Source organism: Papaver somniferum, chromosome 4 (genome assembly GCF_003573695.1).
Source record: "Papaver somniferum cultivar HN1 chromosome 4, ASM357369v1, whole genome shotgun sequence".
Classification (NCBI taxonomy): domain Eukaryota; kingdom Viridiplantae; phylum Streptophyta; class Magnoliopsida; order Ranunculales; family Papaveraceae; genus Papaver; species Papaver somniferum.
In genome coordinates this window covers 12,368,877-12,440,965 of record NC_039361.1, presented here as the reverse complement: position 1 = coordinate 12,440,965, position 72,089 = coordinate 12,368,877, and the positions used below count along the sequence as shown (strand labels likewise).

The 72,089-nt window shown below is 35.6% G+C and overlaps 4 protein-coding genes across 5 annotated transcripts; 2 read left to right on the top strand and 2 right to left on the bottom strand.

Moving 5' to 3' along the window:
* The first annotated feature begins 28,830 nt into the window (after nt 1-28,830).
* On the top strand, nt 28,831-31,814 carry LOC113273537 (protein PATRONUS 2-like). 2 transcript variants are annotated; one of them, XM_026523224.1, is made up of 6 exons: nt 28,831-28,974; nt 29,460-29,555; nt 29,663-29,824; nt 29,926-30,186; nt 30,287-30,342; nt 31,325-31,814. In XM_026523224.1, exons 2-6 carry the CDS (start codon nt 29,498-29,500, stop codon nt 31,490-31,492), a joined length of 705 nt encoding a protein of 234 aa, XP_026379009.1. In that variant the 5' UTR covers nt 28,831-28,974; nt 29,460-29,497; the 3' UTR covers nt 31,493-31,814. The 2 variants fall into 2 exon arrangements, with proteins under 2 accessions (XP_026379009.1, XP_026379010.1); XM_026523225.1 differs by having other exon boundaries at nt 28,831-28,979.
* A 699-nt stretch (nt 31,815-32,513) lies between these two features.
* Nucleotides 32,514-33,977, bottom strand: LOC113272015 (BTB/POZ and MATH domain-containing protein 3-like). The gene is made up of 4 exons (XM_026521932.1): nt 33,613-33,977; nt 33,106-33,442; nt 32,713-32,989; nt 32,514-32,611 (listed from the first exon to the last, which is right to left on the bottom strand). The coding sequence occupies exons 1-4, from the start codon at nt 33,975-33,977 to the stop codon at nt 32,514-32,516; spliced, it is 1,077 nt and encodes a 358-aa protein (XP_026377717.1).
* Nucleotides 33,978-36,478: 2,501 nt separating this feature from the next.
* On the bottom strand, nt 36,479-41,329 carry LOC113272014 (BTB/POZ and MATH domain-containing protein 3-like). Its single transcript, XM_026521931.1, has 8 exons — nt 41,239-41,329; nt 40,979-41,165; nt 40,668-40,855; nt 40,487-40,563; nt 40,091-40,367; nt 39,903-39,985; nt 37,451-37,455; nt 36,479-36,551 (listed from the first exon to the last, which is right to left on the bottom strand). Exons 1-8 carry the CDS (start codon nt 41,327-41,329, stop codon nt 36,479-36,481), a joined length of 981 nt encoding a protein of 326 aa, XP_026377716.1.
* A 29,800-nt stretch (nt 41,330-71,129) lies between these two features.
* Nucleotides 71,130-71,744, top strand: LOC113272013. The gene has a single exon (XM_026521930.1). It carries the CDS (start codon nt 71,130-71,132, stop codon nt 71,742-71,744), a length of 615 nt encoding a protein of 204 aa, XP_026377715.1.
* Nucleotides 71,745-72,089: the final 345 nt, after the last annotated feature.

Sequence of the window (72,089 nt, the reverse complement as noted above, 5' to 3'; positions counted from 1 at the left end):
GATCAAATTAGGGTTTCTGAATCCAAGGATCATCATTCCAGATTCCAACCTTAATAATTTTACGACGCCTCATGGTCATTTTTATTAATTATGCTCGGTTCAACGACCAGTATTCTAATTAATATTTTTGGTACGCTGCCAATAATCCATCAGATGAGCAACACATGCTCAGACGATCAAATATTCAACAATTCATCACATGAGCAACACTTGCTCAGATGAAATATTTGCTCAATATTGGTTCAACAATCAATATTCAACGATCCATCGAATGAGCAATACTTGCTCACTTCATCGTAAGAACTATACCTCTGTCTCATGACATGTTCAATTCATGAGTTTCAGAACATCATGTTCAACTCAACGACTACATGGACTCATCGTCCCATCAAACCACGAAGTCATCAATTGACTAACAAACCACGAGACGTCAATCGTGTCACTTGGGGGATATCACTTAGGGTTTTGGTCTGGCGGTCTACGGCACGTGTGTTCAAACACACGATGGAATGTGAGCAAGTCGTGCAATCAGTTGAAGGAATTCACGAGGTAGTGGGTGGAAAATCGACCAAGTCTCCACACGTTGAGCAACTGGTTTCAAACACGATCTCCACTTCCCCACTCCTTGATTCCATCAACTGTCACACTTCATGGAATCATGGTGTCTAAATTCCAGCAATATAAATAAGTCTCTGAATCATGATTGAAATCAGCATCACAGTATCATCAATCTCACGTCTCATCGACAACACGAGATCATCAACTCATCAATTGAGCAACTACTCTCAATTGAGCAATTTCAATCACTCAGAGCTTATCGTATTGAATTCACACACCCACAATCTTTGATTACCATTGATTCCACACATTTCTCAGCTTCCCTCCTACAGATCAACCCATCCTCTCTTGTGACCGAATTTACTCTGGAACGGTCATTGTCTTGATTTAGGCCGGAGTACTACAGATTGATCTCTCGAATCTAAAGCACCCCCTTTGCAGCGGTGCATCTGTGTGAGGTTTAACATTTCGCTCGGTTCGAGGAGTCTCCTCCGTACGGTCGTCTCCTCAATTCCTTAAAAACCAGCAAATCGTTTTTCCCCATCTACAGATTGGCGACCACAGTGGGAGATCATTCTCTCGGTTGCAATCTCACAATTTCACAAGATGGTTGATCTCAGGTCAGGTTCAGTTACGAATCCTAACACAAACCGTGCTAGCACTAGCAACAACAACAATCAGAATATCCCGGAGACAATTCCGACCTCCAACACTGATGGTGGTGACACTACTCCTCCTCACGCCGAAGGTCATCCACTGTCCGGACGACACCCTGAAGAAGTCAGAGGAGATCCACCGCCTACCATTGCTGATCTTATCAAAGCGCAGGAGACTCTTGCAAAGAACCAGACTGACATGGCTGCTACACAGAAGGAGTGTGTAATTATCTCAAAACTCTTACTGACAAGATGTCAGAGAAGACTCAAGAGAAGGGAAAGGAGAAGGAGAAATCCTCAGACGACGGTCCTGAAGTAATTCCAATCCATACAGTAGAAGACGACGAAGTCCACAAAACTGCTGCAGACAACTCATCAGCGAAGGGATCATCGAATTTCATCACTCGCGAGGATCTGGAGCACCTTTAGAGAACCATGGAAAAGACAAACATCGCATGACCATCGTCATCAACCTCCTTATCCTGCCGCTACGCAGAGGATTCCACTCCCCAAAGGTTACGTTTCTCCAACTTTCACCTTGTATGATGGAACTGGCAATGCTCGGGAACATGTCTCTCGTTTTCTCGAAGCCTGGGAGAACATGAACATAATCATGTCGTCCGTCTCAAGGAATTCTCAAAATCTCTGAAAGGCAGGCATACACCTGGTATAACACATCACACCAGGGACATCAACAATTGGGGAGAAATGGTTAACGCATTTACAGGAAATACTTCTTCGTGTCAGAACAAGTCACCCTCTCCGACCTTGGAAAATGTTTCAGAGGGTCAGTGAAAATCCCAATGATTATGTGAAAAGGTTCAGAGTCCAAGCCCTGGATTGTCATGACCCAAACGTCACGGAGCAACAACTGGTGGACTTGTGCATCAATGGCATGCTCCCGGTCTACAGGGCCTTGCTAGAAAACCTTCGATTCCAGACTTTCTCAGAGCTTCACGAAGCTGCGAAGAGGTCGGCAACCACTGCACCCGCTCTTTTGGAAAGAGCAAAGTCTACAAAGACTGAAGATTCAAAAGACACTCGAGGAAGCAGGCGTTGATCAACAAGCAGTATAACCTGCAACCTTCAACAAATGCTGTCGCGGAAGGGAGTAAGCGAAAAGCAGAACCACAACACAAGCAGACTTCCTCCACCCCTTCAAAGACACACAAGAAGGAGAATTCGAAAATCCCTCCTCAGCATACGGAAGATCCAGAAGCACCTGATTTTCCCTGTTCAATGGAAGAAGTTAATGAACTACTCGATGCCTGGATTCAAGACGGCGCAATCAAATTGCCTTATGTCAAGAAGGAACCAACTGAAGAGGCCATGGAAAATCCTCGGTATTGTCGCTTCCATAGATACGTCAGCCATCCCACGAGTGATTGCAAAATTTTGAAGCGCATATTCAAAGAAAAGGTCGAATCAGGAGAGCTCAACCTGGGGACTGAGGGGGTGCACAAAAACCCCTCCCAGTCAGAACTTTTACCATCCGAACCTCCTGTCAAGGAAACGGTCCAATCTCTGATCGAACATGTCTGCGAGCTGTTGTATCTTTCGAAAGCTCAAAGGAAAGACATGTTTGCTGCACTGAACCACATCGTGTCCGGAAGACGTCCGCTGATCCAAGAGACTACACCGGACCTTCAGCCACCGACACAGAAATGTATGACTGGGGACTGCTCACCACAGTGCACATTAAAGGAAATGAGTTCAAGAGGGCGTTCATCGATGTTGGTGCCGTCAACATCATCCCTTTGAAAACTCTCAGAGCTGCTGGTATTACTCGACGGGAAGCCACCCACGCTCCCATAGCAATCAGGGACCACGAAGGAATCTCCAAAACGCATACGGCTTCATCACTCTCAAAGTTACGGAAAGATCGATCTGCACTGAGGCCAAGTTTTTCATAATCCGGGAAGACCCTGGATACGACATGGTCCTTGGGAGAACTTGGATTCATGCTGAAAGGACAACGATGCCTTCAACACATCCTGTCATCGACAAGGATTCCGAGTCGGAAGACGAAGCAGAGGACGCACCACCGTTTGAGCATCTGGAAGAAGTAAAAACTCTGATGGGACTTACACAGGAACTTGGAGATAATCCGCACACCTTTGTCAGAAGGTTTCGAGCTCAGGCAAGTCTTATTCCTCCTCTTGCTCCAATATTACCAATGTTCAAATACGCTACTATGGTCCAGGGACTTCTCCCCATGAATAATTTAGCAGTCATCAAAAGCTACGAGTGGGTAACTTCACCTCAGCAATATTACACTCAATGGTTGGGTTCAGAACTTCTTCAAATCGGTCACTCCATCGAGAGGTTTATTGCTGAAGACTTGGCTAAGCATGATCAACACTATGCTGGATACTCTCTTCCGCGCGAGTGTCCATACGGGCCACAATCGGAATTCCATCAAACAGGGAATTCCGAATCAGCGGAAGATATTCAAGGCACGATCGACCAAGCCTAACAAGTTTCATGAAGGGGACCTGGTTCTCAAAGCAGTTCAGCGCGGTCTTCATTCTACAAGGAACTCCAATTGGGAAGGACCATTCATGGTCGCTGAGTCCGTGGCCGGAGGATACTACAAATTGACCAACACAGATGGCAGAACCCTACCAGTAATTCACGAAAATTGGCTCAAGGCGTTTATCTGAAATTATTGGACATTTAAGGTATTGGGCGTTTGAAGCACTCATGGTGTTGGGATTTAACATTTAGGATTTTCTTTCATTTGTATTTCAATTCCTCCAAAACATTTGCAATACTTGCAATCAGTATTTGAATTCAGCAATTTATCAAAATTCAGTTCATATTTCGTAAAAGAAAATCTCTATCAAATCTACAAGAAAATCCTAACCATCAGTCAATCCAAAACCATCTAAATATCAAAACCCAAGTATAAACCTCACATCTCTCAGAAAGAAGTTCAAGAGATCAGCAAGAAAAGGCTTTCGCTCATCAGCATCCTTCAAGATTTGCAAAGCCGCCCTCTCCTTGTTCAACTCCTCGGTCAGCTTGGCAATCTTGTCCTCCTTCTCCTTCACAGCATCGTTGGAAAGGGTATGTTCTTCTCACATGAATCCTTGATAACGTTTATTTGCTTACGAAGCCATTTCACGTTGAGGCCAAGTCTTTCTGAATTCTCCAAGTTAAACTCCCAATCAAAGAGTATATCTGGAGTCACGGTATTCCTGGGTCTCGTATGCATATCACTCACGACACGCAAGATAACGCCTACTTGCATGGTTAAAGCATAAGCACGCCCAGGGTTCCTGTCAACGATCATGTGGCCAAACTTCTTCCATATCGTCTCGTACAAGCGTGCATATCCAATGGGAACGCTGAATCCACCGACCAGTTCATGATACGGGAGTGAAGTGTTAAAGGGAGGATCGAAAAACCCCTGCAGTTGGATATTCATACACTATTATACGGTTCTCAGTCACTGGAGCGGCTCCACGACCAAAGCAACAGTTCCTTCGGTATTCTCCGCTGCTATCTCGGTTTCTTCTATCACTGAGGCAACAACCATCTGGTTTCCATAACAGCAGCGACCTTCTCATGGCCTGAAGTGCAGGGATGGTTGTCTCTTCATCAATAACTTCGGAAGGTTAGAGTTATCATCGTTGGCTCCAGTATCCTCAACTTCGGTATTTAGCACCTAATACGAAGATTACATGAGGTTAGAGTCACGAAGCCAAAGGAGATTATGAAACACAGTATACCAGCAAGGCAACATCATCAAGTTCATCATACTACATTCAAGGCACGAGCAAATAACATGAAAGTCATGAAAACACATTTTACGATGAGTCCGTCTGAAGAAACTGAACTTCCCTGTACTAGAGACGAACTGGGAGCAATCTACAAGGAATCGAGGATGGGTCATTCCATTCTCTTCGTATGGATGTCCTCTATGACATGTCAAAATTTCATGACAATCCGATGAACGAGCAGGTAGATGTGGCCAAAATATCAAGTGATGCGCAATCTGAAAAAGTTCTGGAAGTCTCCTGGAAGTTTACTATTTCGCCTTTTTCAGGCTCTGAACGTGCTCAAAACTTAAAAAGCTTCTAAAGCTTGGAAATTTTCCGGGCTTGAATTTGCACATGCAGATCATCAAAATCCGACTCCGGACGAAGATTCTACAGCGTTTCTATTAAAAAGCTGGGTTCTGAATTTTCTGACGACGAAATTCGACTAAGTTTTCATATATTCACATGGGTTCATTCATTCATTCACAAGTCAGCACTTTTATACTTCTATGAAGAATATACAGGATATATACTTACTTGAGGAGTCTCCAAAGTGTCCAAGGGGTTGGAATTGTCCACATCAACGACAAGAGGAACATCACTTCCATCCGGCTCCGAATCTTGGGAATTACCTCCATTCCCATTCCCAGAGGATGATTGAGTTCCAGAATTCTCCATCTCCATGATGACATCCTCCTGTACACGTCCTTTACAATAAATATTTTCATCTATGAAGCACCCCATTTGAACATGTGAAGAAATACTTACAGTTTCTTCGTCACTCAAATCAGCGATTGCTTGTTCAGTAGTAGAAAATTGAAGACCTTCAAGACTTGATGGAGTAAAATTCTGCAACAAAATTAACACGTTGGCTTCATGATTCTAATGCTAATAACAATGAAAGTCACAATGAGAAATATTGGGAACTCACCAAAGCACCAACTGGGGACTTTACGGTATTAGGTAACAGCTTATAACCTTTATGCCTGCCTTCTCCGCCATGAATAACCGCCTCAGTCTCTGAGAAATCTACACCGATTCGAGGTCGTATATTACGAACGTCCTGTGGTGAAATCCAGTAATATAATCAGAATACAGTTCTTATAATTTCGTGAAGATTATATGAAGAAACATACCTGAGAGCATCCTGGAGACGACTTTCGTTTATCACCAGAAAGATACTTCAATCTTGGTCGACTGGAAATCATCTCAGCCGAAGGAAGATCCTTGAATGGAGGTCTGGGAAATCTTACAAAGCCACGCAAACGCCCAAGTTGCTGATCCCAGAATTCTACATAACTTGGGGTTACATAGGCGAATCTATCAGAACCAGGAAACTAGTAGCTACTCCCTTCCACGTGAGTATGATCCAAATGAGTCCTGAGTTGCTCAACTGATGGCTTCCTTCTTCGTATGGTTGGAACACACTGATCCATACCCATTTGTCGAGCTGCTCTATCAATATTATACTCCTCCACTGAAAGCTCTCCAAACGTGACTGATAGCAAATGACCAGGAGTGCTCAACGTGAAAGATCTTTCGCCATCACTCAGATGCGCACCAGACGTCAAACTCGTGCCTTCTCCAGTATTGAAAGTCATCGGCTGAGAAACATAATCAGGGACTGACACCCACGGGCGAAAATTGAACTCAGATTCTTCATCTAACACATCAATAAAACGTATTTTAGAACGAGGCTGCTTGGTGGACCAACGCATGATCCTAGCATTATCTTTATCAGGAAAAGTATGGCGCGCAAGTATTCGGTCCTTGCAGAACATTACGTGGAGTAGGTGCATAATTCTTAAAATTCTCCCACATCAAAGCTTGAAGAAACATCGTGTTGGCATAACACTCAATCTTCATAGAGCCGTTCGACACACTGGAGTCTATAATCAAGGAGTCCAGGTTGTAATACAAGGATCCCAAGAACAAACTACCTATCGGAAGTTGCTCACCTTGAGCCATCTTAATATCAAAGGGAATCACCAAAGGCTTCAACAAGTTTCCACTGTCTTCAAAAACGTCTCTGGACAACCATAAACATAAGAAAGCAGCAATGGGAAACATACCGTCGATGGGTTTATCAGAAACCTCGTCTTTGGGCCACCAGTGTGTCAACCAGGAAGCATAGAATCCTTTACTACCAACCTTATTCGCTTTCTCCATTGCAGCTGTCAAGACATGAGAAACGGCGGTCTCCTCATCTGAAATATCCCCAGGAAAATTTCCCGTGATCGGGAGATGCATCAGAGCCGCCACGTCTTCCAAGGTAATGGTAAACTCTCCCCATCTACATATGAAAGTGTGAGTGGGAATGCACCAGCGAGAAAACAGAGCCACAATAACACTTGCGTCATGATAAATGAACAACTCTCCAGAAGCTTGAATAGCTCTCGTCACCTGCGCCTGGTCGAGCATAGTCCTCACATGAGGAAAACCCAACATGTGCCTCGCCCAGCTCGAAAATTTCTCCAAAGGTCGTCGAGAAAGCTTAAACTGTATGATTGATGAGGCGAAGACCCCTCGTTCAAGACAAAATCGAATCACTGTCTTAGGAGTCACCAATTTCTTCTGAGTAACAGTTCTGGGATTTATCAAAAGACGATACATAGGGGATTTCAAATGTTGCTCAGCTCCTGGAATATCTTTTTCAAAGAATGCATCATCTATGTTTGGGACATTCTTAATCCCAGGGATTTCGTCTTCGTCTCCCCCAACAGAAGTTTCATCCATGCATGTCTCATCTCTGGAGATACCATCATTAACACACATCTCTTCCCTCGAGGCGTCGTCAGCTTGGGAATTGGACATCTTTGCTAAGTAGCTGAAAAGGTTCACACTACATTCTACTTCAATATGCTGTCCAGATATAAATCAAGGAAATACAAGCAAAAATGGTAACTCTTAACTCTTACCTTTTATACTTCCACTAACAATAGTGATAGTAATGCTAGAGTTAACACCTCAAAATCGTTCGTCTCTTCGAAAACTGCAAAAAAACGAACGAAACTTTATTTAATTTCCGAAACTGATTTTTCATGAAATCACAAACACAATTTTCATAATGTGAACATTCACACAACTGACCTATGAAGTTTACAACAATAAAATATTTCGTCATAAATATATTGTCTATCTTCGAAGGTTCCTCAAAACTCACGTTTCTGATTTTCGAAAAAACAACAATTAATGCAACATTGCTTACATGAATTCTCAAGAATTTTATCTAATGAAAACAAATTCATGCAAATAAAATATACCATCATATTTTACACAATATATGTCACGGCTGCATATATATATAAAAAAAAAATCGTATCGTCGTTATTTGTCTTTAAAACGAAGGTTTATTTCAAAAAATATTGTGAAAGCTCACATCTCATACATATGATAAAGTTTTGTATTTACATGAAAGCTCATAAGTCGAATCCACGACTAGTCCCATGGAATGACAATAACAATTTTTTTGATTATATGATCGAATCCACAGCTTGATCTCATAGAATAACAATAACTATATTATCTCATTACTCTGATTTCATGATCGAACCCACAACTGATCTCATAAATGGTAATAGATAAACATTATTATTCTGAATTCGTAGTCGAATCCTCAGCTGATCATATGAATTAATAATAAACATCTTATTACTCAGTTTTGTGAATTATTCTCCATTGAATTCCACAATTAGTAATAAATAATCAACAACCGGGCGTCTGAGCTACCTCTAAGTAAGCCACGATTCAAATGGTGAAGGTGTATTCAACGATGATACACTAACAGTCACCGCACGAACGAGTATTTCAAAAATACAACGAAACGATGAACCTATGCAAAATAGAGAAGAAAATAATAAATAATTAAAAATATTGACCAGGGTGCTGGGAGCATGGATACACTACCGACCGACCGTGTCGTGGTCAATCCCACGCCAGTTTTATATTTCTAATGCATTTTTATTATTTTCCATGATTTGATGAAAATCCTCTCATTTTATCAAATCTCCTTCGTCTCGAGGAAACTCCTCGGTTTCATGGTACTTCCATAAATCCATAAAAAATAATATAAAATTAAAGAAAGCATGTGGGGCGTGACCATTGGCCAACCGGCCATGCCTTGGTCCCAACCGGCCCCACACCCACGGTTCCTAATTATTTTATTATTGTTATTATTATTTCTCTAATTTCATGAAAAAACTCCTTGATTTCATGGTATTTTTGCACAAATCATCAAATAATAATAAAATAATATAAATTATGAAAACTTGTGGGACCGGGCCTTGGCCGGCCGGCCATGACCTAGCCGGTCCCACACGCCCCTTTGTTTTATTGTTTTATTATTAGTTTTCCTTGAATTCATCAAATTCCTTGATTTCATGGTATTTCTCTCTAATTAGGAAAAATTCCCTCAAATCATCAAAAATACCTAAAAAATATTAAAAAAATTATGAAAACTCGTGGGACTGGGCCCAAGCTGGCCGGCCATGCCTTCCACGGTCCCACACGCCCTTGTTTTATTATTTTAATATCTTTTGCTTCCTTGAACTCATGAAAACTCCTTCAATTCATGGAAACTCCCAAAATTCATCAAATTTCTCAAAATTCATGAATTTTTCATAAATCATCAAAATATTATAAAATTAAGGAAAAGGCACCACGGGACCGTGGTCACGACCGGACGACCATGCCTTGACCACGACGGTCCCACGCCTCCTCATTCCTTGTTTTATAATTATTTTTCATCATCTCATGGTGTTTTTCCTCAGTTTCGTCGAAACCCTAATATTTGCATATTTTCTCGAATGGATGCTCAATTGCACGCCAGAAAATATCAAAATTCTCAGGACTGAGACGCGGACGCCTTGGGGACACGAGCACGGTATCTTGACCGACCAAGATTGGCTCTTTGTCTCACGGAAGCCGGTCCCATCAATTTTCACAGTTTTGACCTAATTTGCACAATTGCTCGTATTAGGTCCAAAACTCTCCCAAACACTTTGGATTTTCATGAAGTGGTCGTCAGGCGGTCACGTGATAACCCAGGGCCGGTTTCATGACTCCATGTTCGGTCCCTCGCCTCGTCATAATTAATTAGGTTTTCTCACCTAAGGCTCAGACGAGCATTTTTTGAATAAATGATTAAACCAATATTTAATCATTCTTCCACCAACAAATCGTCAACTCTTCAGGAGTTCTTTGTATTTTCTCATGTGAGCATATGGACACTACATGGTTGATCCATGGTCCCATATAGTCGCTCCCTCCTTCGTCCCATGGTTGAAATTCTGACAACCATGATATGATCATCAATTGATCAAATTAGGATTTCTGAATCCAAGGATCATCATTCCATATTCCAACCTTAATAATTTTACGACAGCCTCATGGTCATTAATTTCATTAATTATGCTCGGTTCAACGACCAGTATTCTAATTAATATTTTTGGTACGCTGCCAATAATCCATCAGATGAGCAACACATGCTCAGACGATCAAATATTCAACAATTCATCACATGAGCAGCACTTGCTCAGATGAGGAATATTTTCTCAATATTGGTTCAACAATCAATATTCAACGATCCATCGAATGAGCAATACTTGCTCACTTCATCGTAAGAACTATACCTCTGTCTCATGACATGTTCAATTCACGAGTTTCAGAACATCATGTTCAACTCAACGACTACATGGACTCATCGTCCAATCAAACCACGAAGTCATCAATTGACTAACAAACCACGAGACGTCAATCGTGTCACTTGGGGGGATATCACTTAGGGTTTTGGTCTGGCGGTCTACGGCACGTGTGTTCAAACACACGATGGAATGAGAGCAAGTCGTGCAATCAGTTGAAGGAATTCACGAGGTAGTGGGTGGAAAATCGACCAAGTCTCCACATGTTGAGCAACTGGTTTCAAACACGATATCCACTTCCCCACTCCTTGATTCCATCAACTGTCACACTTCATGGGATCATGGTGTCTAAAATTCCAGCAATATAAATAATTCTCTGATCATGATTGAATTATCATCATCATCAACATCAACAGTATCATCAACTCATCAATTGAGCAACTACTCTCAATTGAGGAATTTCAATCACTCAGAGCTTATCACATTTGGAATTCACACACCCACAGTCTTTGATTATCATTGGTTCCACACATTTCTCATCTTCCCTCCTACAGATCAACCCATCCTCTCTTGTGACCGAATTTACTCTGGAACGGTCATTGTCTTGATTTAGGCCGGAGTACTACATATTGATCTCTCGAATCTAAAGCACCCCCTTTGCAGCGGTGCATCTGTGTGAGGTTTAACATTTCGCTCGGTTCGAGGAGTCTCCTCTGTATGGTCGTCTCCTCAATTCCTTAAAAACCAGCAAATCGTTTTTCCCCATCTACACCTGTAAAGGTGAACCATGTATATCTTGTGTTGTGGTTGTGTGTGCTTGTTTATCTTCTTTCTTTCTTATTAATTCTTCCATGTTTGGTTCAAATCATCAATTGCCCTTTATGATCTTGTGTTCCGCTGCGCTCGGGGTGCCAATTTTCCCAACACATTTCAACTTCAAGTGTATACATTAGGATGCGATTCGTGGAGTAATATTCAAAGATTTCCCTATTATTCTGATTACCGTTTAGGAAATCATAATGGCAGTTTGCCTTTCAAAGGAGCACTTCATTGGTTAGGTGTTGCCCGAGAAACCTCCACTCGAGTTATGGTACGTTTCGATGTAAGCACTGAGAAAATTCTGGATGTACCATTTCCAAAACTAAGAATGCCAAACCGAAAAAACGTGCACATGGTTTTGGGAGTGTTGGACGATTGCCTTTGCTTATTTGTTGTTGTCCCTTCTCAAAAGACTCTTGAGATATGGGTGATGGAGGCTTATGGAGTGAGAGAATCTTGGAATAGACAATTCACCATTACCGTACATGCAATCCGCCACCATGTTTTTCCTTATCTGAAACCAATTTGTGCTTTTAAGAATGGTGATATTATCGTAAACAGTTGTTCGGGATCTGTCATATGTAACCCAAAGGAAGTAGGATTTGAACAGTTGTACATTTCTTGTGCTGGGAAGAATCAGTGTTATGGAATCAATAAGTTATATAGAGAGCTTAGTTTCCCTTAATGCAGGTACTTATGTGAGAAGAAGGATTTCAAAAGTAGAGACACGTACGAGGCCTAAAAGGAAACGGAGAAACTGAGAAAAGATTACTGGAATTATGAAGAAGCTAAAAGCCGCAAACTAGTGAAGTTTTGTTGTTGTTTTTCTTTGATTTCTTATTGCACCTAATTAAAAGAACTTTATGATTTAGTTATCTTATGCTCAATTCAGCATCTTTTGGACTCCACGGCAACTTCTTTTCTTACCAGGCGTGAGCACATTTTGGTTTTCTTTCTTTGATTTAAAGTAACCTGTTATAAGGTTGGAAGGAATTATTAGAGGGGCGGAACCTAATAGGACAAAAAGGATCATTACATGGTAATTTCAAGTGCCCCTTATAAAAAAAACTGAAAATGACTGATTAACCCTTGCATAGTTTAGTGTTGATAATCTAGTTTAGTGTTAATGATTAAGTTTCACTTCAATTAATCCTAAATCAAAACAAAATCAGATTTTAGAGTTTAAAAAAAAATTAGAGATGGTAAAGATGTTTTAATCCAAAGTGAAGGTCAATCTCAATCGATTGAAGAAATTAACCAACAAAATGAAGAACCGGTGCCTGAAAATGACCAGGTATACTTCTAAATCAGTCCCAACTAGCTTTTTGTTGCTCAAAGTTATCTACAGTACGTAAGAAATTCAATTTCTTTACATTTTTAGAGATAATTACGGTTGGAATTTTGCTCGCAACCAACCGTTAATCATAGTTACGGTTCGTAAAAGATGAACTACCAACCGTAACTGGTTAAATTTGGGGAAAACCCAATCGTAAAACCAGTTACGGTTGGTAACCAAATGCTCGATACGAATCGTAACTTAGTTACGATTCGTAAACTAAAGTTGTTACCAACCGTAACAGTAATTACGGTTCATCTCGAATTTTAGTTATGAACCGTAATTGGTGACCTTTCTGAACTTTGGGTTCCAGGGTTATTTGCGGTTCGTAATTCTGGTATCGACATCAACCCTAAGTTCACTTACGTTTGAAAAAAGAAAACGTAACTGAAGAAAATTCTGAGATATAAGAACATACGGTTGGTAATTGAACTATTACCAACTGTAACAACATCAAAATCTCCAGTTATGGTTCGTAATTGAGTTAAAATCAACCGTAACTCACATAAACCCAGAAATTTGAATTTCAATTTTCATCTAATACCCTAATTTTTGATAGAAATTAAACTTAAATCGAACAAAATAAACTAAACCCTAACTGGGTTTTTCAAAATATACATCATATAAGTCATTACACTTGATTAATTTTCGAATCGCCGATTAATCGAAGACGATGAAATTTTTAGTTTTAATGAAGGTTATGTTTGATGGAGGAGGAGAAGAGAAGAAGAAAGAAAACAAATTTTCAATTTAGCTTTGATTTAGGTTAAAAAATGGGGAGGGTAATCTAGAAAATTTACAATACCATTTGGACACCCGCTAACCAACTAGAGGGACATTACTATCATGGTTCCACCCTCTAATAAAACCTACCGCCCCTATAACAGGTTGTAGGGATAATTATTTTCTAGTCTATTGTGTATTGTTTATTATAGCATTGTTGTTGAGGCTAGGGAAGAACATGTGTATTTCTAGGATTCATAAAGACGACACTTTAGGTGTTTGGAATGAGAAATTTGTTGATTAGTCCAGAAACCCGCGACCCGTTTAATCTATGGTCCATCCATAAAAAACATTTAATCGGTGGTCCAAAAATGTCTTAGTCTTGCAAAAAGACCCGCCTGCCCTTTTTATTGTACGTGCAGATATTGGAGAAATAACTTTTCTCTTTCTTTCTTCCATTAAAACGAACTCAAAATAATTTCTCTTTTCAGGATACCTCTCATTTTCTTCTACCTTCTTCTTCTCTGTAATCAATCTTCAATAAAATTGAAGAAAATAAACGAGAAAAACCCTAGATTCGGTGAAACCATTATAAAAATCAATTGAAACCATCACAAAATCAACTGAAAAACCAGATCTAACCAAAAAAATTGTGAAAAGAAGAAGAAAAATATCTTGATACTCAATCAACAACAAAGAAGAAGAAGAAGAAATTTGTTGGTATTCAACCAACAACAACGAAGAGAAAAGAGGAATTGCTTCTAATACAATGAAATACAAATCTAATATATGTAATGTTTTTACTTCTATTTTTTTTCATTTCTTATACCAATTTCCTTATATGATCCTACAGTAGATATCAGTATGTACTGCCAAAACCTTGATATGTACTGCTTAATCCTTCTACTGGATTTTGTTGTGATATGTACTGTATGTATGTTGTGTATGATTCTACAGTATGTATCAATATGTACTGCTAAATACCCTAGTTTAGATTTGATATGTACTGTTGAAAGAAATTTGTTCTCCAATTAGTACATATCAGCATGTACTGATGGATAAATATGATAAATACATGTTATTTTTATGTTATATATCAATATGCACTGGGTAAACCCCTTTTATCGGTATGTACTAGTTAAACCCCTAGTACATATTGACATGTAGAGATGGAAAATTGTGTTTTCTGATGTATAAATACGAACAATACATATTGACAGTATCTTCATTATGTACATAACGTAGTGCATGATGTTCAGATAAAAGATGGAGATAATGTAGTGCAAGATATTCCATTATGGCCAAATCATCCTGTGGGTATCAAAACATTGTCTCATTTCCTATCAATATGTACTATGGAAAACCCTTACATGCCAATATGTACTGTAAAAAACCAATTTCACTTTTATGCTTGAATAAGAATCAGTACATATTGACATGTGCAAATGGAAAATTGTGTTTTCTGATGTTTGAATACCAACATTACATATTGACAATATCTTCATTATGTAGATAATGTAGTGCATGATGTTCAAGTGAAAGATGGAGATAATGTAGTACAAGATGTTCCATTATAGCTGAATCAGCCGGTGGGTATCAAAACACTGTCTCATTTCCTATCAATATGTAATATGAAAAACCTAGTACATGCCAATATGTACTGTAAAAACCAATTGAGTATAAAACTCATATTTATGTTTGAATATGACAAACTGAGTTTAAAGTTTGAGTATAAAATCTGTATGAATCACAAATTGAGTTTAAAGTCAAGCCAACAAGGGATGAAGTCTGGAAACAGTAACTTGCTTGTAGGTTTGAGAAACTACAGTTCTCCTTATTCATTTAATATAATATTTACAAACTTTTTTCATAGGTATAATGTTGTGGCATTTCTCCATAGGATTTTTGAGACATAGCTCACTTATTATTTTTCTGATATACATTTTTGTTCTTTTGAAGTGCAAGATGGGTTCTATCTCTCCAACATTTTCGGTCCTTGCTATTTCAGGAAGTTCGAGTGCAGTTCGTAGGATCACTCCAGATGAGTATGATTTGCTTAATGTAAGGAAGCATGTAAGGCATAGCTCTATCCTTTATTTAGCAGCAGAATGTGGTGCACTACTTCCTGGAGACTTGGTACTCCGTTTTCTGGAAAAGCAAGTCCAAGATTTTTACTTAGATGCCCATGTACTTAATGCACAAAGATGGAGACACGATGTTCGTGGATGTTGTTGTAGATTTCTTGTGCATTATGATCATGACTAGTTTGTAATGGTTTATGATCAATATTATTCTCAATGCAAAATGTCGACTTATGTACTGACTGTTTACCTAATAGACATAGATATGTATTGTAGACATAGATATGTACTGGAGCATTTTGTTTTGCTGGAAAAAGTTGCAAGTAATACAATTGGTTTAGTACATTAACGTCTCTAATACTATTTTCTCCGTCATTATTTTGCAATACTGTACTGTTTTTCTATATCGTTAGTTTACATTTATATTTTTGAAACATACTGAAAAAAGGGTATCGAGCCTTAAATATAGGCATTACATATTTGCATGTGCTATAAAACCTTGCAGAACTTAAACTCATAACTTACTTTATTACAAAAGGGTCTGCAGAAAAAAATTATTGTGCTTCGGTTCTTCTTATAGTACTGCTACATACTAATTGTATGAACTTAATATAAAAATACTCTACTGGTGGTACATATCTTCCTGTAGTATAAAATCTGGCTAATAACATAACTTAGCCAATTTTAGTATTGATATGTGTCGGGTGGTGACCCAGTACATATCAACATCTACTGGGTATAGACACTTCAAATCGATGAGATAATCCTCCGCATCTTTCTCATCCTTGATACCTGCAAGAAACCGGGATAAGGAGTCCTTTGCCTGTATAATCATACAGTACATATTGATATGTACTGGGTGAAACCCTAGTACATGTAGATATGTACCGAGTATATAAGACTCTTCAAGTTGATTTCTCCAGTCTCTTTCTCTCATCCTTGATGCCTGCAAGTCCTCTAACCTCAATGACTTTTCTGCTGTATTGTCATTGGCCATAGCTGCAGCTATTATTTCTTATTTGAATTTGTGCTTTTTCTCAGACCCCGTACTTTAAAACCTGGTATACATAAGAAAATTTTGTAAGAAACATATATAACTTAGCGAAATTTAGTACATATTGAGCAAGAACCGAGTACAGATCGATATGTACTAAGCGAAAACGCAGTACATATCAATATGTACCGAGTAAAAACAAAGTACATATGTATATATACTGAGTATCATACTCTTCAGTTTTATGAGTATCATAATCACAAAATTTAGTATGATACTCAGTATATGACATAACAAAGTACATATGTATATATACTGAGTATCATACTCTTCAGTTTAAATGCGCGCATTTGTCAGTCTTAGAGAAACTTTTGAATCTTTTAGAGGGAGAGGGTACTACCTTGGGCCTTGGCTTCCATTCCTGATTTCCTTTCTCTTCTACAGCTGTATTATCCCATAGATGATCTTCATGCCTACCAGTCTATATATGTTCAACATAAGTTTCAAAATCAACAGAAGTTTCAAAATCAAAATAGAAAATCGGAACCCGATAAATTTCTGCGGAGATCAAACACAGTGCGTATGCACATGTAGTGAAGATAACAAGTACTGAAAACCTAGTATATACTGATACGTACTATGTGAATACCTAGTACATATTCATATGTACTGTGTGAAAACCTAGTAGATGTCATAGTACTAATACAAATGTACTACAAAAAAACTAGAATCGAAAATTTACAAGCCCCACTACATATGTGTTCCAATCAAGAATTGTTATTAGAATGCTTCAGGAGATGTTTCTATCACATGCCCACTATGCCGGCAGCAACAAGAAAAACTATTTATTCTCATTTTTATTAAAAATTATATAATGTTCATCAATTGTCCCACAACACGATACATCATTCTTCACCTGAAAATGGTGGTAAAGGTATTTCTTCTCTTATAAACACATACTATAAGGGTTTATCCAATACATATTTATAAGTATTGCATCAATATGTACTTAATGAAAACCTAGTACATACTAGTAAAAACCTAGTACTTATCAGAAATACTAGTAGTACATATTGATAGGTAATAGTGAAAATCTATTACATATTCATATGTAAGGAGTGAAAACCTAGTACAGACATATACAGAAACTTAGCAGACATCACACATTTGATAACGAATAAACCAATTACTACTAATATCCCTTATACATTTGATTTTTCGCAGTACATATCAATATAAAGTAATTGGGCCAAAGAAATCTTGATCAAACACAAAACCTGCTTGCTGACACAATGAAACTAAAGAATGGAAATCAGACCTGATATGGATGGAGTTAAGATCCGATCTCTAATAACATGATACAAAAGGAGACGTTCCCAAGTCTCCGTAGACCACTCCAAGACTCTGAAATGCTAGTTTCAATACCACTAGTGATGAAAATTTCTGCACAAACATAAAAATAACAACACATCAACACTCAATCCAAGTATCGAACTCCCAATTCTCAATCTACAACTAGTCTGCATCTTAATCTACTGATCAAAATACAAGGACACTGTAATACCAACTTCGGATCAATCAAAATTTGGTTTAGTTAGACAAGTAACTGGATTTAAAGTGTCCATAAATGATCAATTAGAAATATACAGAGGTTAATAAAGAACAAAAATAAGAAAATAAGGGGGTGGGTGGGGTACAAATGAGATCTTTCTTTCTGTACATGTTCTTGAGATTTCTAGTTTCTTCTCTCATTCGGGTTACCCTAAAACATTAAATCCTAATACTATCTGTCTACTAATTTATCTAAAGTCTAAAACCTATCCTAATTATTATTCTACAAGATATGCATGAAAAACACCGAAAAATCAAAAGCTACCCCAACTCAGTATATAAAGAAGAATCAAAATTAAAACTAGTGAACCCTAAAACTCCACTGAAAGATATCAATTCATAAAGCAAACACCAAAAATATCAAAAAAAAATTAAAGTTAGATATATTCAAATTTCAAAATAAAAACCTAAAAATGAAATTATCTAATCAGTCTTATAAGCAAGTATTATATCCTCACCAACATATTTACATTCATCTCCGATTATGAATTTCATTTGTTAACTAAGAATGAAACTAAAAAATATTAATAAATTAATTAAAACCAAAAATAGATAAAATTAATTAAAAAAAATTGAAAATCAAACTAACCGGAAACAGAAAGTACAGTAACCATCAATTTAATCGGCTGAATCATATTTTTTGAATAGACAAGCTTCGTCTTCCAACATTAAACATCGAAATCCAGATGAATAGGAAGAATAAAAATTTTAGAAAAGCCCAAAAATGATGCATCTATATCTTTTTTCTTGTTTTCTTTGACTGATTCATTATGGAATCTTCTTTATCTTCACTATCACTTGCTTCTTTTCTTCTTTCCTCCATCACAAAGATTCACTCGAGAGAAAAAAAATAAAAATCTCTGCCAAAACTTAGATCTAGACGTAGAAACTGGGAAAATGGAATTTTGGGCGTTTTGGGAATTTCGAAAATACACCTTCGATGATTTGCACGTGCTCTGGACCTGGAAATAAATTTTCAGGTCCAAAAACATGTTTTTGGACCAGCGAATAATTTTTCTCTGGAGCTGGACTACACAGTAACCGGTTCTCCTAATATTGGATTAACCAGTAATTCCTACGTTTGGGATAGTACCGATTTGCCATGCCCAATTGCCCATAGAAACTGGCCGAAACAGGGCTTTAGTTTTGTGGAAGTTATTGGGCTTGGTCTACCTTGAATCACTTATAGAAGAATTAAGAGGATCCTGAGTCCCTAACTGTTTGTGCACATATCCATGTAAAATAACAAGTCTTTATAAAACAAGATTTACTACACCAGTAGGTCGGTAACCTCAATAGTTTGCGTGCGCGGGTATGCTTCTCAAGATTGCTAATAGGGATACCAAATTTCTTGGGGTGTACCAAAATACATATAAGACAAAATAATTTTTGTCTTTGGGTTGGTACACCCCCAGCAATTTGGTACCCCTATTAGCAGCCTTGATGCTTCATGCTTCAAAAAAAAAAAAATGATCACGTTTTGAGTTGCGATAGGGAGCATACAAGGCTGCTAATAAGGGTACCAAATTGCTGGGGGTGTACCAACCCAAATTAAAGAAGAGACCCTAAGTAAAGATACCGACGTAACTCTAAAACAAGATTCGCGTTAGGTCTTGATATCATTTTTTGATTTAAATTTACTAGTAGGATAGCCTTAAACTGCATTATGGGGTGTGATGAAAGTCGGATTCACTTTTTTCTTTTCCTTTTTCTTTTAGCGTGTTGATACCGAACTTATGCACTCTCATAAATTAGTTGACATGACATCTCAATTTTATTAATTTGATTAAATTTTGGATCAATATTGTGACACACTTGACATTATATCTCTAAATACGGTTTCAATGTTTTGATGGTGTTTAGGCTCTGTCCATCTGGAACTGCTTAGACATACAACATCAAAAAGAAAAAAAGAATCCAATGTTTAACAAATTCATATAATACAAACATATTTTCATCATTAGATCCGCTGATTTTGTAACCTTGTAGCAGTTATGGTTAAAGCTGTCAATGACATTTGTCGTAATGGATAATGGCTCAGTCGCTTTCGACGGAAACATGAATTTTAATTCCGATTCTGTTACGAATCTATTGGATATCGAATAAAATTCCGATAATTTTCGGTATGTTATACAACACAAAAATACAAGTCCAAATCTATCTCAAAATAGACATGTTTCAGTCCAAACGGCCATGCCACACAAAGTAAAGATATACATACAAATGTTCTAAAAATAGTTCTTACAAAAGAAAACAGTCAAAAGACAAAGAAACTCAAAAACAACTGGATTCTGTGACTGAGATGTGAAATTTCATAACTTGCCGCAGACTGCAGTGCAACTGCAACTGCATTCCTCCTTAAGCCTTAGTCATTTCTTACTCTGTTGTCCTTATGTATCTGCATTTTCAAAGAAAATCAAATGTATTAGTTGGCAATGGTAGACAGTGCAATAAATATAAAAGGAAACAAAAGGAAAGGATCAAAGAAAAGTTACCAACCAGCAGTAATATGTACAACTGTCACTGAGACTGAAACCTGGAAGCCAATCACCAAGCAAAGCAATGCTTGAACAAGTTCTGGAGCTAATGAACTCTTATGAGATGTGAGAACCCTTCCATAAACATTGAACACTGATTCTGATACTACACTTGTCACTGGAACAACCAATAAATCTCTTGCAATCTTTGAAAGAGTTGGGAACTTAGGAGCATGATTCTTTCACCAACTTAAGATATCAAACCTCAATTCTTCAGTGGATGTGCCTTTAGGAAGAACTGGTTCCTCTAAGTATCTCTCCAACTCTTACTTTTGAACCTCAAACACACTGTTTTCCATCATAAAATCATCATAACAAAATTCATCTGTTGTTGTTGTTGTAGCTGCAGAAACCTCAAATCCAGCTGAACTCATTCCATTATCAAAATAATCTGGAGCTGTAGTGTTGGTTTCATAAGAACATAAAAGACCATTGAGTGAAAGATGATATTTGTTAAAGTGAGTTTGATAGTTGGGAACACCATGTACTCTCTTCAAAACAAACTCCACCCATCTAGCCTTGTACCTACGATCTAAAAACAACTTTAATGCCCATCAAAGTGTTACTTTCTTTCCAATAACTATCAAATTTTGACCTCATATTCTAGCCATGTCTCTGATATACTCATGCTCACTTGATTCCCGTACCTCAATGAATTTATTAACTTCTTGCACCCCATTATAATACAATTTTATGTGGATATATACTTAATCCTAGCAAATTTGGTTGAAATCAAATCAAATAATTCCAAACATTTACATATAGTGAAAATTTGGAAGTATATATAGTGAAGTCATTATCTAAATCAGCTAGCTTAACAAAAGCTTGTCTCAAAGCAATTGCATATTTAAGCATCTTAAAGGTGGAGTTCCATCTGGTATCCACATCTAAACCAACAGACCTTCTAGCAGGAAGCTTAACTTGGGAAGTAGCACATTCAGATCTCTCTTTTATAGTCTGACTTGACTTGACATATTTCACACACTCTCTAATTGCATCTCTAAATGGAGAAGCTACATTCATTCCACATAATACAATCAAATGCAATACATGATTGCTACACCTCATTTGGAACAAATCCCCATTAAGAATTAGACAATCTTTGTTATCAAGCCATGACTCCAGACTTGCCATCATAACATCATTGGAACTAGCATTGTCAGTAGCTACAACAAAAAGTTTATTATCTATGTTCCAATCTAGAGCTACTGATTTCACTAGAAATGCTAGAACTTCTCCAATATATGGTGATGGCACTAAAATGTATGTTAGAATTTTCTTAATTAGTTTCCAGTCATCATCTATGTAATGCATTGTCACACAACAATAACCATCTTTTGTATGCTTAATTACATGTCCACGGATCTGTTATTAAACTACATTTAGATGTTATTATGTCAAATTGTTCTTGTAATTGTAGTTTGAACTCAACTGTTAGTTTCATGATATCATCCCAAATTGTGTTCATAGTGTAAAGCCTAGCAGCATGATTCAGAGACTTAAAAAACTCTCTAAAATATGGATTCTCAACTATAGTGATTGGATAACCATGCTTAGCAATCATCTTGGCAACAAGTATCCAAGTAGCATCTGCATCATACTTCCAATTAGCTAACTTAGTTTATGTATTACCTGTTTTGATTGAAGTAATCTTTCTTTCTCCAGGTTTATTCTCTGGATTTTGTCTCCAGGTAGCTAAATGACACTTTAAGCGGTTGGTTCCTTGGTTACTTGGTGCTTCAATTCTCCTCTTACAATGTTTTCATTCAGCTGTTATTTTTTCATTTTTCTTTAATTTTTTTACGCAAAAGCTGGACCCAGGCCCCTACCCTAACCCAGCCAGTTGGACTGGCCCCACTGTTAGTTATTGGCTCGATTTAGGAAACATCTTATTTTAGGAAAGACCAAACTGATATCAAGTCACTTTAGGAATCTGATTTCTTTTAGAAATTAGTTCTCTATTTAGGACTTCTATTTCTAGGTGGATTCTAAATTATTCCTAGCCCTATCAATAGGGGTGTAACCCTATGGTTATTATATCTCAGCCTGAATTATTAGAGGTGTGTGAAGAAATAATTTGTCTATTCTCTAAGTATTCAGTAAGAAGTACATTTGCTGCAGTGGAGTGGGCACCTTGCTGAACCACAATAGTTCTTTGTGTTCTTGTTTAAATTTTGCACTAGTTTTCTGTTTTCTATGTGCAGATCTTGGGGTGTTTAGGAAATAGCTAAGCTTAAGCACAACAAACTGGTATCAGAGCCAGTTCTAGGGTTTCGTCTAGAACTAGCTTGTTTGAAGTCAGAAACAGAGTTTTGAAGGTGAAGATGTCGAAATCGATGTCGAACGCAAAGTTTGAAGTAGAGAAGTTTGATGGTAATATTTTTTTTTACCATGTGGCAATGTGAAGTTCGTGACGCTTTGAGTCAGCAAAACCTAGAGAATGCTCTATTAGAATCAAAACTTGATGCACCAGAAATGACGGATGTTGAATGGAAAAAGATGAATCGTAAGGATTGTATCACAATCCATTTTTGGTTTATGAAGGATATAAAGTACGATGTGATGAGTGAGAATGTAGCTTTTAAGCTGTGGAAGAATCTGGAAGACAAGTATGTAGTAAAAAGTGTTTCAAACCGAATCATGATGCAGAGAATACTTTTCAGATTCAACAAAAAACCAGGTACCTCTATGGTTGAACACCTCGCTGAGTACAATAGATTAATTGCTGGTGCACTTAATATTGATGTGAAACTCGAAGATGAAAACAAAACTTGTTGTTTTTTGGCATCTATACCTGATTCGTATGAGACTTTCATTGATAGTTTATCGAATAAGATAGAGGATAAAACACTCAAGTTTGATGATGTGGTCGCTGCTCTTATAAGTTATGATATTAGGCAAAGGGACAGAGATTTGAACAGGGAAACGACTAGTGAAGCCTTGACAGTCAGAGGGAAGTCTGACAAGAAGAATTCAGGTAAATCAAGGTTCAAAAGAAAGGCCAAATCAAAGATCCTAGCTTATGATGAATGTTCCTTTTGTAATCAGACTGGACATTGGAAGAAGGATTGTCCTGAAGCAAAGAACAAGGAAAAGAAGAGTTTAGATGCAAACATTGATGAAATCAAGTCTGGTGTTATTGAAGATGAATATGACAAGTTCTCGATGACTGTCCATGACTCAGCACTAGTTGCGAATACAACTGAGTGGATTATGGATTGCGCAGCTTCCTACCATAAGTGTCCTAGGAAGGACTGGTTCGTTAAGTTTGAAAAGTTTGATGGACCAAGGGTGTTTATGGGTAATAATAATACATGTAAAGTTGAAGGGATTGGGAAGATACGTTTGAAGATGAATGATGGTGTCATTCAAGAACTTGAAGATCTTCGTTATGTACCGGAATTGAAGAAAAATTTGATCTCAGTAGGTGAACTTGACTCCCGAGGGTTTGGGATGACATTGAAAGGTGGAGTTTTGAAAGTATATTCCAATGGGGTAGTTGTTATGAAAGGTTTGAAACATGGAAACTTGTATTTTCTGCAAGGAAACACAAGTGTGAGTGAAGGAATTGCAGCAGTATCGGATAGTGTTGAGTCAGACACAACCAAACTATGGCATATGCGTTTAGGGAATACCGGAGAAAAGTCTTTGCAAAAGCTGACTTCGCAAGGCTTGTTGAAAGGCATAAAATCATGCAGCAAGTTGGGATTTTGTGAACATTGTGTGAAGGGAAAGAGTACTAGAGCGAAGTTTATGACCGGTAAAATCTCCACCAAGGGAATTCTAGACTATGTTCATACAGATGTAAGGGGACCTTCAAGGACTGCATCCTTGAGAGATAGAAGATATTTTGTCTCCTTTATAGATAACTTCACCAGAAGAGTATGGGTGTACACCATGAATAGAAAGGATGAAGTTTTGGGAATATTTTTGAAGTGGAAGAAGAAGATCGAGATGAAGACCGGCAAGAAAGTGAATGCCTTAAGATCAGACAATGGTGGTGAGTGCAAGTCTGATTCGTTCCTGCGAATCTGTGAAGATGGAGGCATTGAGCATCATTTCACAGTAAGGGAGACTCCACAACAGAACGGGGTGGATGAGCGTATGAATCATACGTTATTGGAGAAAGTACGATGTATATTGTCTAATGCTGGATTAGGCAAGCAGTTTTGGGTTGCAGCTGTGGAATATGCGTGTCACCTAGTGAATCGGTAGCCAACAGCAACACTAGAAGGTAAAACTCTGATGGAAGTATGGTATGGTAAACCAGTTTCAGATTACAGTATGTTACATGTATTTGGTTGTCCCGCTTATTACCATGTGAGGGAAGGAAAACTTGATCTGAGAGCCAAGAAAGCCATTTTCGTGGGTTTCCAGTCATGGGTAAAAGGATATAAGTTATGGTGTCCCGATTCAAAGAAGGTAATGATAAGTAGGGATGTTACCTTTAATGAGACTGCAATGTGGAAGAATGAATCATCTGAAATAGAAGTGGAAAGTCGGCAAATGGAGGAGTTTGAACCGAATGAGAAACCAGCGAAGTCTGTCCACATAGACGAGAATTTAGAAGATGAAGGTTCTGACGAAGACTTAGAATTGGGAACAACTGATGGTTCAACCCAGGAACCAGAACAAGAGGTACAAGTAGAAGAAACACGACCTGAAGTACCGGAAGAAACTACATATTTTGATAGTATTGCTCACAGGAAAGAACCAAGAAGTACTGGCAAACTATAACGGTTTGGAGATATAGTTGCATATGCATTACCAATTGTAAAAGAAGAAATTTCTACCACTTATAAACAAGCCGTCAAGACAGTTGAAAAGTTGGAGTGGGAGAAAGCTATGAGTGAAGAGATGGATTCTCTTGAAAAAAAATGGAACTTGGGAGTTGGTGGAGATACCTAAAGGAGAAAAAGAAATTGGATGCAAGTGGGTATATACAAAGAAGGAAGGATCTCCAATTACAAGCAACGTAAGATACAAAGCAAGGTTAGTAGCTAAGGGTTACGCGTAAAGGGAAGGGATTGACTATAACGAAGTGTTTTCTCCAGTGGTAAAGCATACTTCCATTAGAATTTTACTTGCTTTAGTGGCGCAGTTTGATCTCGAGCTTGTACAACTCGATGTGAAAATTACTTTCTTACACGGTGACTTGGAGGAGACGATTTATATGAAGCAACCCGAGGGGTTTGATGTAGCGGGTAAAGAAGACTGGTTTGTAACTTGAAGATCGTTGTATGGCTTGAAGCAGTCTCCAAGGCAGTGGTACAAACGATTCGACAAGTTTATGAAGACACAAAAGTACACAAGCAGCAACTATGACTCTTGTGTGTACTTCAAACAGCTCCAAGATGGGTCATTTATCTACTTACTTTTATACGTAGATCACATGCTTATTGCGTCTAAGAGTAAGGTGGATATTCAACGATTGAAAAATCAGTTGAGTAGTGAATTTGAGATGAAAGATCTCGGTGAAGTAAGGAAAATTTTGGGCATGGAAATTTAGAGAGATAGGAAATCTAGAACTATTTGTCTTTCTCAAAAGTCTTATTTGAAAAAGGTATTGAAGTGTTTCAGTTTAGATGACAAGACTAAACCGGTAACACAACCTCTAGCTCGACACTTTAAGTTGAATGTTGAACAGTCACCAAGAACAGTGGAGGAGCAGAGGTTAATGGCTGAAATACCATATGCAAGTGCTATTGGAAGCCTTATGTATGCTATGGAATGCACTAGGCCTGATATTTCACAAGTTGTTAGTTTGGTTAGTAGATATATGCATAATCCAGGGAAGGAACACTGGCAGGCTGTGAGGTGGATTCTGCAGTATATTCAAGGTACCATAGATGTTGGATTGAAGTTCTCACGAAATGAAAAAACTGTTTGCAAAGTAGTAGGATACTGTGATTCCGATTACGCTGGAGATTTGGACAAGTTTCGGTCCACTACTGGGTATGTTTTTACAGTTGCGAGTGGACCGATAAGTTGGAGATCAACCTTACAACCAACAGTAGCGTTATCGACAAGCGAAGCTGAATATATGGTTGTTGTAGAAGGTATAATGGAAGCTGTTTGGATGAAAGGTTTGTTTGAGGAGTTGGGGATTCAGCAAGAGAAAGTAAGAGTGTATTGTGACAGTCAAAGTGTGATACACCTAGCTAAGAACCAAGTTTATCACGTTCGAACAAAGAACATCAATGTACGATATCACAAAGTACGGGAAATTGTTGAAGAAGGTGAATTCTGCTGGGAAAGATTGGAACCGCCAACAATCCAGAAGATATGCTCACCAAAGTGGTGACAGGTGAAAACTTTAGAAATTGTCTAAATTTTATCAGCATTGTGCATATTTGAAGACACCTTAAGGGTGTAGTGGTGTTGTCAAGCACATGTGAAGCCCAAAAAGGGAGTGAAGCGTCTTTATGATGAGTGAAGAAGTGAAGCATCTAAGGATGAGTGAAAGCAGTGAAAGTTTGAAGGAAATGGAATGTCAGGTTTCATGCCAAGGTGGAGAAATTAGAGAATAGTAAAGTTGTCCTAGAAATCTTGCCAAGGTGGAGAATTGTTAGTTATTGGCTCGATTTAGGAAACACCTTATTTTAGGAAAGACCAAACTGATTTCCTAAATCAGTTAGCAAGTCACTTTAGGAATCTGATTTCTTTTAGGAATTAGTTCTCTATTTAGGACTTCTATTTCTAGGTGGATTCTAGATTATTCTAAGCCCTATAAATAGAGGTGTAACCCTTTGGTTATTGTATCTCAGTCTGAATTATTAGAGGTGTGTGAAGAAATAATTTGTCTATTCTCTAAGTATTCAATAAGAACTATATTTGTTGCAGTGGAGTAGGAACCTTGCTGAACCACTATAATTCTTTGTGTTCTTGTTTAAATTCTGCACTAGTTTTCTGTTTTCTGTGTGAAGATCTTGGGGTGTTTAGGAAGTAGTTAAGCTTAAGCACAACACCCACTGCCAGACCCAACACTGCTAAACCCACTATACAACTAATCTATTACAAACCTTTACGGCGGTGGGATTGAACCGCTTACTTCCTCTTTACTGGAGTTGATCGGATACCACTGAGCTATGCTCTTGGACCCAACTTGCATTCAACTATAATTATCCCAACCTCCTTCCCATTTGGTAGTTTCTTCTTTTCAACTATCCTTTCAAATTCAATCCATACATTAGACCTTGTTGAACGTAGTTTTTCTTTTCTTCAGCTATTACTGGATCTTCCTCTACTTCTACTTCTTCTCTGGGACGAATCGCAAGTGTTTAGCTAATTCCTAAACCTTGAACACCTGTGTGTTCTGGTAATTGTGATGCCACTGAAAATGAGTGATTTATTGAGGAACCAACATGGTTTGATGATCTTTCGCTTTAGGACATGATTAATTTCACAAATCTGTAATTGAGATGCCCTAATTTCAGAAACCCTAAATTGAAAATTGAGTTTTTAAAATCGAAATTGAACTCAAAATAAATAGAAGAAGAAAACACTAGTTTAATCATACATGATTGAAATAGAAAAGAGGATGAGTTTGCACTGAATTGAGAAGAAAAATGAGTTTTCTGCAGGGAAGGTGAGATTTTCTTCTCTCTTTTTTCTCTCTTTTGTGTCGGCTGAATGAGAAGAGAATGAGTTTTATGCGGAGGATATAGGCTAGGCATATGAATTTGCACGTGTAGTGCACACGTTATCGGATGTCGGATATAAGGTTCACAGAAATTTCCTTAACCGATTCCGTTAAGTTAACACATAAATATCCGATACGTTATCGAAACCGGATATCTGGTAACCGTTACGTCGAATATTAACCTATCGGATTCCGGATATTCGGAAACGGCTATCGGATATTGGATATCCATTGACATGCCTGGTCATGGTAATTTCAAGCCTCGTCAACACCAAGCAATTTGGCTAACTTGTTTGGACTACAACCGATACAACTTAGGTAGTCCGCCACGTACACTAGTTTTTCGTAAAACACTCCCATTGGCAGTTCCGTAATTACCTACCCATCCAAGTGTATTTGCGTAAAGAGCAAAGGATCTATCCGTTGTATCCTCTACTAGCCGTTATATAAAAAGGGGTTTAACTCCCCAAAATCCCCAAAATACTTTTCTGAAAATCACACAAGCAGAGAAAAAAAGAGCGAGAGATAGAAATTTCCAGCAAGAAAGTAATTGAGATTGAAATTGCAAGAGAAACAGAAATAAGAAGAAGAAGATTCATTTAGCGATCCGTATTGTAAGGTTCTAATCCTTCTTTTAGATCTTCTTCTACTTATTTTCTTTATTAATTCATTGTTTGAAAATAAAACGAAGATTTCGGTTGATTCTTCTGGGTATATAGAGGCATATTAAACTTGGGTTTTTCTTTAATTTTAGAAAGATTAAGCATCATACTAATAACTCATGAGTTTTGATTTACTTTGAATAGAAGAAAAATTGGGGGTAATAAATTAGGGTTTTTGTTTAGGTGAATAGTAGAAATTGGGGATTGGGGATGGGTTTTAGTTTTCCTGAGTTTTAAAGAATTATTTGGGTTAGATTTGGAACGGAAGAAAATATTGGGGGGAAATTAGGTTTTTGGTTTTCTTGAGCAGATAGTTAAGGTTTATGTTGAAATAGATGAAAGGGGGATAAAATTAGGATTTTGGTTCTTCTTGAATAGAATTGGTTTTTTTTGTGGTCAATGTAAGTCTTATTATGTTCATTTGATTTTTTTTGTAGAAATAATCCAGTTTGATCTACTACACTCACGTTATAAAATGGCAACAAGAACTCTTGGAGTGATGCAAGATGAGAATTTGCATTCTCACTTTCGAGGTATGTCCCTTTGCTTTTCCAAACCTACTTTGTTGCTGCAATTCAGTGTGTATTGCAAATTTTGAAGTATGTAATTGTAAGGTCTAATCTTGTGTTTGTTCTTTTAGGCCCATCTCGAAAGGCATTGACCAACATTACAAATTCTTCAAAGCTATCTCCACACAAGGCAGCATCAAAGAAGAATCTGTTGAAGAAATCTGACAATGAGCAGAATGGTCTGTATATCAATCCTGGTTTCATCAATTCAAATGTGAAATCAAATTTCAAAGGTATGGGTGTTTGTGTGCTCACTGTATATTAGAGTAATGAATTTGCGTTGAATTGAAATATTTACAGAAGAATGACTCAATTTGCTAATTGTTGTTTGTAGGGGAGACTGTTGGGGGGAAATCAAAAGTTTCAGATGGTCCAAAGAAAGCAGGACTGGGTGGTGGTGGTGTTAGGAAACCACTGGGTGACATTACAAACTCGAGGAAGTTGTCTCTTAAGCAGGAAGTAAAGAATACTAATCCTAAGAAAATGAATGACATTGCTGGAGAGCGGTTCTTACACGATCATCAGAAATGTATTAAATCACAAAATTGTGAAATGGATAGCAAGTTGCTTCTTAAAACACTTGGATTTGATGATGGTAATTGATCTTTATTAGCTTATCTAAGTATTTCAAATAGTTTTTCTTTTATAGTTGTGTTCTTAGTTTTCTTATGAATTTTGAACTTGTAATCATGCAGATTTCTCTGTGCAATTGAGTAAGCCACGCATTGTTCCAGCTTCGTTACCACCAAAGGTATGTGTTTTGATCTCCGTTTCTTCTGTTTCAGTTGGTTGATGGTTAGTTTATTTGTCCAGTTTATCATTAGATGGTTTTTGAATAAAACCTTCAAATAAAATCGTACAAAGTTAATGAGATTCAGGTCTGTGTTAAACCTAATTCCTGCACCATTTCAGGCAAAGGATGAAAACTGGGGTTAGTCTAGTTTTGGACTCTACACGTAGGCGATCTCTATTTTTATCTGAAATTTGAAAGTGAACTATGATTTTCTACTTTGGTGTTCCCATGGCACTGAAACATTTTTATGTGCGATAGATGAAATAGGACTTTACATGTGGGACTTCTCTATCTTTATTTGAAATGGGAAAGTGAACTATGCTTTTCGACTTAGGTTCCCATAGCACTGAAACATTCTTATACCGTAGCATTGAATTGTTGTTTTGTGTGAAAGATTAAATCGGACTCTACACGTAGGCCATCTCTATATTTATTTGAAATGGCAAAGTGAACTACGCTTTTCTACTTAGGTTCCGATGGCACTGAAACATTCTCATATTGTTTAGTATTGAATTGTTCTTTTGCACGGAAGATAAATCTGGGGTTAATTTACTTCTCTGTTTTAACCTCCAATGCAAGTTTACTTCTCTGTTTATATTTGGAAAGTCGGGTATGCTTTGTCAATTTTGGTTTCCTTTGAATCCAATACACTCTTATATTGTTTTAGCTTTGAATTGTCGGTGCAGTGAAAAGATGAAATGTACTGTTAACATTATGTTGTTAGTCTCTAGCAAATCTGGTTTAAATGAGAAAGTAGGGTATGCTATCAGTTTTAGTTTCCTTTAAAGCCAAAGTATATGGATGAAGTCTGCTGTTAAGATTATGTTAATCTCTTTTTATCTTAAAATCTGATTCAACTGAGAAAGTAGAGCATGCAGTAGACTTGGGTTTCCTATATAGCACGGCAGCATACTTAATATCGTTGAATTTTTGTTTCCAGGTTGACTCATTCAGCTCTTTAAAGTCTTTGGAGTATGATGAGATTCCAGAGTTACTCTATGAATTTCGATCCCCACCTCGATGCCGCACTCCTGAACACCACAGTACCTCTCCCTCGATGGACCGATATGCATTTTCTCCTACTCTGATGTTGCTTGGATCGCCATAAATGTTCAAGTACTGGAACTTGTAAAGGTTTGTGGGCGTACACTCTAGTAGTTACTACTACTGATTTTGGAACTTGGATCTCTTTCTGTAGAGGTTCTGTAGGCTTACAGGTAGTTACTACTACTGGTTCTGGAACTTGGATCTCTTTCTGCAGAGATTGTTTACTACTATGTTGTTTCGCGCTTTAGAAATTAAAGTAAACTGGTTACTTTGCTGATTTTGTTTGTAGTAGTTGAACTCAGTTTAGACATTCTTCTCTACTGTGAACAAGAATCATGTAATGTATTGGTTTGTTATTATTAATACAAGTTGTTTCAGTAAAATAGCATTTTTCTTTTTGGGAGTCTTTGCAGAATCTTCCTCAACCATCACATAAAAACCTTTAGGCCCATCAAGACTGATTTGGGGGAAAAAACTGTGTACTTGCAACTTTTCTTAATGGACTTCTGTATCAATCATTGTACATCTACACCAAGGTTGATGAGAATTGCTACAACATTTCATGAGATCCTAAATAGATTCAGTTAGAAGGTGCGAGTGAACTCCCACAGACCACAACTATAATATGATGGAGCTTTCTTTTCAGGCCATTTACCCTGTTCAGGCAGTTTGGCGTTTTCATATTCACCAAGAGACATGGTTAGTTCACCCGTCTATATCTTGATATACCACCGCAATTCAATATCTTAGTGGCTGGTTGCGTTCACCAACGTACAGAACTCGAAAAATTTCATAATGAATCAAGACATTCAAGACAGAAAACACTTGCCTAAGATATAAAATGTCAAAAACCAAAAAGAAAATCTGCCAAGAGGTATGTTCTAAATCAGAAACTGAGCTAACGATAATTTTTTTAGGGAAAATCTTTTAAGCTTTCACAGGTTAATTTTGTTTGGCTCAACACAAAGACATACCAATCAGATCTAACAAGAGCCACAGACATTTAAGGGAAGTTGTAGAAATTTGAGGCCGGTGTTGTAGTTGCTGTTTTCTGACATTCCTTTACTGCAAAGTATTAGGCTTCATTTTTCATCTGCCACTGCACGAGCCTTCAACAGCTCAATCACTAGTGAGGGATTGTTCTTCTCCAAACGCGCAAGCCCAGCAGACTTGATAACCTCTACACGTAAAACATTTAATGGATAAGAAGTATGAAGTATCCCTCGTGAAATCTATACAAATAGCTAACTACATTGTCAGAAATCTAAATATAACACTAACCTCCAGAATTTTCGGGTTTAGCTGCAAAGTTTAGACAGGCAGTTTTAAGTTGCAAACATTGGTGGTGATCTGCAAGGGCCAGTATTGTTGCCACAGTATTTGCAGCTATTTGTTCACATAATTTTGCTTCACACATGAGTTTCAATCGGGCAAGAACAAAGCGATCTGCTGCAACTAACAAATGTTGAATAATTGTAGTTGAAGTGCAATGAGGATCTAAATCAGAAAGTTCACGTGGTTCAGGAAGTTCATCTGAGTACAAAAATAGCAACATGGCCTGCAATAGATCATATAATTTTAAGGTGGGCACTATAATTTTAAGGTGGGCACAGAGGTAAAAATATGGATACTACTGTATTTTTGAATCTAAAGCATGACAACAAAATAATGTACCTTAAAGGCAAAGGGATCGAACTCTTCAATGGCTACCGTTTCCGTGTCTAGAGGTGGACATCGCGCTGCAATAATCGACTTATGGGCTTTGAAAGATTTATCGCCAACCTGAAAAGTAATATCAGAATGAACTCCAGATTCCGGCAAACCTTTGAGATTCTGACTCAAATCTGATGGAGGTACGGGAATAACATATTGCTGCCCTTCTTCAACACGAGTTTGCAATGTTTCAACATGAGTTTGCACTACTCTGACCGTACAATGGATGGTAAGACAATCATCCTTGAGATAGCTTGAGGTCTCAAATTCCGACCTCTTCGTATACTTATTCCATCCCCTGAAATTAATCAATATGAAAACGTCATTAATGCACTAGGGCTAGGCCTTTCACAATATGCATCCATGAATTTGGGAGTAAATAAGTAAAAAAGAGAAGAAATTGGGAGTGCAGAATGCCAGTATATACCCAGAACGTGCGTACGTACCATGTTGAGCTTTGTGTTAAACGTCATTGGAGGTTCAGGACTAACATAATGAACACCATATTTACTGGAGCTTTGGTCCAGTAATTTAAATTCATACAACACCCTAACTTCTTGTCCAGGGCTTATTAATTTTAGGAACACGGATACGTACTCCTTGCTAGCTTCAGTATTTCCGTTTGGATAAAAATGTACAACCCATTCATGACCACCAACTGTGAATTTTCCACTAGCCATGTATTTACCAACTCCCATTCCCTTTGCTAGAGAATATCCTTTTATCTTAAACTCATGAGAACCTTTCACAGTCTCATGAATCCACCGCGACGTGGACATCTCGTGATCATTTTTAGTATTAGAGTTTGAAGCTCTCGGCCTTTTTAGAGCCATGGATGATCTTTAGATATTGAATCTGGTTTAGAACGCACAGAAGCGTGAAACAAAGAAAAGATAGTAGGAGGAGACTTATAATAATAGGCAGGAGTGCGATCAATAGACTTGCCTCCTACTCCTTGTATATATAAGAAAATTCTAGTTATTACCTTATTTAAAGCTTGACAACAATTGCTAAAAGTTCGACGAGGGAAAACTTTTTAGGCTGTTACCGCTCAAAAGAGATAAAGGCTCAAAATCGCATACTTCCAAGGAAACTTCTAGAAGATTCGGAAGTCTTGCAGAGTTCTGTAGAGACCGGGACTCGGAGACCAAACAGCAAACTTCTATGCACGTATTATTCCGACGCTTGCCATTGATTGGGTCAAAAATATGGCTAAGCTAGATGTAATTTAAGGTGGGTTTGCTGCATCTGTTTGTACTGACGGATCGATCCATAGGTATCCCCATCTCGCTGTGTTGTTGGTTATGGTTGTCGTAAGGAAACAACTCTTAATTGAAAAGCACGATTCAAGTTATAAGTTAAAGAAAATCATTGGTCACTATATGGTGGAACCTTCTGCTCAATTTACAGTACCATGCATCCTTGCTTATGTTGGCGACCGCGATTTTTCTGTATATGTATATAAATTAAGATTTGACAAATGCTAGCAAGGTTTTGCTGTATCGATGCAACTTCTAAGATCTCCGCTAAAAATCGGACGAGGGAACACCTTTTTAGGCTTTTACCGCTTAATTCTATTGGGCTCAACGTAAATATTAAAGGTCCAATCAGATCTAGCATTTTAAGGTCCAACCAAATCTAACAAGAGTCGGAGACTTAATAAGGTCGGAGACTTACAGGGAGGTAGTCAATTGAGATTTATATAGACTTTCATAGATTTTATATTTGAATGACTCCCGAAGATTCTCTAAAAATATAAAGATTTCTAGTGATTCTCCGAGAGTATATTAGAGAGTCTTTGTGACTTGTAGAGACCAAAAAATGATATTCGTAAAGAGTCTTTGTGATTTGTAGAGACAAAAAAATGTATAATATCTAATCAGATACTCAAATCATCTACTAGTTACTTTATTATGCACATTATAATCTAAATAAAACTACCATGAATACCTGGTAAAATACGTGTTCATTGTCAAAATAAATCTCGTTGTTGCCTATGCCTATGCCTTCATCTTTTTTTTATTTCACTCATCCCACATTCATTTTATTTTCTATGCAATCTCGTCACTGGTTTACTCCGCAAATGGCTTGTTACTTGTTCATCAGCTCAGACAAATAAACAAACAAACAAAAAAATTGGTCCTACTCAAAAACAAATATTACCCAAGTTTCCAAGTCTCCAGAAATATCACCTTTTGAGGAGAGATTTCTACCATGCCTATTTTCCTTAAAAAGTATCTCCAAATCTCTGAAAACAATAAATCAATGACTTTCAGTTCTCATTCGAATAACAGGGATGTTGGAGTGACTCTTATGAGATCCTAATCCAATAACATGGAGTTTCAGAGAATTTAAATGACTTAAAAAAGGTCTCTAACCAATAACAAGAGACATTATGAGACTCACCAAAAATCTCAATGGACTAGCAATGGATTTGAGAACTCTCTGAAAGTCATTTGAAATCTCATTTGACTAACCCCCTGTTAATAAGGAATCTTGTAGAACATCTGAAAATTTAGCAGAATCACGTAGAGATTGCTACAGTCATGAAGAGTTGTGTTGTAACAAATGTTCAACAAAATTCTATAGGTAGGATATTATTTAATTATGGATCTTTTTTATTATTATTTTCTTGATTGGTAAAGAATTTGGTATTGACGAGCTTCGAGCTCAGGAACCAATGACTTTACCAATGTACTGCAGTGATATCGGTGTTTATGAATTTATGTATCTTCCTTTCTTTCAAATATATTGATGTTCAAATAAAACTTAGCATCTATATGTATACTTCCCTCCTTAATTCACTTGCTAGAAGCGTTTTTTGAATCAGGACCAAATTCTTAGACCCAGTTGGAGTTAGAGATCTTGTTATGAGCTTGGAAGCCAATTTTTTTTTGGAAAATTTGCTATTTGGTCCTAAGCCCATATAATTATTTATAGTAGGTTCCTACCAGAATTTTCTTTTATCCGGAGGTCCAAAATTAATTAAAACATGGAAATGGCCATAATACCCTCGACTACCAAACATGTGTGTCTACATGCTCATTATATTCAGTACATATCTGCTACACTGTTTACAAGTCGAGTACATATCTGCTACACTGCTTACATAATTTGAGTACATATCTACTACACTGCTTACATATTTGGGTACATATCTGCTACACTGCTTGCAGGTTAAATTTCATTATTTGCGTAAGTTCATCACTTACTTTAGTTGTTTTTTACAATATAATTCAGCAATACATATATGATGTACTTAAAGAAACGGGTTACAATGAATTTTTTCACTGTATATGTAAAAATTCATATACTACAAAAAAACAGGATCTCTCTAGTCCTCCACTCCCATTGGACCATGTCCTCCCAAAGCGCCAACACTCTTCTTAACAGTAGACATATTGAACCTGTAAATGTGACCAAAATGTAACAATTAAAACACAACAAGGATCCATATATGAATAATAGATAAAAATGAACAGTACAAGTAATACGACACACATCAAAATTAATATTACCTAACGATGGTTCAATTTTATTTCGGTATTCCATATATGCATTGCCAAAATCATAAGAATTAACTGACTAAAATCTATGTATAAAACAGATTTAAAAAGCAGTTTTTCAGTATTTAATATATGTACTGTTAAAATTCACTATATAAAACAACTCCATGGCAAAAAAAGTAACAGAATCGAGATAGTCTTATTTCAGTATCGCATATATGTACTTATGGATGAAACAATAACAAGTGATAAAATTAAGAATAAAACATAATCAAAAGAAGTTCGTATTAGTATGTCACATATGTACTGCTGATTCATGAACTAAAAAACAACTACATGCAATGAATCTATCAAAAAAACAGAATCGAGATAATCTTATTTGAGTATCGAAGATATGTACTTATGGATCAAACAACAAGTGATAAAACTAAGAATAAAATAGAATCAAAAGTGGTTTATATTAGTATGCAACATATGTACTGATGGATAATACCCCTGAAACAACAAATAAGTATGATTTTGAGAAAATAAAGAACGGAAATAACAAGAAAATCAAATTGAGAGTTCAAATAAGCTAAAACCATCGCAATCTAACCAAAAAATCGAATAATTACGATCAAGATTCATAAAAACAGTACGTCATATACGTACTGATTTTTAATACACAAGCAAAAGTTGAAACCAAACATATAGAAGCATTGTAAACACAGAAAAATCGGTTCGTCATATACGTACTGATGGTTAATACACAAAACCAAACTGAAACCAAACCAAAAGCCACCAAAATGAAACTAAAATACCAGATCTACAAACGAAACGAACGTAAAAAACATGATTTTATAACTAGATCTGAACTATTTTCATCAAAAACCACCAGTACATCATATACGTACTGATGATTAATACACAAAAGCAAACTAAAAACAAACCAAAGACCAACAAAATGGAATTAAAACATCGGATCTACTAATGAAATGAACGTAAAATATGACTTTCTATCTAGATCTGAAGGATTTTTACCAAATTGAAGTAAAAAAATTAACGAATTCAATTCCTCTTTTCGGAACCCTAAAATCTGAATTTTGAATTTTTTCTCCATGAAATCAAGAGATTTGGATCTCAGATTAGGAAAAAACAAGAAGAAACTTAAAATAATTAAAGATCAATATAGGTAAATCAACTTACAAGATACTTCGGGAGATATTCATAGCCGGAGCTCTTCACCAAAGCATCTCGGGAGATCTTCATAGCCGGAGCTCTTCACCAAAGAACAGATGAGAAAATGAAGAAGAAAAAGAATAGATCGAGAAAATGAAGAAAAAATGGATTTGGTTACTTCTTTTATATACTTAAGGGTGTTTTCGGTATTTAAAAATACGTCCTCATATGTTCCACACGTGTACAGGACCAGGGGATAAAGTTTTAGGTCCAATTTTGTTGTTTTCTTTTTATATAGACCTCCAATTACTGGGCTTTAGTGGGTGGACCTGCCACTAACTAAGACCATTGTAATAATACCTATTGGTAATTCCTACTTTTTATTAAGAATTTAAACTTAGGAGCTTGCAGGGCTAGATATTTAACTTGATTTGGTCCCTATCAAAACCCTTCTAGAAGGAAAAATAAATAAAAAGTAAATCAAATTCTTACATTGCAATGTAGAGTTCAAATTGTTGTTTTATTCAAAAGATGAAATATGGGTTTAATATGCTTCTCTGCTCTAGCCTTGGGCGGTTTTTATACTGATCTTATGCAAATTGAGGAAGTCGTGTATTCCTTAAAACCGATGCATACTTCAATTGTTTAGGTTTTGGTCTAGTAAATAGATGAAATCTATTAATAATATTATGTTAGTCTCCACCTATCTTATACTATCTGATTTAAATGAGAAGGTAGAGTATACACTAGACTTAGGGTTCCTATAACACGATAGCATATATACTCACACAGTCACACTGTACATCAATGAATGGTTGTTCCAGGTTGATTCTTTCATCTCTCTAAAGCCTTTGGAGTATGATGAGATTCCAGAGTTACTCATTGGATGGTTGTTTCAGGTTGAGTTGTAGTTGAACTCTGATTAGTCCCTACATCGAAATAGAAATTCGTTCGTTCATTTCTTCTCTAGTGTTAACGAGAATTAGAATTGTATTTGGTCTGTTATTATTAATACAAGTTGATCTTCTTCAGAATCTTTGCAGAATGGTTGGACCTGTGTAAAATCTTTAGGGCCATCAAAAGTGAGCAGTGTTTAAAACAGTAAACCTGTAACTTTTTTCAATGAACTTCAATTCTGTATCAATCATTTTACTTCTTCACTAAGGATGATCAGCATAACAAAATAGATGCAATCAAATTATCGAGCTACACAAATCGACCAGCATAAAAATGTACAGTCGAACCTCGATAAACGAATGTTCGATAAATAAATAACCTCGCCAAATGAATAATTTTCTTCAGTCCCGACTTGGGCCAAAGGGATAAATGAATAACCTCGCTTAATGCATTAATGAATTAAAAAAAATTGAATCCTTAAAGGCCCTATAGAAATATAAACGAATAATTGCTAAATGTCATATAAATAAATAAATAAATATATATATATATATATATGAGAATAAACCAATATACATAATTAGTAAATTTTACATAAAAATATATATAAAATAAACTAAAATGTGAAGTTAATTCTTCATATGTGGTTGATTGTTTTTTCTTCCACCCAAACCAAAATGCACCGCATTCTTAATTTTTTGTAATGCTTGCATAATTTCTGGAATATTTTGCTCACGTTGTAGGAATAGCAATTAATTTTTTATGGTGATCATCACTTGAAAGACATCTTTGAATGACATATTTGGTATGATGCTATTATCATTTGGTTCAGGATCATTCTCATCATATATTACTGACTCAATAATTCTTCGTCTGTTGGAGATTCAATAATTGCATCATTTTCATTAGGATAGTTTAAAAGATGTTCGACGTCCATCATATTTCTATAACGTAAATTAAAAATGACACCAGTTAATCCTTGGTTATTTTTATTCTATGACCATTAAATTATTGATAAGAATTTTGACTAATACCCTTTAGGTAAATCTGTATATCTTTCCTTACACATTTTAACTTCTTAGTTAAGAAAATACTGTCTAAATAAATAAATAACCCCGCTAAACGAATATTTTTTTTGAGTTCCTATGGCATTCATTTATCGAGGTTTAACTGTATTAGGCTTCATTTTGCATTTACCAGCGCACTAGTCTTCAATAGTTCAATCAATAATGAGAGATTACTCTTCTCCAATTGCGCAAACCCATCAGACTTCATAACCTCTACACATAAAACATTTAATAGGTAAGAAATTAAATATCTGTTTAACCCGAAACTGAACTGACACACTTGGCATCCCTCATGAAATCTATACAAATAGCACTTACCTCCCACGTTTTCGGGCTCAGCTGCAAAGTTTAGACAGGCAGTTTTAAGTTGCAAGCAATGGTGGTGATCTGCAAGGGCCAGTGTTGTTGCCACAGTATCTGAAGTTAATTCTGAACATAATTTTGACTCACACATGAGTTTCAGTCGTGCAAGAACAAAGCGATCTTCTGCAACTAACAAATGTCGAATAATTGTAGTCGAAGTGCAATGAGGATCTAAATCAGAAAATTCACGTGGTTCAGGAAGTTCATCTGAGTACAAAAATAGCAGCATCCCCTGCAATACATCATGTAATTTTAAGGTACGTGGCGGAACTGGTAAATTTATGTATAGAGGTAAAACATAGATGCTACTGTATTTATGACAACAGAATGATGAATTCTTAAAAGCCGCACCTTAAAGGCAAAGGGATCAAACTCTTCAATGGCTACCGTTTCCATGTCTGGGTTACCCACCAATCCAAGAAGCTGAGCTATAATACGGGACATCGAGTTGCAAGAACCGACTTATGGGCTTTGAAGAATTTGTTGCCAACTTGAAAAGTAACATCAGAACGAATTCCAGATTCCAGCATACCCTTGAGATCCGAAATCATATCTAATGGAGGTACAGGAATAAAATAATGTTTCCCCTCATGAACACGAGGTTGCATTGTTTCAACATGATTTTGCACTACTCCGATTGTACAAAGAATGCTAAGACAATCATCCTTGAGAAAAGTTGAGGTCTCCGAGTCCGACCTCTTCATAAACCGCTTTTGCCCCCTGAAATTAATCAGTATGGAAATGTCAATGATGCACTCGGCCTTATAGTTGCTAAACAACTTGGATTACCCATAATTAAAACAGTGGTAGGATTCAACATAATTCAAGAACGTGGGTACGTACCAACATAAGCCTCCTGTTGAGCTTACTGTATTAAACGTCAATGGAGATTCCTGTGGAACAAAAACATATTTCTTTTTTCCGCTCTGGTCCAGTAATTCAAATTCATAGACTGCCCTAACTTCTTGTCTAGGGCTTACTAACTGAAGGAATACGGATATGTACTCCTTGCTATCGTCAGAATTGCCGTCTGGATAAAAACGTAAAACCCAGACATAACCACCAACTGTGAACTTGTCCTTCTATCTTAAACTCATGAGAACCTTTGACAGTCTCATGAATCGACCGCGACGAAGACGTCTCGTGATCATTATTAGTATTAGACTTTGAAACTCTCTGCCTTTTTTGAGCCATGGATAATCTTTAGATATTGAGATTAGCTTAGAACGGCCAGAAGAGTGAAGCGTAAAACAAATCAATCTCTCCTTCAATAATAATAGTATGCAGGAGCGACTTGCCTCCTCCTTTTATATACGAGTATGTAAGAAAAGAAAATTCTAGTTATTACCTAATTTAACACCATCCAACAATTTTGGTGGGCTTTTACCGCTTAATTTTGGTGGGCTCAAAGACATAAAGGTCCAATCAAATATAAAGTAAGGAAACTCGTCGAACATTTGAAAGTCTGGCAGAGTTCTACAAACCTCTACATACGTACGTAGGGGTGAGCAAAAAGTCCGGAATCGCGGATTTCACCCGTATCCGTCCGCAAAATTACAGGTGAAATCCAATTCGCAAGATTTAGGGCCGGACACGGATGGAATTCTCAAATCCACACTTTTAACGGTTTGGTTGCGATTGGATTTTGAAATCCGTGGATTCACCCGCACCGCAGAAATTTAAACTTTTCCTAGTTTTCATTTTCATCAAACCAAAATGTTGTTGTAAAATTATATATGGAACACAAACTTTTCTATGTATTGTTCGATTTTACTGCACTATTTTGAAAACAACCAGAACTTATCAAATGAAACCCAAGAGGTTCAACAGTCATCATTCCCTAGGAACTTGACAGCTCTGCCGGATAAAGAGTTCGGATTTTGGGACTGAAATGCAACTTACAGCATGTTCAGTGTGAAATGAGCTCATACGTTAAGGTACATCAGGGAAGATAACGAGGTGAATTAAGTAAACCATGTTGCAATCCTACATATCGCAGACTTGCAGTGAAGCAACATTATATAAGTCAATTTTTTCATCTCAAGTACAATATTAAGGCAATATCAGCTTACTGATATTCCTATTCATTTTTTTCTTTAATCAAATAGCCAAATTGAGGAATTGTTTTCTCATTTATTGACTTAAGACGTTTTTAATGATTTATATTTTGCTATTCACGTTTTTTTTAACTGAATTTGCGGTTAATCCGCATCCGGTCCGTATTATCCGTTGATCCGCGGATGTCAAATTCGTGGGTGATTGGGCCGGACGCGGTTGAATTTTCCATATCTGCAATTTTGACGGATTGGACGCGGGTGACCCCTAATCCGCATCCGTCCGTCTGTTACACACCCCTATACATACGTACTATTCCAACGCTTTCCATTGGGTAAAATGTATATGTCTAAGCAAGGTCTTGTTTAAGGAGGGTTTGCTGCATCTGTTTGTATTGACGGATCCATAGGTATCCCATCTCCCTGGAGTTGTTGATTTAATTTTATCAAGTGGACGACGTGTTTGAACATCTGATTTTGGAAATAGAAGATCTGCTTTCGGCAAAAATGCTGATTACCTGAATTTCAAAATTTCTGGTCATCGCTGCAAATGTTCAAAAGGCTACGAAGGAAATCCTTATCTTCAACATGTTTACCAAGGTATGTAGTATGTATATAGATTAAGATTTGAGACATGCTAGCAAGGTTTTGCTGTATTGCTAGGTGCAACTTCTAAGATATCCGCTAAAAAGTAAAAATCGGACGAGGGAGCACTTTTTTATCAGGCTTTTACCGCTTTATTTTATTGGGCTCAAACGCAAATATTTAAAGGTCCAATCAAATCTAACAAGAGTCTGAGACTTGTGTATCTCTAAGAAATGAGTCCGAATTTGTGCACACTCCTTAAATGTACACATAACATTTCAATCTCCACCATTGATTTAACTTAAGGAGTTATATAACAGGGGTCGAGATTCTAAATATGGAGGATAATGGGACCATCCATTAAATAATCAACCAATCAAAAGAATATGTTAAATATACACTCTTTAAAATAGTGTGAACAAACTTGGACTCTTAAGGAATCTTGTAGGCAGAATCACGGTACAGTCACGAAGAGTTGTGGTGTAACAATTGTTCAACAAAATTTCTATAGGTAGGATATTATAATTATGGAGTTTTTTCTCTCTTTTTTTTTCATCGGTAAAGAATTTCGAACTGAGGTCACTAGTATCATCACCAATAACTCTGTACTACAGTAACATCAACACTTAAGAATTATATATCTTCTTTTATTCGATCACATTTGCGTCTTGATTCACTTGCGAGTTCTCTGAAGCGGGGACTCTGAAATTCCAAGACTTGGTGGTTTGGAAGCCAATTTTTTTTTTATAGAGAGTCCATCCATATTAATAACCTAAAGAAAAACAACTTGTTTGAGGTATTGCGCTCTTAGAATTTGGTTTACTTTCTTGCACCGGGAGTCTACAAGAGAGTTATAGGACTACTTTCTTGCTTGTTACAAGCTTAATTAATTAGGCTTTCCAAAATAATGTTAGGGGCACTGTATGGGAATGAAGAAAATAAGGATTAATGGCCGTTCAAAAAGAGGAATTTGAAATATAATTCTTTTTGCTATTTGGTGGGTTGTTCAGACCGAGAGAAATGCAAGTGTTTGATAAAAAGTATAAAACACTAGAAGAGATTGAAGACACCGTCAAGATTCTAATGTATAAATGGTGCTCAAGGATAGGTATTTTTTAGGGCATCTTTCTGAATGCAATGTTGCATAACTGGGAGGCTGATTGTAATGTATTAGTTTTATGTGTGAATTTTGTTTTTCGGTTTGTTTGTTTTATGCTTTTGTATTCTTGTTAGTAGCTTTGTTATAATTGAGTTGCTTGTATTGCTGGTTCCAGTTTGTTATCTCCTTGGTAATAGGCTGTTTTTAATTCAATATTGCTCGTTTCTTGTTGAAAAAAGTAAATAAAAATAAAATCATAAGATGTGGACCATCAGAAAGATATGGATGATTTTTTGGTCTACAGGAGTTGCCATTAGGATCAATTACGTTTCCTTGTCAATCAGGATCGACACGAATTTGTCTCCATCTATATTCTAGACACTAAACGTTGTGGTTTATAATTATAGGTTTCCAAGCTAAACCCACCAACAGGCTTCCAACTACAGTATGATGAAAAGGTTCACAGCAAAACATGATGGCTTAAGGTTATGAATCACAACAAAAAAGGTTTTGAACCTTTGTGTCCAGGAAAAAGAGAAAAAGAAAAGGTTTTGAACAACAAGTATACCGAATTGGGCTAAGTCATAGTGAAAGTGATTTCTTCTTGGGAAGTAAGAGCTAGCACTATGGTTGGCCTCATCCCTTCCCTGTCCCTAAAATGTAGTGAAGGGATGGCACTTGAAAGGTAAACTTGTTATGGTCTCTCCTCATCCCTTCCCTATACTAGACACGTACTCAGTATCCGTATCAATAGTGCCAAACAGATACTCAGTACGCGTAATTTTTTTTTCTTTTTTTTTCATGGAAAAATATTTATTTAGGTAAAAAATATTTTAGAGTAAAAAAATATATATTAAATAGGTAAAAAAACGAGTTTTAGTAAAAAAAAAAAAAAGAGTGGAAAAAGGAAGATTTAAGGTAAAAATTTAAAAATCAGAAAAAAAAATACGAATACTGAGTACTCGTAAAGTGAAAAAAAAAACGGGTACTCAGTACGCGTACGATTTCCCTTCTCTACAAGGATGATCAGATCTGATTAGCCTTTTAGGGAAACTCTCCATCCCTTCCCTACAATGAAAGTGGGAGACCATAGTACTTGGGTTTTTGGGTTTTTGAGGATGGAGAGGGATAGGGAAAGGATATCCCTCTCCATGGCCTCTAACAACACCACAGGTTAAGAAAAAGACAATAGGAACGGCATTTGCAATTTCAATAACTCAATTTGAATATGGTTCAGTATAAGAATATGGTTCTATAATGGTAACTGTAATGCCGATAGGCCGTACATGTAAGGATGCTGCATTAATTTATAGTCTTTATCAACGAAACAAAAACAAAAATAAATCAATTGTAATTGTGTGAATGTTGGATCTGAATGAGTTAGAATCCACTGACCAAAATGCTTTAGACAGATGGAAAGAAATACTAGGATAACAAAGTAATTGCATTTTGTAGTTGTGAAATGAAAAATCAAGTTCTTAAGTATTTATTTATTGTTTAAGCAAAAAAAGTAAATTAAAATTCAATGAATTAGTGCAAGCTTAACTAAAAAACTCATTAAATTATGAACACAAACTTATCCAAAATTGATGGGATACAAACTTACAAACCCTCACAAGTTAGTATTAATTAAATTCATACAATTTTCAATGATTGCAATGCAAACTATTTTATCTCCTGATCAGGAGAATCCTTTCTGATCGAGAATAGGGTTAAGCAAAATGTTAGCCTTGATGGGTTGGAATCGCCAACGGGGGAATGCATATTTGGCATGCAAAGCTCAAAGTTAACACGTTTTTGCCTAAACATACAATTTGCCATTTCTAGTGTATTTAAAGCCTGAAACTACTCTGCGAAGAAATTTGCTCGTTAAGATTTTCACTTGACTTTCTTCTGTTCCTTCTTCAGTTGGTAATGGCAACTGCAAGATGAAACTTAGCTTATATAAAGACAATTCTCTTTATTGATGTTTAGAAAATCACTCAAAACTAAACACAAGCTCTAATTTTGCTCATATGATCAACCATAACTTTGGTGATCATATATATATAGAACTATGAATTCCTTTTCCTAGTCCTATTACCTTATTACATGTCTTTCCTTTTCTTAGAATTAGATGACTTCTAATTCCCTTAGGATTACATCAATTTCCTAATCTTATCCTAATCAACTTGTTAGTGACTTTCTATGTTGAAGTTAATCCAACAGACATAACATTGAACATATCTCCTATATATGTACGTACTTAATGCATACGGGCATACATAAACTTTTGTTTCAAAATTCTATGGAACCATAATCATTTAATGCTGTAGGCTAGGGATTCCTACGTACACAATTGGAAATATACAGAATGGAAAAAATCAATCCAATACAGTCCCCAACAGCGTGGAGAATAATTGAACAAGTATTTAGTTAGCGAGAGGTACATGTTAGCAATGGCACATGGAGTTTGGAGAAGATTGTACATGGAAGTCACTAGAATTCAGAGATAGTTTTTTGAGAGTGCACATGGTAACATGGGTGGATAACAAACAGTGTGGGTCTATTCACATATATTTGTATACACCAGATACTATCCAAATTAAGTGACAGAAAATCATCGAATTATATGGAAAAAGAGGGCCTCTATCTTTTTCATACTACTGTTTCTCCTTAGATTTTGTACTTATGCATGATCGGCCGATAGTGTTAATTCTAATTAATTAACACAAAAGTTAGAGAAAATCATTTGTGTTAAGGGTTTGTTCTTAATAGATTCTCATTCTTTACTGTACATCCATCAATCAATCAGTATATTGGGTGTTAATGGTGTTAAGCTGGCTATCTTTATAGCTGTTGTCGGTTTGGCTCGTGTATGATTAATAATGGGTGCCTAATTGGTCATGAGTTCACAAACAAGATAACCCACCGCAACACATCAATAATGTTAAAGGTGAAGCCACCACATTAAAAAGTTGTTAATATATTCAACAATCAACAGTGACTGAAACCCTCTTTCTGATCGGTGTGTGAACAAAACCTTTTTTTGTTTTTGATTGCTTTGGTTATTCAACAAAAATTCTGATTGCTTTAGATGAAATTCCGGCGCTCCCCGTTCTTATATTTTTCAACCGTTTGACTGTAAAAAGTTAGTCATGAGTGGTAATTTACATCCGACTTATTTTCTTACACTGGATTGTTTTATTTATTTATTTTGTCAAAGCTTTAAGGCACAACGAAAGCACAAACCAAAATACAAGCCCAATATAACACCAAAATACAAGCCCAAAAAACAAACCAAAATACAAGCCCTTGAAGCAAAAAAGAAAAAACATACGCCCTCTGTTTTAAAAAGATTGTCCTCTATTTCGTTTTCGTCTGTTTCAAAATTGTGTCCAGCTTTTGTTTATAGCCATATTTTTCCATTGAACTGTCTAATATACTCCTAAATTTTTTATATTCATAAATTTATTTTTTAACGAGACCCAATCTAAAATATTAAAGAAATTTAAAGAAAAATTTGTATAATTGAGGACACAAGTAGATCCCTCATTTCTTAAGAAAATATCTATTTGGCTCCAAAAACTGAATTCCTTATAGAGTTTATACTCCATAAATTCGATATCTCTTAATTTTCCTCTTATATTTCGTATATATAATCCTCCTAACGACTTAGGTAGTTTTTATTACTAGCATTTTTATTAAAATAAAATAAGTAAGTAATTAAGGATAGTTAAATAAAATATTGTGGTATCCTTAATATTTTGATAAAGTTAAAATGGACAGTCTTTTTAAAATGGAGGGAGCAAAAAGAACAAAAGCACCATACCAAAGAGACCTATAACACGATATATCCTGAAATTCTAGCCTTAACAAAGTTCTAGGTTTATCGCTGAAGATAATTCTTTATCCTTTCTGCAGATGTAATCCTTTCTTAACAAAGTAATCAGCAGTTGATTTTACTTCATCATACAAATATTTAAAAGGAGTGGAGTAAAACCAACTACGAACTCTACGCCATCTAGCCTTCTGAAACTATGCGAACTTGTTTCCATTAAAAGTAGTAATATTAACTTTGGAACGGGATTACAAAATTACCTTATACTACTAATTTGAATGAGATCGCATTCCAAAGAACTAATATTGGCCATGAATTCAGTAATGTAATTAGTTTCTACTCCTAGCCCTCCGGATTCAACAAAAACAAACTCATCAATATGGTTGCTAATTACTAAAAACCATAAGTAGATAAAAGAAAGTAACAATCACTCTGGCAGTTCTAACCTTCCGACGGTCTAAATAAAAGAATGCAAGATATGTCCCTTATACTCGCAAACCCACATACTCCCTCTGTTTCAAAAAGACTGTCCTCTATTTCATTTTCATTTGTTTCAAAATTGTGTCCACCTTCTGTTAATAGTCATATATTTCCCATGAACTCTCTAATATACCCTTAAATTTTTATATTCATAAATTCATTTTTAACGGGACCTGATGTAAAATATTAAAGAAAATTTGTATGATTAAGTAAACAAATATATCTTTCATTCTTTTTAAAAGAGTATATATTTAAATCCAAAAATTAAATTCTTTATAAAGTTTATACTCCATAAATTCGATACGTTTAAATTTTTCTTTTATATTTCGTATTTATAATCCTCATACCAATTTTAAGTGGTTTTTATTACTAGCATTTTTATTAAAATAAAATAGATAACTAAGTAAAATATTACGTGCTCCTTAATATTTTGACAAAGTCAAAGCGGACAGTCTTTTTGAAACGGAGGGAGTAATACCTTTCAATATGACTTCATAATCATGAGTAATTTTCATATTCTTGTGCTTAATCTCCTCATTGTCATGGATACACCTTCGAAACAAATCTTATTCCTCAAGAACCATAAACTTATTAAGCAGTAACATCCAAAATTTCTTGTGGAACGAGATTGGTTTCTTACTATTTTTTAGTACGGATTCAAAGGAATAAAGATCTAAGGAATGAAAATTACCTCCCATCCAATTCCACAGAATCAGATTAAAGTTACAAACTCACAATGCCAAAAACATGCTTCATAGTATCTTGAGCGTTATGGAAAAAATAGCATCTTAAAGCTATATTAAAGCCTTTTTTTCCTTCAAATTTTCATCATTAGTACCAGTTATTTCCCTTGTGATATTCCATATGTTAGCATAAGTGGAAGGAAGAACAACAACATTCTAAATATTCTTATACCAGTTCAACTCAGAAAGATTTATTTTGACTTTATACATTACATCAACAACATAAAATAAACCATTATGATTGCTACTCCAAATCGAAATATCAATATATAGTCTTTGATAATAGAAGTTAAGTAATACTAAAGAATTGTAACAAATTTACAGGAATAACCCACTGACTATCAATAGTCAAATCACTAACTTTCAAATTAGGATGTTATGCAATAGAAGGATGTGCAAGAAAGAAATTGATAATAGATGACTCAAGGATCTAGGTTTCATTACACAAAAAACCAACAACACATAAACCAACAACCCGTTTTGTATTATCATTGAAACTCATTTTTCTAGTAAGTAATCCACTTGTCGTTTTAACGTTATAATTTGCAGTAGAGAATTTAGCACATTCTGCATCATAATTTTGAATCTTGCATGGAAGCTTCATGAGTAAAGCTCTACTAATATCCTTAAATAATTTTATTCCAAGACCTTCCTTTTTTCTTGGAATGCAGACTTTCTCCCAAGATAAAGTAACTAACATTTTGTCAGCATTACCAAGTAGTTTGGTAGTTATTGTCTAGTAGTTAGTACTTAGTATCCGTGATTAAACTTCACGCGAAAGCACCATTAATTTGTTTAAAGTCTCATTCGGGATCAATAGGCGCTAGAAATACTATTGGCGAGGAACTAGATTTGTTATTTAGTTTTTCTTTGACTATACTTGCGCTAACTCTTAGAGCATTGCTCGGGCGAACTCACAAGTGTTTTTATCTCAAGCTTGTTGTCAAATTTAGTTCATCAAAACTATATCTTGATTTCTAGTCTACATTTAATCAAGTCTTGGATTAGGATAGAAGTGTGTAGTTGAGTACCAGACATCACTTCATTCTACCGTTTGAAGGCGAAGATCAACCGAAACTTTTGGAGAACTTCATCACCAAAAGGTAAGCGAAGACCGAACCACCTATTACTCAAGTTTTTACCTTTCTATCTATGAGACAATGTCGCATGACTAAATTGGACATTACACGCATAAAAAAAATTTTGAGTCAGGTTTATCTTGTTAATTATTCTCTAAATATGTTGACTAAGCTTAAGAACGTTTGTTCATACTTGATGAATTTGATTAAGAAAAATTTATTGTTTATGACCTAAATTATGATTCAAGATTATCATTTGAAAATAGCCTGGAACAGTGATATGTGTCATTGATGTTATTCGAGAATGTTTCAAATTGATTAATAGAGAGATATAAAACTACTTTAAATCTAGATACAGGATACAATGCATACCAGTTCACATAGTGGGACAACTGTTATTGGTCTGGAGCCACAGTACATGTACCAAGTACACGTACATGCATAGATATAGTTCGACAACGACTCTCAGGTAAGCATACCCAGTATGCAAACTGAAAAAGTTTTGTGACTCGTGAACTCAGGTTGGTACGCGTACTCAGTATGCAAACCGAAAAAGTTTTGTGAACTCCTGATGAACTCTTTTTTTTTTTACTTAAGGGTATACAAACCCGGTACACGTACCATGACAAAAAAACTCACGAACTAAAAGTAAGTACACATGCCAGGTACATGTAGTTACCTTGTCGAATATTTTCATATGCATCAGAATTATTTCTATGAGATAATCGGCATTTGAAAAACTCTCTAAAAACACTATCTAGACATATTTTAACACATTATAACCTATGGTTATGACTCAATATTAAATTCTTAGAGTGTTATATGAAAATGATTAAGCTTATAGTTCGTTTGGCCAGTTTCATCTAACCTTTCATGAACAAGTCATTGTACACGGTTCGGTTTTGATCCACCCTAACCAGAGTGTATATTTGGTTTTCTCAATCTCAAGTCAAGTTATTCATCTAACGGTAAATATTGATTGCTTAATTCCAAAGCTACCTTAGCTTAACTCTAAAGCAAACTTTATCTTGAAAGTTTATATTAGGAGAACCTCAAGCAACTGGGATCTTTGAATCCCTAACACTCTTCTTGTGTGTCTTAGTTGTAAACTAGGTTCGTTCTCTCCTTTGAACCTTTTAAGGTTTAGCAACCAAAAAGACTTCACCTAGGGATTCATGAAGATAGGTCCAACTATCTTTATTTTGATAGTTCGTGTATCCTGATCTTGCTACTGATTGTTGAAATCGCAAAGTTCTTCGTCTCATACTTTGTGATTCCACATGTATATTCCTATATAACGATTCTTTGTTAAAATCAGAGTAGGAATTACTTGTGAGGTGGATAATAATCTAGGATGCTCTTCGGGAGTTGTAAGTACAGGATTTCGAGGTTTGCTAGACTTTGTCTATTGCAATCGATTTCCTATCTCACCTTGATATTTAATCAAAATGGAACTCACATATAAGCTTATCTGTTGGAGGCAGGTTGGCTTAAAGTCTTCTATTGAGTTGAAGCAACTCTTAGGTTGTAAAGGACGTCACCTAAGGGAATCAATTGTGCAGAGTCTTGCGAGATTCAAGAGGCCTGAGGAGCGAGACTGTAACTACACCGTTGTGACGGTAGATTCGGTCTCAACTACATTTCAGTACGAAGTTTTGATAGTAGGCTAGCTAGTGTTTGTAGCTTCTTAATACAGTTTGGTGTTAAAATATGGACAAGGTCCCATGATTTTTCTGCATTTGCGGTTTCCTCGTTAACAAAATTTTTGGTGTTTGTATTATTATTTTTTCGCATTATATTTTTTATCTTTATAATTGAAATATCATAGGTTGTACGTAAATCAATCAAAGCAGATACGTCCATCTTTGAATCCCTGACACTATTCTTGTGTGTCCTAGTTGTAAACTAGAGTCTTCCTCTCCTTTAAGCCTTTTTAGGTTTAGCAACTAAAAAGATTTCACCTACGGATTCATGGATCCAGGTCCAACTAGCTTTATCTTTATAGTTCGTATATCCTTATCTTTCTACTGATTGTTGAGCCTTTAGCTCCAACAAGCGAGATAAATAGAAATCGTAAAATCCTTCGTCTTAGATTTTGTGATTCCACAGGTATATTCCTCTATAACGATTCTTTGTTGAAATCGGAGTAGGAATTACTTGTGAGGTGAATAATAATTTTGGCTGCTCTTTAGAAGTCGTAAGTACCATATTTGAGGTTTGCTAGACTTTGTCTATTGCAATCGATTTCCTATGTTACCTTTATCTTTAATCAAAAAGGAAATCACATACATGCTTATCTGTGGGAAGCAGATTGGTTTAAAGTCTTTAATTGAGTTAAAGCAACTCTTAGGTTGTAAAAGACGCCAGATAAGGGAATCAATTGCGCGGAGTATTGCGAGATTCAAGAGGCGTAAGGAGCGCGACTGTAACTGAATCGCTGTGATGGTAGATTCAGTCTCAAATACATTCCATTTCCGAAGATTTGATAGTAGGCTAGTGTCTGTAGAGGCTTAATACAGTTTGGTGTTCAAATATGGACAAGGTCCCGAAGTTTCATTGCATTTGGGGTTTCCTCGTTAACAAAATTTCTGGTGTGTATGTTACTTATTTTTCCGCATTATATTGTTTATCTTTATGATTGAAAAATCACAAGTTGTACGCCAATAAATCACAGGTTGATACGTCTATCGTAATTTTTGGATACGACTTGATTGATCCTTGGAATCGTCCAAGAACTCTCATGGTATAATCAGGCTCACAGACTTGTGTCCGAATACATATTGATTGTGAGAGAAAGAGGTATAAACTCTTCATATAATTCCTGATTGAGATTCATTAAGTTGTAACACTCAGAATTATATTTGATTTTAGTCCATACAGGTTGCCTAAGAAAAAGTTGGTGGTATATTTTGGTACCCCCGCATTTTTGAAAACCTATTCCCAAACAATAATTCAATTTATTTTTTATTTTTTTTCAAATAATATTTTTGACGACTAATAATTAGAGTGATTGAGTTAAATTCCTTTAATCTGTTCTTTTTAAGAGGGATTCATCAATGATTTAACTATGAAAGTATGAAATTTCCTCATCAATTTTTTCTAAAACTCAACCAGAATCGATTGATGCGGGTCTACAACATATGTCGATTGTTATTTATGTTCATCAAACACGAAAAACATCGCTCAAATTCGGTGGATAAGTTACAAACACATCAACCGATTCTGGGTTGATGTTCTTCATGTTTAATGAACATCAACAACATTGGTATACGTTAACTCCTATATCAACCGATTCGTTCACTTTTTTTGAATTTTTACATAAAATAAGAATCAGTGATTGTAGGGTTATCCTTATAATCCGATTAATTCCACTTGAAATATCCACTTTTCTGGTATTTTTTAAGACACAATTGGTCTTTATGTTACTCCCATATGGACTGATTATGGTTGAAGGAAATGCATATTTTTCTTGATTTAAGAATATGGTATGCAAAGATGGACCCTTGGATCCAATATCAATTAAAACTTGTCTAAACTCAGAAATTTTTATTTTTATCTCCATATTATAGAGAAATACGAGTTTAACCCAAAAAAGGTGAGGTCATTTCGACATCAGACATAGAAATTATGAAAAGAATAGTCGGAGAAATTCTCAGATTTACAATTGGCATTTATGTAAACCGATTCTGGCAAAAAAAAAGTATACAAAAAACAATTGAATTTTAGCTTTTTACAATCGGTACAAGGGGAAACTATATTCACCGCTTATGGAGGTATTTTTATATAGAAAATTATCATTTTTGAGATTTTTTACAATCGACACTTTTGGAGAAACGTATCGACCGATTAAGATCAATCCCTCGATTCTACGATAATGTTCTTCATGGATCAAGAACATAAAATAACCAAAATTTCATATTTTTTTTTTGGATGATCAATCAACACTAATTAATTTCACAAACTTTCTATATTCAAATTTTTATACATCGACCCTTAGTGTTTTCCGTGAACGAAGAACATCAATTCAGAATCCATTTAAGAAACATCCGCGGATTGTGGATTGATTACGAAAATCAAAAAAAATCTGGTCTCGATGATGAATTAACATTAGTCGATTTCTAAGTTAACAAAACTAAATATCGATTAATTATTTAAATTAACACTAATTAGTCAAAAATAGTTTAACCGTTAAGGAAAATAATTGGACGCATTTTTCTGAAATTACTTCATAATGACCTCAAATAATCCTCCTAGGCCACAAACTATCCAGGTTTAATATTGTATCACATGATGCTCCATTTCGATGCTAAAGTGAATTCAAGTTTATAGATTAAGAGCGAATATTATGGACAAGAAATAAAATATGAAGATGGTCAACTCTCGATTTTTAGTCTTTGGTCAATTTGGAACACTACACCATATCTAGGTTTTCCTAACAATAGGTTTCCTAACTAGTTTTATTTTGCTAACTCAAGAAATCCATTGTAATTCTAGTAACTCATTTAAAGAGTTAGCAAATTAAGGAATAATTACCATAATTAGGAATTAATTCATAAAAACTAAATAACTATTCAAAGTGTGAGATCATTAGTTATACATCCCTAACACACTTTCTACTAAATCGCTATTAGAACTATTCTTACCCAAAATTAGATGTCTACTAAAATCAACCCCATGTTTATAACTCTTCATCATTTCTATTAGTAACATACTTGTACATTGTTAACACAATGGAAATTTATAAAATGCAAAATAGAATTTTAAGAATTTCTAAGTCTTTTGTTTGGAACCAAGTAATGGGGCTAGATCCCTGGAATAACCTAAACCAGGAGTAAATATTTTAGGAATCCAAAATTTCAGTCCAGATATTTCGCATGCACTGTCGACAGAACCAAAGTTAGCTACCAAACTCGAACACAACATAGACTTGGAAAAAAATTCCATCTCCTTTTGTTTCCATCTCCTTCTGCACCTCAGATTGCAACCCATGGGAAGAGAAAAACCCAGTCAAACTCAAATGATCCTTCTTCGAATCAGACTCCAATTAAAGAAAACCCCCTCTCATTATTATGGTTTCTCTTTACTCATCAATTTCAGGGAATTTGAAGATATGAAGGTGATTTATTTCTGGTGAAATTCGTTGGTTATTGTTGCTGGTATGATTTCTCTTCTTCTTATTTTTCTTCTTCTTCGATTACTCTTATTAAGTTCTTCAGTTATGAAACTAGGGTTTAAAGGGATTTTTAAAATTGGGTTGAAATTGGGGATTTATGATTGTTGAATCTCTTGTTTGTTTGTTGTTGTTTTTTTCTGTGTAAGGTGGTTATGGTTTAAGATGAACAAAATAGGGATGAAAAGTGGGATAATTTTGTGAAGATTAGATTGTAGATGTTTTTATACTTTCCTACTGCAATTATGAAATTAAGAAAATAATTTTTTGATTCGTGATGGTTTACTCTATCTTTATTGTCAATGTACAGCATGATTATTGTATAGTGTCTCTTGTTGAATTAAGGAAATGGTTTGAAAAGGTTGCAGCAGCATTGGCAACTCTTTTGTACAATTTCATAGCATACAAAATTTATCCTAAAATTAACATAGGACTGCGTTTCCGGAAGTCATTGAGTTTCTAAAGCAGGAATAATTTTCCTTTTCAATTTATTTATCAGGAATGTGATTGACAGGAATCTGAACAATCTTAAGAAATAATGAATGCTTACATGGCGGAGAAATTACGGTTTTCTAATGGCCTTTTGCCACCAATGGTTGGAATTTAGTCTTATGTGGAGGCTTAAGATGGCTTAACATCTAATGAGTTTATGAGGAAACAGGTATAAAATCTGAATTTATTTCGTTGGTCACCTTTATGTGGCCTTTAGATTGTTAATTATGGCTAGTTTGATGGTTTGCAACTTTTTGCAAAACTTTTCTGGGGTAGCTAGAGAACCATTGAGAGATGGGAAGACTGATTGGAATCAGTTTTCTCCTTATTCTCTCTTTATTCTTCTTCTTCACTCTATTGATTTCAACAGGAAAATCTTCTTCTCAGGTATTTTTCGGAACAAATGTCACTTGTTTTGGATCTCTACATCTTCATTTTCTTGTTTTGACCTAGAAATTTGTAAATTATGAACCAGGAAAATTGAATTACGGTTTGCCTGAAGTTACTGAGGATTCTGTTTCATCACATATATTGAAATATAGATTTCTTGAACTCATGTTTAATTTTTACTGGCTTGAACTACTAGTGGGAACAACCTGAAAAACTTAATTGGCACAAGTAGAAGTAGACAAGTAGGTAGGGTACAATTACTTACGACTGCTACTTATGAGTTTTGACCTACTTGTGAATGTGGTCAATTGGAAACAAATTTCAAGCGACAATGTAGTGGATTGGAAAAAAAATTGTGGTTAAATTGGATGAAGCTCCAGTCTTACTCGCTGTGTTGGGGACACATTTTTTGTAACTGATATGAGTCGCATTTAGTCATCCCAAGAGGGCCTCCTACCTCGGCTGATTAGCATTTGTGCATCATTTTTAGAAATTTATTTTCCTTTCAACTCAGAAAAATAGGATGTTGAAGAAAGCTACATAAAAAGATTATGCTTCTTTGTTAGGCTGAGGTTGTAGTTGTCTTCTGGACCCATGATCTTTCAACTGAGGAAATTACAGAAGGAAAACTTGCAGACCAGTATTTACTTTATGCTGATGATGGTTTAATAACCGCAGTGTTGTTCCAAGTGACTTTATAGAGCAACAAAACAGAATGTGTTCATTGTTCAAGATTCTAACTAGCTGCGATTTGCAGGAAGTTAATAGGAAAGATCAAGCTACTGGTAATGATGATTGGGAGTCCATGCCAATTGGCGTATTTTGGATAAAGTTTTATGTTGACATCTCGTAGTTTTTATGGGTAACTGGTCAAATTTGTCGCAGTTGGAGATGAGATGCTCCGATAAAGAAGATGAAATTTGTACTGGAAGTGAAAGGCACATAGTTTTTTGAGATAAATTTTATTAACAAATTTGCAGATGCCAAAGAAAAGATTGTACCTTTATCAATGTATTGTTAAGCTACTTATTGTTGGTTAAATTGGTTGTTCATTTGCTATTATTTAGAGTCGATTTGCGTTGCTTTATCCATCCTTAGTTATTTACTACAATTATCCTTAGTTCGTTGTAAGTCAGAAAAAAAAAAAAAACATCTTCGGCCGCTCGCTAATGTAAGAATCGTTTTGAAGTCATAGTTGAAATTACAATTTTCAGACGATTGTTTAATCTTTAATGTCAGAGTGTCGTTATTTTTCTCGCAAATTCATCCTTTATTATTTACCGATATAATCATCAGTTCGTTGTAAGTAAAAATTACTATCTTTATACGAGTGTTCACTTTAATGTCAGTCTTTGTTCGTTATAAATTCATTTTCAGATACTCGATTTTTGTTCGTCAGATTTCACAAGTACAAAATCTAAACTTCCAATTAGAATTTAAAATCGACTCCCTGATCACATTCTTCGGAATTTAATTTCACGAGTAAAAAATCTAAACTTCCAATTAGAATTTAAATCGACTCGCTGATCACATTCTTCGGAATTTCTACCAAGTCAAATATCGATAATTATATCATCAACAAAAATTTTGGTTTGGATGGGAAAAATATTTACTAAGTTGAGGAAGAGGATTTTCCGGGACTATCTTCAGTTCATCGTGGTTAAAAAACATCTTATACCGAGTGTCCAATTTTTAATGTTAGAATCTAGTTTATTATGAATTCTTTTTTGAAAAATCGTCCTTTAGATTATTTGCGAGCAATCGACTCCCTGATCATATTCTTCGAAATTTCTACGAAGTCAAATGTCGATAATTATATCAGCAACAAAAATTTTGGTTTAGAAGGAAAAAAACATTTACTAAGTTGAGGAAGAGGATTTTCCGGGACTATATTCAGTTCATCGTGGGTTAAAAAACATCTTATACCGAGTGTCCAATTCATTTCGGACGTTAGTTCGATATATGTCAAGAATATTGTTCATATTATCATTTCATAACCTCTTCTACTAAGTCGAAATCTTCATCTGGCTCTAAACCTACAAATATTTCTCAGATTACCCTTAATGACCTCTTCCACTAAGTCTAGAATCTTCACTGGAACTATAAACTAACAAGTGTTTTTCAGATTATCCTTAATGACCTCCTCTACTAAATCAAAATCTTCATCGGAATCCTAAATATACGGATGTTGTTCATATTATCCTTAATGATTTCTTCTACTAAGTCGGAATCTTCACTGAAGCTCTAAATCTACTAATGTATGTTATATTATCATAAATAATCTCTTCTTCCACTAACTCAAAATCTTCATCGGAATCATAGACCTACCAACATTGTTCATATTATCCTCAATGTCATCTCCTGTATGTCGGGATATACACTTGAGCACTAAACCTACCAATGTTTGTCAGATTTTTTTATTGACCTCTTCCACCTATAAGTCTGAATCTTTAACGAAACCCTTAATCTATCGTCATTAAGTTTTGAAATTTTATTTAATCGATAGAGAATAACAGTTCTTGATTTCATTTATGATTCTTCTGATTCATTCTTATATATTTTTCGGATTTATATATAGGTAGAAGGTCGATATCAATATCCCCGTTGACATGGTTATAATGACATAAACCGTCAATTCCGGTTTCCGGTAACTGTCAATTCCGGCGAACGGAAACCATCTGTTCCGGCGACCAGAAACCGTCAGATGCCGATCAGAAAAGCAGATACGGCGACCGGGAAAGGGACACATGTCATTTGCTTAGTGGTCATATTAATAGTAATAAAAAGAGTTAGCAATGTTTATAACATAATATTTACATTACAAAGTAAATATGAAGTGTAAAATGCCAATAGTTAAGATAAATATTGTAATGAAATTGAAGTGTTAGCCTATTTAATTTCCCTAATGGACTAAAAGGGTTAGGTAAATTACTAACACATAATATAACTGCATTCCAGTAACTATTTTTCTTAGTTAGGGAAATTAGCTTGTATTTTTTAGTAACATTTTTTTTGTATAAGAAAAACCTAGATATGGTGTAGTGGAAAAAGTTTGAGAATCTCATTCTGATTGAATTTTGGCTTGGAAAAATCATTGTCTCTTCGTTTTATCACCACTCAATTTTTGTGAATTACCAAAACTGACTTGGATAACATCTTGGATAAACGGTCCATAACTTTTGGGAGTCAACTTCCTTAATTAACACTAATAAATCTTATTTGATTTCCTATTTATATTTTCATTTTGTTAGTTTTAGCAAAAATCACCTTTTGTGTTTTTTTATTTTCTTAACAAAAGCTTCAAACAAAATGTAATAGTAAATTGAATTAAGAATAATATAAATTGAATTAAAACTAAGATAACCATTAAGAAAATCATTTCATTTTATAAGGTAAAAATAGGAAAAAGAAATCAGAATGAGAATGCATGTATATGCCGTCCGCATGGTGCAATTCATCTACTTTTTTGTTGTGATGTACCGGGTGTTCCTCACTTAAAAGGCGAAAGAAAAATCCCAAACGAAAACATTCGGACATCCAAAAAAAAAATTAGAAAATATGGATGTCCAAAAAAGGCATGTTGGATATAGAATTATACATTGTTTTTCTCTGGAATAACTCATCTTTTTCTTCTTAGGAATAATCCACCTTTAAGAGCACTTAACACAAACTTGAATATTTCAAGTTTCTTAAAAATTAGTATAATTCTTTATAAAAATTATTTAAAAATCTAAAATCAAATATAAAAGAGAACTATTCGAATAGGAACTAAACAAGATTCATAAACATTGAAGAAGGTTCAACTCCCAAGTCCCAACAATCAAGGCTTGTTTGGCCCTATGCCTCTAGTCCTTGACCAATTGATAGATGGCTAAGAAATAAAAAGTGGGATGTAAGAAATTGAGAATCCAATCCCGTAAATAAAAAAACAGTAATAAAAGAATAAAGGTGAAAACAAAGACTGACAATCTGACATACCAATACGGCACCACGCCGCGAATGGCGCATGTTCTTGTTAGTTTACGCAACGGTTTTAAGGAGAGTGATAGGCGGATAATCACCCACCTACACTTACCCTACCTCACATGTGCCGTTAGATGCGGCCTTAACTTCATCCAATCAAATTTTTTTTTTTTTGATCAGAATTCATCCAATCAAGTTACTCATAAGTAACCTCCATAGATTTTGGGTACGGTGGCGTGTACTAAACCTGCCATTTTAAACAGACGTCTTTTTTCTGATTAAAAAATACATACTATATATACATACAAACAAACGTCGCTTCCTCAGTTACGTGTCCGCTTATTGCGGCCAAAATGATTAATTATGAAACCTCCAAAAAAACGGATTCTGCCGGTTTATGGAAAAGGAGGTGAACTGAAGCATATAACGACATTTTACAACTAACGGTACAAAAAACGGTGACGTTTTTCTTGTTATCTTATGTAACGGCATATTTAGCAAATACGTCGCTATCGCATATTCTCACGACCGTTATGTATCTTCTTCGTGCATCGTTGTTAAGGATTACACTATTAACGGCACATGCATGCCTTGACAAACTAGGGTGTAAAAATTGCTCTAACTAGTCAAATTTTATTACATGATAGATTGACCAAACGACACATCTTTACAAAAGCAAGTAAAAGTAATAGTCACCTAATACCTTCGTGAAAACATAAAGTTGAATGTTTCCATTTCATTGTTAGTAGGGATAAAATTAGGTTGACCACAAAGCACAACTAATAATCACCTACCGTTAAAGCTAATAACCTGCTATTAGTATGATTTAACTGCAAATCATACATGGATTTTCAAAATTTGGATAAAAATTCTAAATCTACTGTAGTTGTTATAGTCTAGATATTATTGATTAGCAATTATGACCTTTTGACATGATTAGATGATACTCTCGTGCCCAAGGGCAAAATGGCTTATCCATGCTAAAGCCCTTAAAAGTCCATCACTTTGTTTTTAAAAGCCTATAAGAGAAGGATCCGTTGACATGGTTATAATGACATAGTCTTGACATTTTAGCATCATTTTTTAACTCAACCGGTAATGATGAATTTGAAGCTGATCTTTTGATGACATATTCTTATTATAAGTCTCTACACTCACACTAAAAAAGAGCATTCTGAAATGTATAACACCATCTACCATTTTGAATATCAACAGCTAAAAATTAACGGTTGAAATTAAAACTTGTGGATGGTGAAGTTTCGTATTTCGGAATACTTTTATTTTTGGTAGGAATGTATAGTTTATACGAGGAACATGTCACCAAAATCTTAGCTTCAAATTAATCGCCGTTTAGATTTTTTAGAGAAAAAGGTGCCACCATGTCATGATAAATATAAAAATTTAAGCCTAATATTTAAGTTTAAGTCCGGGTAGAAATCTAGTCAAGCACACTACTTCAATAGACTCTTAGTTCTGCCACTGCTCTTAATATTTAAATGTTTGTTTTTAGGGACGTACAAATAAAAATTAATTATTATTTTTTTTAAAAAGAAGATTGTTTAATGTTTTCTCTTTTTTCCCCGTAAAGGAGGCGAACCTCATACATTAAAACTGATTTAGGATTGTTACAGGACTGACTTTTGAGACTACAACCATTACAACGTTTTCAAAGGCAACATATTCAAAGATTAAGCTACCAACATCAGTACTCAGGACTCTCCACAAGTTAGAGAATTCCACCTTCACAACCATCAATGCTAAATAAAGATAGACTGAACTGGGTTAAATGGATAAATTTGGATTGGTATAAACAAAACCAACCAATTTAACATCATTGCACAATGCAGAGATGTTAGGGTAAACAAGTGACCCATCCATTTCTCGATGGTTCTCATAACGAAGTTAAGTGGCCATGTTTGGGTTGTTGAAGACAATATCAAACAATTTAATAGCACTGCACAAGGCAGGGAAGTTAGGATCAGCAAATAACCCATCCATTTCTTAAGATTTTCCATAATAAAGTAACAAATTAAAATGTAGCAGAAAGTAACAAACTCAACCGGAATCGATCTTTGGCGATCTGAAACTGTATGAAACAGTAAGTTGTGGTCTGAATCGGTCTGAAGTGGTTTTTGAGTCTCAACGAATGGTGTTGTTGTTGTTGATGTTATTGTTGCTTTTGTTATTCCTCTTGTTGATGTTGTTTTAGCTTTCTTTGCTACTGTTGTTAAAGTATTCAATGCTAGTCTTGTTCTTATTGAAGTTGATTTCTTTTGGGAACAACCTCTCCAGTTGAGCTAACCAACATCATGGTTTGACGAAGCAATAACAGATCAAACAACAAGATTTTGAAATAAATTCCCTAATAACAAACCCCAAAGATAACATGACAGAAAAATAAGAAAACTCAATTGAAAAAAACCCAAACCTAAAATAAACCTAAATCCCTAAAAATTTTACTGAAATCAGAGATTCAAAACGTCAAAAGGTAGATCGAACCCTAAACAAGTAAATCAACAAAGGAATTAGGATCAAGGATGATAGAAAAACCAGTGGAGAAAAACCTCAAATCTATCAAATAAAAACTAATAAAAACAGCAGAAAGATGGTAGATATGGGTGGTAGATCTATTGATGAGTTAATTGTTTGTGATTATCTGCTCAGATTTTCCCCCATGGGAGCAAATCTGAGCAGGAGGCGATTAAGGTTTGGAGGTTTCTGTTATCTCAAGGGAGTATGAAAGAGAAAAGAAAAAGAAAAGAGTAATAAATTTTCATGAGTTAATGCACTACATTTACACAATAAAGGATTTTGTTACACATTATTCTGTTAAGAGTTAGTTATTATGGAAATTTAACCAACCAATTTTAAAATTTTGACGGCAAATTTCCAAAGTAGTAGATGGTGATTAATGTTCTCATTTTTAGTAGAAATGTATATTCTTATAAAAAGAACGTATCCTCAAAGCATTAGCTTCGAATCCCCTATCGAATGGGTTTTACTAAAAAAAAAAAAAAACTGACATTCAAAATATGAGATAATGTAAGAATAGAAGTGTGAGGGGTCCTCTTTCTTTGATATATGTACTATAATTTTCCTAAATGAAACTAATTTTATCACCACACATACTTGTCTAAATCGAACCTAAAAGAATCCCGTTTTTTTTTTTTTTGAAGCATGAAATCTATTTAACCAACTAGAGAATAATTAACAAAGATTATGTTGTACCCGTAGAGGCATTCAATACAATTTGATTATAAAAAAAAAAGAATGAGACCGTGTGGTCCCAAATTGTTGTTGAGAGAACTTTCGTCCATTAATATCCACTCATAATTCGTGAGATCATCCGCTGCTTGGTTTCCTTCTCAGTAGATTTGATGGATAACGCAATGTAAAATTTGGCACATTCTTTGTTTAATATCGGTTGTGATTCCAGCTATATGTATGTAATATCAAAACTTTTCATCACCCAATTGATTTTCTGTCAATTGATTCAATAATTTAAGTGTGGCATTTGTCATGTCCCATATTTGGAGCTAGTTTTAACTTCAAGTATGGCCAAGAGGAATTGCATCATTGAGAAATGCAAATTCAGTTCTCTCTTCTCCTTCCCCTCTCTCTTTCACTTTCTCTTTTTCTTCGACAAAACCATCCACAACAACCATACTCTGTTCATATCTGGTCCATTTTGGACGGAATATGAGCAGATTTCTCCGTTGTTCCTTACTTTCTAGGTGAATTAATAGTTTTAGCTTAGTTATTATTATGTTTTCTGCTTATCTACAACATTATGGTGGTTTTATCTACTCTTTAAGGGTATCTTCTCTTTAATGGTGATTATTGGTTATTGAGTTGTGTTTTTAAAATCAATATTGATGCTCTCCAACGGTGAAACCTTCATCTTTGTTGTCTCTGTCGACGGAATCTTCATCATCAACTTAGCCGGCGAAGGAATCTTCATCGGTAATTTCTTGACGACGGAAGCTTCATCACTAGTTACAATAGGTTTGAGCAAATCGCTTCTATTTTGGGAGCACATCTTCCTAAGGAAGAAAAACAAACCAAATGGTTGAATTTTAATTCCGAAAAACACCATTTTCCTCCGATTTTATCGGATCTTGTTCATACTTATACTTGTCTTATTCCAGTAATCCTTCTTTTTTTCTTGCCGGATTTCTCGGTATTGTATTTTTACTATATGTTTTTGTTACTTTGTACTATTTTTTTATTTTCGATCTTAAACTCATTGTAACATCACATTTTCATTAATGAGAAAGTTATCCTTTTATTATAAAAATATAAATAAATAAATAAATACAAATCCAAATAAGTTAGTACACCATAACAAGGAACATAATGCAAATTAGAGATAAGAAGACCTTAAATAAATTCATCAACAACATAACAAACGAACATATGAAAATTAGATCAACTAACTTCCGGATATGAGAAAGTGGGATAGTTGTAAAAGACCTGTAAAAGCACATTATTGTCCCTCCTAGCGACCCAACAATTTGCTTTTCTCTCTACCTAAAAACTTTCTTGCCCATCGGATAAAATACGGTTATATATAATTGAGATGATTCTTCGGTTAGGACTAGAAAGAAGTGTCCGTACCACGTGGTGGTGGGGCTTCTCAATCTCGATTTTATTATCTGTTTTATTAAATATATCTTTAATTTTCTTTTTATTCATTTGAAAAGAATAGAAAGGTAAAAGATGAAAATGGAATCATGCTTCAAAAAAAAACAAAAGAAAATACAAACAAAACGAATGAAATGCTTAAGTGATTTTGTCAATTTGTAATTTGTAAGCACTAGCTAGCTAGAGGGGTCTTTAGCTATATTTTTCTCTTAAGTAACCCATACTCTATAGTCTATACAACATGGGATTTGAGTATCCCAAAAAAACCATAAATAGGAGGAAGCCTGTCGGACGCCAAATGTACTATCAAATTCACAGAAATTTTTTCTGAAGCATTGACAGAGATTGCACCTGGGACCGTCTATTAGTGCTTTGTGACTTGTTAAAGTAAAAATATCACAAATTAGACGGGAGAAAAATCACTTCTACAACTAAAAAGATAAAATAACATTTTTTACGAGCTTTGGACTTGAGGATTAACTTTTGCTTCCACCATCTAAATTGCAAATTACGGATAAGTTGTACCCATGGATATGGATAATCAATGCCCATTCACTCCACATACTGATAGATAGAAAAAGAAAAACAAATTACTGAGTATCCTATGTCTCCCCAAATTTCGCTAATGAAATTTTTAGCGAACTGATGAAGTCAAGCATGAATCCCCAGTTCGGATCAGTTACTTTTCTTTTATCGGAATGGGGTTTAATCAATTTCCAGATGTATAGGGAAGATGAAATCATGAAACAGGGAATTGAATGAAGTAGGGTCAAACAGGCGTGCAGATTGATCGAGAAATTAAGTTAAAGTGAGAAACAAGTAACTTTGAGCTTGAGAATGAATGAATATCATTACTATCATTTATCACCATGTAACTAACATATTTTGACTACTAGAAAAGAGGTAAATAAAAAAACTTACCTCTAGACACTAGTAAATCTTATCAATGCTAATCCCATTGGAGCTATAGTTTAGCTTAACAAAATCTTTGACTTTGGACATTTTTTTTTTGTTGTAGTGTAGTTCAACTAGTTAATTTGGTTATTACAAAAGGTTTAGATATTATTAGTAGAGCTTATTAAGCTGAATTACTCCGTCTATTTTGGCTTTTTTATGGAAAAGGTGAAAAAAAAGTCGAAATCTCAAATAGATTTGGGCAGAGACTTTGGTTGTTATCTTTATCTAACATCATGCCATTGTTACTTAAAAGCGAACTAATCAAAATTCTATTTTGACTCCAAATCTTTGGGTAGTTTACAGGTCGAAATTAGAATTTTATTCATTCTAGATGAATTTCAAAAATCACAAATCAAGACATTGCGAGAATTGGTGGATTAAAAGAGTCATCACGGACCCAAACAATATCATTTTTTGACATTGATCTAAAATCATTTGCTTATATATGTTTCACAGGGATTGGTTTTGTATCGGCCCATATGGTTTCTACGCTTTCACATTTTTGCTAGTCTGGCCAGTGCATTACATCGGAAACCTCTTATAATTTTGTAATATGATAAAAATTTTAAGTTCCTAATAAACCCAATGAATATCAAATTAAAATAATTATACAAAACTAATCATAAAACACCAAGATGACGAAATTTATGGAGCAAAAAATCCAGCCATATTATCTTTAATAAATAAAAATCATTTGACTAAAAAGTGGCACAAAAACCTCACTTCAAATTATAATGAGTAAATTTAGTTCTTTTTTATTTTATAAAAATCCAAACATACCCTTTATACATTCTCTTCTTTCTTTCTTCCGTCTCCTTCTCCCCACCACCAGCAGCAACAAATTTCCACGAACACCAGCAGCATCACCTCCGTCACCATAAGCAGCAACACCTACGTCACCACCAGCATCAATTTCGTCTTCAAAATTTGGTTTTCTTCTCCGTAATAGTTGAGAAAGAGGATTAAATCTAGATCGTGGTTCTTAAAAAGGGGTTAGTGCATCAAACCTCTTTAGTTCTTCATTGTAATTCGTATCTCTGTAGTTTAATTTTGCTTTGATTGAGAGTGATGTTGTTGAATCGATTACTGAAATCAGAATTCACAGAAAAGGTAAATCGGAGGTCAAATTTAGGGTTTCTGTTTTGATTGATTCTTTTTTATTAAATCTCAATGGTTTGTTAGAATTAAAGTGGGTTTGTTCTGATTTGAAGTAGAGATGGTAGTATGAAGTTTAATTTTAATTTCATAGAGAATTATGGTTTATAATCTTCCCTAAATTAAGAAACTAGGGTTCTTCTTTGATATTGATCTATCTGCAAAATTTAGGGAGAGGGGTTTGATTAAGAAGGAGATGATTGAGAAAAGGATGTTGATGAATTTGAATCTCTGATGAGTTAAGAAGAGGGATCTGATTTTAAGTTGAAATAGTGGAAGAGATTGTTATGTTTCTTAACAAATTAGAAGATTGAGTTGCTGCTGCTGTTTGGTAAATGGGTTTTGGACCTAGAAAGATATTTACTAAGATGTAGTATATCAATTGATAGAGTTATAGATGTCCTTGAAACTGCATTTGATAGTTGTGATTATTAGTTTAGGTTATGATGAGTTGCAGGGATTATGAAGCTACAAATATGATGAAGGTGATGGCTTGAGATGTTATGGAGTGAACTGATGATGAATTCTTTTAATGGAGATGAAATAGACATTTCAGTTGTTGATAGAAATGAAATAGACATTTCAGTTGTTGAGAATTTGATGTATTTAGGTTAATTAACTTACAAAAGTTACGGACACAGACATGGAAGTTTGTGCTGGTGAAATGAAAATATGTGGAAAAATGATGAAACCAATTTTGGTTTCCATCATCTTTAATTTGTGTTGTTCTTTTGAAGTAATTGGATTCATTATACTATGACGTTGTTCAATTTTGAAATATAAATTGGTGACTGGTGTTTTCATCATTTGTTTTGAAGTTCTAAGGGAATCTGATTTACTGAGTTTGGGGTTTGTGTTTTCAATTGTATTAGATTTTTGAGGGAATTTGATTTCTGAGTTGGGGTTTTGTGTTTTTTTATGTTTTCATTCTCAATTTGTGTGTTTTACTTTTTTAGGTTGATGACGTTTTGGAGTTAAAATGTTTATAAGAAAACCACCACTTCCTAGAATGCTGCTAAACAATGTCTCATGCATGAGAAATTCCCAACTAATTCTTCGAAACATTAATGCATCAGTCCATGACGGAGGTGCACTCGTGTTAACAGGAGAAAATGGTGCAGGAAAATCCACTTTCTTAAGAATGTTAGCTTGTTTCTCAAATCCTTCAGCTGGAGAGATCCTACGGAACGGTCACGACATTACAAAGGCAGGAGTTTCTATCCGGGTATAGGCAACTCATTTACCTATCCAGATTGAGGATGCGATGATATTGAGGTTGCCATAGAGGTTTCCGAGAAGGAAAACCATGGTGGATTTGCTTGATTGATCGTGGAGATGTATGGAGAGGGTTATCTGGTGGTTTAGTTTTTGTTGCAGAGGAAGTGGGATTTTATCCCTTAAGGTAATACATGTAACCTGATCATAATTTAACCACTTCCTAATAAGAAATTTGTTGTTTAAGTCTGTACATATTATTGTGGATTGAATTGCTAGATACTAATCTATGAATTTCAGAAAGTAATAGTAGTTAGGCATAAATTTTGAACTTCTCCTTGCCAAAGATGCTTTATACTTAATAAACAATTCCTGTATATGCAATGAGGTCCGTCGCTGCTCCATCATGTATAAAATTATTGATGTTGTTTTCTGCATCATTTTTTTTGGAAAATGTCGTAGTTCTTAGTCACGTCTTTGCAGGATTCATGCCTTATTGGGTAATATAGTAAGAGATTCTATCCGGGTATAGGGTTTCCTTCTGCTTACAGTATCACTTGAAGTTTTACGACATTAGCAATTTACCATAGACTAACTATACCATCAATATTTAAGTACTGAGGAATCCATATATCTGAAGCATAAGCTCCAGAGCTCCACTAAACAAGCAGAAATTCGGTAGAGAGAGAGACTGACTTCCTTGAATATATACTTCAATGTCATTACCGTGCTACGATTATTGTCTGTTTTTTGAATTAGTAGTTTCTCCAATTTGTGTTCAGTTTATTATGCTTTAGACATTAAATTGTATTATGCAAGCCAACTATCTATATTTAATCAGATCTTTTGGTTTATGTGGGCTTCTTATCCTGGGCACGTTATAGTACCAAATATATTCGTCCTGTATTAACCAGTTTTTTCTTCATCTATTGGAGGTTCAGTTCATCATTGAAGTTTGTGTTGGTGAAATGAAAATATGTGGAAAAATGATGAAACCAATTTGGTTTCATCATTTTTGCCTAGTTTATTTTGGTTTGGTTTCATCATTGAAGCTGTGTTGGAGAAATGACAATATGTGGAAAAATGATGAAACCTAATTAGGTTTTATCTGTTTTGTTTTGGTCATTTTTGCCTAGTTTATTTTGGTTTGGTTTCATCATTGAAGTTGTGTTGGCGAAATGACAATATGTGAAAAATGATGAAACCTAATTAGGTTTCATCTAGTTTTGGTGAAACCAATTTTGGTTTCATCATTTTTTCTGTTTGGTTTCATCATTTTTTTCTTATTTTGTTGAATATTGATCAATGAAATTCATTTTTTGTGGCGGTGGCGACTGGTTGGTGGCGGTGGTCGGCGATAATGGTGGTGTTGGTGGTGGTGGTTGGCGACAGTGGTGGTCTGTGGTGGTGGTCGGCGGTGGCGCGGTGGTGGTTTTCGGGGATGGAGGTGGTGGCGCTGTGTTGGGTGGCGGTGGTGGTGGTGGCGAGGTGGTAGTTGTCGGCGGCGGGGCGCGTGGTGGCGTGGTGGGGAGGCGGTGGCGTGGTGGTTGGTTGGCGGTGGGTGGTGGCGTGTGGTTGGCGCGGTGGGTGGTGACGGTGTGGTGGTGGTGGAGGTGGGGCGGTGGAGGTTGGCGGTGGTGGTGGTGGTGGCGGTGGTGGTTGGCGGCGGTGGAGGTGGTGGGCGGGTGGTTGGCGGCGGTGGAGGTGGTGATGGTGGTGGTCGGGGCGGCGGCGGTTGACAGTGGTTGTTTTTGGCGACGGCGGTGGTCAGTGGTGGCGGCACAGTGGTGGTTCTGCTGGTGGTGTTATTTTGTGGTGGTGATAATATAATAGAAATTAATGGTGGGGTTGATTTTTATTTTTGTTGGGGTGATTTAAAATTAAAGGTGAGGTTGTTTTTTTATTTTTGTTGAGATGATTTAAATTAAAAGGCTAATATAGACAATTTATGTTAAATGGGGTTTTTGTGAACAATTTGTTTTTTTGGAGTTTTTGTATATGGATAGTGACACCTTTGGGGTTATAACTTGCGGCCCGATAATTATACTAGCAAATAATAATATAATCCTTTATAAATAAAATATTTTAATTAAGTGTCCTCGTCTTGTAAGAGCTAGCTAGTTATCCCTTCCATATCCCTCAAATGCAGGGAAGGGATGGCACATGAAAGGAAATCTTGCTATGGTATCCTCTCATCCCTTCCCTACACGAAGCGCGCGTACTCAGTACCCGTATGAATAGTGCCAAACGCGTACTCAGTACCCATATAAGTCAACTCGTTGACTTGACCAAAAAACGAGTACTAAGTACGCGTTTCATAGGTTTAAGAACACATAACTTGGTTCAGTCGACTATTTCTTCTTCTTTTATTCCTTTCATCCTCTCAAAACCCTCTTAACCCCTTTCGATTTTCATGTTGATTCATTGCGATTCAATTGCTTAGATTAAAAGGGTTTGATGGTTACTACAAGGTGAAACAAATTCATTCTTCAATTTCGAATTTCATCCAAAAAATCATCTAAAGGTGAGTGATTCTAATGTTAGGGTTTCAAATTAATTTGCTTTTGATTTTAATTTTGATGAAATTCTTGATATTAGGTTGGTTAGGTATGTAGTATGCAATTCAATAACGTTATTGAAACATATATTTAGTGAAAAATCCATGATTATTTGTTGTGTGTCTTGATTTATGTTGAATGAAATGAATGTAAACTACCATCTCAATGTAGACTTATATTTATGTATGGTATACACAAATTGATAGTGTTTTTTTTGTGTGTTAAGGTGCATAATGAGTCTAATGCGTTCTTATGTGAGAACTAAATATGGAATCTATTTGGATACCTCTAGTGATAGTGATGAAGAAGAGAAAGCTTTGCTAATGTTTACACAACTATATTTGGATGAACGATTGCGTATTATTAGACAACCTATACCAAAGGAGGTACAGACACGTAGTGTAATAACGCGTGATCGAGTGTGGCATGATGCCAAAATGATGAATGATTATTTTACGCCTGGAATCGGTTATACCTATAGACAATTCAAACAACGTCTAGGCATGAGTGAAGACTTATTCGAGAAATTGTTAGGAAAATTGCTTGAAATGGACCCGGAATGACATCAACGTCCGGATGCAACCGGTACTATGAGGCATTCTCCGCATATGAAATTGGTTGCGGTGATGAAATGTTTATGCAAAAGTACTCCAGCTGATAGTGTTGATGATTACACTCGTATGGGTGCTACCACAATATACAAGTATATAAAAAGATTTTGCCACATCGTTTGCATGACTTTTGGAGCAAGATATTTGCGTGAACCCACTTCTGAAGATGTTCAGAGGTTGCTAGCTGAGAATGCCGACCGAGGTTTTCCTGGAATGCTTGGTAGTGTTGATTGTATGCAATGGCCATGGATGAATTGTCCGGTAGCTTGGCAAGGAACTTACCGAGGTAAAGATAAAGAGAGTAGTTTGGTATTAGAGGCGGTGGCATCATATGATTTGTGGTTTTGGGAAGCCTTTTTTGGAATGCCTGGATCAAACAACGATTTGAATGTGTTGGCACACTCACCCCTTTTTGATAACATGCTAAAGGATGTAGCACCTCCATGCAATTATGTCATCAACGATCACCTATACAATATGGGTTACTTCTTAGCCGATGGTATCTGTCCAAAGTTGACTACAATTGCACAAGATTTTTCTCAGACATTGGATATTCCCGACTTTGTTAGACTACACACTTGCTGCAAAAGTTGACTATACACAACGGGAATCCGAACGAACGCATGGTTAAGTATCTGAAAACAAGGTTAAACGTTATAACTTCAGACGTGAAAGTATATGTATCGACACAGAGATCGTTATATTTATGGAGGGCTGCAGTACCTGCTGAAATCGTAAGAAACTTTACCGGTTACCTATCCAACATTTTTTTGTGTATGTGTACTGAACTGTTTAGTAATTTAATTGTAAATTGATATTGTTTTCTTTTGTCTTAGGAGCAATCTTCTATGGATAGTTATAAAAAGAATGAGGGGAAACCTTTTAGATTTTTTAACTGCCATGTGGTTTGAAAAACAGTTTCTCAGAGTATAACCCTTC

Bases quoted from the DNA above. Each gene is read 5' to 3' on its own strand.
- LOC113272014 (XM_026521931.1), bottom strand. From the start codon at position 41,329: ATGGCTCAAAAAAGGCAGAGAGTTTCAAAGTCTAATACTAATAATGAT. The intron at 41,166-41,238 runs GTTCTCATGAGT...GTTTTTATCCAG, and splicing joins GATTCATGAGACTGTCAAAG to ACGGCAATTCTGACGATAGC. The intron at 40,856-40,978 runs GTACGTACCCAC...GATTAATTTCAG, and splicing joins TCAACAGGAGGCTTATGTTG to GGGGCAAAAGCGGTTTATGA.
- LOC113273537 (XM_026523224.1), top strand. From the start codon at position 29,498: ATGGCAACAAGAACTCTTGGAGTGATGCAAGATGAGAATTTGCATTCT. The intron at 29,556-29,662 runs GTATGTCCCTTT...TTGTTCTTTTAG, and splicing joins TTTGCATTCTCACTTTCGAG to GCCCATCTCGAAAGGCATTG. The intron at 30,187-30,286 runs GTAATTGATCTT...GTAATCATGCAG, and splicing joins AACACTTGGATTTGATGATG to ATTTCTCTGTGCAATTGAGT.
- LOC113272013 (XM_026521930.1), top strand. From the start codon at position 71,130: ATGAGGCATTCTCCGCATATGAAATTGGTTGCGGTGATGAAATGTTTA.
- LOC113272015 (XM_026521932.1), bottom strand. From the start codon at position 33,977: ATGGCTCTAAAAAGGCCGAGAGCTTCAAACTCTAATACTAAAAATGAT. The intron at 33,443-33,612 runs GTTTAACACAAA...GATTAATTTCAG, and splicing joins AGTCCTGAACCTCCAATGAC to GGGATGGAATAAGTATACGA. The intron at 32,612-32,712 runs GTTAGTGTTATA...TTTTACGTGTAG, and splicing joins TAAACCCGAAAATTCTGGAG to AGGTTATCAAGTCTGCTGGG.